Source organism: Mesocricetus auratus, unplaced genomic scaffold (assembly GCF_017639785.1).
Source record: "Mesocricetus auratus isolate SY011 unplaced genomic scaffold, BCM_Maur_2.0 Super-Scaffold_100676, whole genome shotgun sequence".
NCBI lineage: Eukaryota > Metazoa > Chordata > Mammalia > Rodentia > Cricetidae > Mesocricetus > Mesocricetus auratus.
In genome coordinates this window covers 145,126,374-145,188,289 of record NW_024429266.1, presented here as the reverse complement: position 1 = coordinate 145,188,289, position 61,916 = coordinate 145,126,374, and the positions used below count along the sequence as shown (strand labels likewise).

The 61,916-nt window shown below is 45.8% G+C and overlaps 2 protein-coding genes across 5 annotated transcripts; both read left to right on the top strand.

The window, feature by feature from the left end:
* The first annotated feature begins 7,116 nt into the window (after positions 1 to 7,116).
* On the top strand, positions 7,117 to 26,528 carry Actg2 (actin gamma 2, smooth muscle). Its single transcript, XM_005071057.4, has 9 exons — positions 7,117 to 7,271; positions 15,791 to 15,952; positions 16,480 to 16,608; positions 18,062 to 18,172; positions 18,407 to 18,491; positions 19,908 to 20,069; positions 20,855 to 21,046; positions 22,535 to 22,716; positions 26,310 to 26,528. The coding sequence occupies exons 2-9, from the start codon at positions 15,827 to 15,829 to the stop codon at positions 26,451 to 26,453; spliced, it is 1,131 nt and encodes a 376-aa protein (XP_005071114.1). The 5' UTR covers positions 7,117 to 7,271; positions 15,791 to 15,826; the 3' UTR covers positions 26,454 to 26,528.
* Positions 26,529 to 32,293: 5,765 nt separating this feature from the next.
* Dguok (deoxyguanosine kinase) lies at positions 32,294 to 59,888 on the top strand. 4 transcript variants are annotated; one of them, XM_013114113.3, is made up of 7 exons: positions 32,294 to 32,397; positions 42,981 to 43,093; positions 50,130 to 50,317; positions 55,837 to 55,984; positions 58,585 to 58,700; positions 59,169 to 59,268; positions 59,629 to 59,888. In XM_013114113.3, exons 1-7 carry the CDS (start codon positions 32,388 to 32,390, stop codon positions 59,653 to 59,655), a joined length of 702 nt encoding a protein of 233 aa, XP_012969567.1. In that variant the 5' UTR covers positions 32,294 to 32,387; the 3' UTR covers positions 59,656 to 59,888. The 4 variants fall into 4 exon arrangements, with proteins under 4 accessions (XP_012969567.1, XP_021083396.2, XP_005071112.1 ...); XM_005071055.4 differs by having other exon boundaries at positions 32,373 to 32,529; XM_021227737.2 differs by lacking the exon at positions 42,981 to 43,093 and having other exon boundaries at positions 32,302 to 32,397.
* Positions 59,889 to 61,916: the final 2,028 nt, after the last annotated feature.

Below are 61,916 nucleotides of genomic sequence, written 5' to 3'. Positions count from 1 at the left end.
TGCCATGAAGATTGCTGGGAACAGAACCCAGGTCTTCTGCAGAAGCAGACAGTGCTTTTAACTGCTGAGCCATCTCTCTAGTCCAAATTGATATTCTCATCCATACTACAATGCTGCCTTCCTGAAATATATATACATGGACACGTGCATTCAGAAAAAGGATGGATTTGTATTGAGGGGTAGGATTATGAGATGATTGTCTTTATTTTCCCCTCTATCCTTTTAAAATATTTCCCAGCTAGAGAGAACATACACGGCATTCTAACTGGACAAAAAGAATAATTCTCCCTGTTTTCCAGAAACCAAAACTTCACTGCCCCCTTAATGTGGGAACCCAGCCAAGACCTGCTTCCCTGAACAGCCTCTGTGAGGGGGGCCTTAGTAACACCCTTGGGCAAAGCAGCAGACGCATGTCATATATGGAAACCTTCCATGAGCCTGACCTCACTGTTGGAACCTGTTCAACATAAACCTTGCCTTCAAGAGCTAGCAGAGGTCTTTGGACAAACCCTGGTAGATGGAGAGCTGAAAACTGCCTAAGGAGTGAATCGCAGATGTTATGCCTGAAGAAGTCCTGACCGTGCTTCTGGGCTCAGTAGATTGCTGATCAGTCCCCTGGGAAGGACAGCGTTTCATGTCACCCTCCTCCTGAGACGAGCTGCCACAATGGCCTACCATTGTTTCTGACTTCTGAGCTTGGTGAGAACACAGGCTGTTGCTTAAATTGAACACTACAGTGATTACTGGTGGGTGACGGAAGTGGAACCGCCTCCTACACAAAAGGAAGCGAGGCCGTTCTTAGACACTCCTCTGCCTGTTCCCTGCCATTAAAGCCTTGCCACCCCCAGCAGTCCTATGTTCAGCCTTTAAAAAAGTTAATGGTTCTTGGCATGGTGACACAAGCCTGTGATCCAGCACTGTGGAGGCTGAGGCAGGAGGCTCAGCCTGAACCACACAGGGAAACCTTTTTAAAAATGTTCATGACATTGCACTAAAGCAGAATCCCATTGTGCCACCCATGCTGTCTAAGCGCTGGCCATCCTGCCACCTTGAACAGAACACTAGACCTCTGTGTTCAGAGCATCTCTGAACCAGCCTAGTCCTTCTGTCCTTTTCCCGAGACTTGGGAGCTTAGAATTATCTTTAATTGATTCGTGGTAAACCCAGGATCTGGTCACACAAGTGTTTTCATTCCCAATGGCATCGTGGCACACCATCGCTAATATATGACACTTGAAGCTTTAGCTGGCCCAGGAAGAGACCACAGAGAGAGAAAATAATTTGTGTTAGTTCAAATTCTTTTCATTGCATTGACAGAAAACCCAACTGGGGATCAGACATAGCTGGATCCAGTGTCCACTATGACCACAATTCCTTTGATTCAGGGTTTGTTCGTTTAAGTGAGTTATTCCATTAAAGTAATGTAGACAGCCATAGTTTAATAATCTATTGTCCTGATAAATCTAGCTGAAAATGAACTTCTGGGTTTCAGCACAACTCCTGTAATTGAGTTGTTGGGTCATAGCTTTGGCCACAGCTCATCCTGGGACCATCACAGTGGCCAGAAGAATGAAATGTTCTGATTGGTCAGGTCTGCCCTGAAAGTCTATAATCCCGTCTGAGCTTCACAGTCTGAGATCAGGGAGTGTTCTTTTTCAAAGAATATCATGGTAGCATTAGAAGCAGAAATGGATGCTGAGTGAGGAAAGTCAGCAGATATCTACAGCAAATGCCAAGGATGAGAATCAAAGTCAACCAGTAGCAGTGGTCCCAATAGTGTGAGCTAAGTAGACTAAATGGAAACACCAAGTGCTGTGGAAATTAGGTAATAGCAGCTGAATTAGGGGATACTGACACACTCCACAAATCATGAGTCATACATCTAGATCATGAGTGCCTACTGTGTGAATATATATATATATTTATATATATACATATATATATATATATATATATATATATATATTAGATGCTCTGACTTCTGACCTCCAGAGCCACACTCCTGTAATAACACAAGACCAATTTCCTCACAACTGACAAATGTATACAGGACAGTGACCAGGAGACCCTAAAGAAATAAATATGTTTTCATTATAGTTATAATATTCCACTTTTCATTCATCCAACAAATATTTACCACACACCTACTAAATGCCAAGTCCCTCAGGATTTGATAGAGGCAGGCTCTGGAGAAGAACTTCCAGGGAAGGTTTCAGACAGATTTGGGATATGTAAATCGTTGCAAAGAAGAATTTGGTTGAATATGGAGGGAAAGAGATGGAGAAGTCAAGCACACAGTCAAGTAGGTTCAGGAATTTATTAAAGCATAATAAACCTTGAGCTGGAGAGCTGGCTCAGTGGTTAAGAGCACTGGCTGCTCTTGAGCAGAGGACCCTGGTTTGGTTCCCAGCACCCACATGGAAGCTTATAACCAGTAACTCCAGATCCAGGGGATCCAACACCCTCTTCTAGCCTCTGCAGGCATATGTGGTTCACAGACATGGCATACAGGCAAACACTCATACACAAATTTAAGTGTGAATCACAATCATGTTCTCACAATGGATGAGGAATGTCATGATAAACACATCTCTATAATAACATAAGCCCAGCATCCTCCTGTCTTCCGATATAAATTACAGCATCTCACTAAAGCACACATAGGAGGGAAACAATTCTGCTGGAACTTGGATGGGCACTCTAGGTTCCAACTGAGACACCTAGATTCTGTGACTGGTTTATCTAAGTAAGGATGAACTCTGGCATACCTGGAAGCTCTGATGTATTGCTTGGAATTGTCTTTTTTGGGGTGGCATAGTAGTGGGGTCATCACTATGTTGATGATGATGATGATGATAGTGGTGGTGATTTCTCTTTAGGGTCTCAGGTGACCCAGGTTGACCTCCTTACCTATATAGTCAAAGGTAGACTCCTTGATCCTTCTGCCTCTACCTCCTTGGCACTGGGATTACAGATGTATACCACCATGCCCCACACTTAATGTATGTTTTGTCTTTAGATTTTGTTTTTAGGTTTATTTAGGTGAGGGGGGATGTGTGCCTGTGTGGATTTATGTGCATCACATGTGGGGTAGGGGGGTGTGGGCCTGTATACACGCACATGTGTGACTCTGGAAGGGCATGTGTGCAGTAGCCTGGAGAAGGGATGGTCTTTAGAGAACGAATGAGAAAGCTAGAGCACCTTGGCCATGATGCTAAGGTTTGAGCAGCCGGGCTCTGGGTGCAGCCTGATGGCCATCCTGCAGGCAGCTGCCTTACTGAAGCATTTTAAGCCGGTGGAAAGTAGACCACAAACTTGCACTTTTATGCAATCCTTTGCTTCACACAGCATCTTCATTTGACTTGTTAAAGGTATTCTGCCCAACTAAAGGTATTCTTAATCCAGGTGTAAGAAAGGTAGGACTCAGGGCAGGAGACACAATAGTTAAGAACCCTTGCTGCTCTTACAGAGGCCCAAAATTCACTTCCCAGCACCCATGGCAAGCAAATCACAACCCCCTGTAACTCCAGCTCAAGAGGATTTTGGTGTCCCTGGGTACTTGTTCTCATGTACGTGTGCATGTGTGCATGAGTGTGTGTGTGTGTGTGTGTGTTAAAAATAAAATCAGTACTCATTTGCAGATGTTTTCAAATGAAAAGTGTAGTGGTATAAATGAGACTAGTCCCCCATAGTCTTGGGTATTTGAGTACTTGGTCCCTGTTGATGGCACTGTTTGGGAAAGTCATGGAACCTGTGGGAGATGGAGCCTTGTTGGAGGAAGCCCATCATCTGAGGTAGGCTTTGGGTATTTGTAGTCTTTCCCAGCTTCCTGTTTGCTCTCTGCCCTGTGCCTGTGGTTGAGGGTGACAGCTCTCCTGCCACGCCTGTCACTGGCTGCCATGATAAGCCCAAATAACCCTTTCTTCTATAACTTACTTGAGCAGTGATATTTAATCACAGCAATAGAAAAGTAGCTAATAGGAAAACGAATCTAAATTATTTGCATTGTGTTGTGAGAATCTCATCCTTAAAGCATCACAAGTGGCCACTTGGCAAACACCAGGCTCTCACAGCACTAGGAGGGGAATCACGCTCAGGTTCAAAGGCAGGATTTAGTGCTAGACTACCTGGAACAGACAGGTGGATTCCTGGTTTCTGTAAGGGACTTCATCTCACTTGGTCTCAAAGTCTTCAACTCTTTTCCTTTTAAAGTCAGTAAAGCCAAGATTAAATATGATTACACAGGGGTCAGGAGATGGCTCTGTGAGTAGAGGAGCTTTGTATAGCAAGCCTGACACCTGAGTTCAATTGAGCCCATGGAAAGAGAGAATGAACCCTACAGTTGTCCTATGATCTCCATATGTGTACTATGGCGCACAAACCTGCTCGTATACATGGTACACACACATTCATATGCACACAATAATAATAAATTTAAATATATGATTGAACATATAAAAGACTATGTACAATATATATACATATATATCATGTAGACACATCAATAAATGGCAGCTGCAATAACAAGAAGCAAGTATTAATAGTGAGATCTGTGTCGGCCATTTGTTCAAAATCACCCTTGGGAAACATTTTGGTCTTGCCTCACTAGGTAGGCTGAGGGTCCTAACAACCCAGATTTTGTTCAGTCACTATAGGTTTCCTGGTTTTCCTATGGAAATCACAGTGTTGATCAGAAATTAAAGGAAGGGTCCTGCTTCCACTTAAAATAATCTTTCTGTTGTGACAGCCCAGGTTTCATGTGAAGAGTTTGATGTGTTTTTGTTTTCTTTGGCTGCTGTTTGTTTTTTGTTGTTTTGTTTTGTTTTTGTAGCCAGGGTATCCTTGGCTTTACAATCCCCCTGGGTGCTGGAATTATAGCTTTACTTAGTTCTAGGATGGGGATAGGATACCCCAAGTGGCTTGCCAGAGGATGACTGTGGGTGTGGGAATGGGGAAGCCATCTGATAATTAGGGAAGGAACAGGATTATGGAGAGCCAGATCCCAAGGCAACTCCTAGGCCAGCCCAAGGCTTAGAACTCTTGGAAAGTAGGAGTACAGTCTGTTTCTACCTCTTCTAGGTTTCCACCTCATGGGATGATGGGCGAAACAACCGTCTTTTCACCTAGCTGACTGGCAGTTTCCAAATTTTTCACTTTGGACCTTTGATTGTTAGGCTTTCCCGTTTAGTCCAAACACTGGCTCCGAGCCAGCATTCACGTGGGGAATTCCTAGAAGAGCTGGCCGGCCACAGTTCTTCAGCAGAGAAATCAGTCTGGTGCAAAGGCTTCTGCCATCTTCCCGCCCCACCCCTTTCCAGGGGGGACCCACAGCCTTTTATCAAAGGAGTCCTGGGTGGACTGGCTGTCCCCTGGAGTGGGGACTGGCAAGAAGTCTCAAGCCCAACCACCTGTCCTGTGCCTGTTTGACAAAGCTGGTAGCCCACCTGTCGCCCATACTCTCTTCTCCTCCCCACTCAGGTGAGCACAGGGCACATCAGTGCAGCTGGGCCTCAGCAGGCACCCAGACAAGAACCAAGTAGAATGACCACTCTAGATCTCCCCTTACGCCCCTTCCCACAGAAACAGGAGAAATCCCCCTGTTCACACTCTGTCCTCACAAATCCAAGAACCTCTTTGGGTCTTTCTCCGCAGTCTGGGGGACAGCAGGAAACGGCACTTGGGACTGTAGGGAGCTCTGGGAGGTGGGGGTGGGGTAACCTGAGAGGGGGGAAGAGTTCTATTCAGGGTCATCTAGAGCCTATTATTTACAGCTGAGGGGGCAGTAGGGCATAGTGGCGATTTGACATCTGACATCGGACCACCTAAGTAAGATTTAATTCTGTTGTTTAAGCACTCTGTATCCTTTCTTGCTTCTCTCTTCTCCCTTGTTCTATCCATTACTGAAAACTTGTTATAAACCCCTGAGTTTGAAGTAGGCTGTGATGACACACATGCCTCCCCATAATCCCAGTACTCAGAAGGGCCACCTGAGGCTACATAGTGAGGCCTTGTCTTGCTTTGACATTTGTGTGTGTTCATATTTCTTTAATTAAATACAATGACATCATTTCCCCCTTTCCTCCCCTATCTATAATCCTTCCAATGTACCCCTCTGACACTTTTTTGTAAAATGTCTCCACCTTTATGACTGCTTCCCACCTTAAAATTGTTATGCCTAGGCTGATCTCCAATTCATGGAGTTATGTCCAGGTACCTGGAGATGGAGAAAGAAAGAAGCTTCTAGACTGACTGGCTTTCCTGAAGGACAAAGTGAGAGGAAAGACTCTGAGGGACGGAATCAGGGGGTATGACCATTTTGGGGACAGGGGAGACAGCTTTTAGATAGCTGAGCATGACGTCACCTGGGTGCAGCTCTCCAGGCCACAAGTGAATAGTTTGTGGATTGTGTGTTAAGTGTGGTGAAGTGGGAACTAACTGCCACAGAGCTGGTGGTGGACACTGTGGGGTGTGGAACAGCTGCCCAGGGAGAGAAGGCATTGTGTAAGAAAATCCACAAGCCCAGGACTCTGGAAAGTTGTGCCTGCCTGTGGGTCTTGCTAGGTGTGCTCAGTCTTGAGGCCCCTCATTCTGCGTTCCCCAGCACTGGGGGACTGGTGGAGCAACTCCAGGAAGGAGATCTGGAGACTGTGGAGTTCTAGTGGACATTTAAGGTGACTGGAGAGTCCAGGGCAGCAAAACAGCGGGGCACATGGGAATTTTTGCCAAGTGCAGATGGAATTTCCCCTCAGCCTTCTGCTGTCCCGGGTTTGCACCCACAGAGCACAATGGAACTCATTCTGTGGATACAGCATGAATGTCCCAGGCAGACCCTGGGGCAACGGGCAGAGGGCCTGAGAAAGGAGGCGGGAACACAGAAGGCCACTGCCATTCTTGGTATGGTTCTCTCTCCAGGAGCACAGCCCTATCAGGCCTCACTCTGGGCAGCTTATAAGGCCTGGTGTGATTTTTGTTTATGCAAGTATGGCCTAAAAGGAACAAATCCACAGCCCAGAGACTGTTACCATTCGAATCCTTTTGCATACATTTTTCAAATGATAATTCACTCTACCCACCCTCCATCCACGCCCCCCAAGGCTGGTTTATTGAAAAAAAAACACCTTATATGGTAATACTGTTACCACACCGTCAGCTGGCCTTTTTAGGGACTCTGTTTAAAGAAGATCCGCCTCAGGGGTTTTATATTGCTCTGGTGTTTCTGCCAAAGACTCCACGGCCCTCAGTCCCTCAGAGAAGGACTTCTCACACCCTCGGTGAGTACTGCCTGACTTCTGCAGCCTCTTCCTTTCTGGGCCTGCCAGGCCTCTGTATGTCTGTGCAACTCCAGAGTTGCTTGGTTTCTGTGCCCAGGTCACACATCAAGGCCCTTGGTGGCAGTGGTGCCTGGAACACATTGCTGCCTGCTGGGAAAAGACATTTCTGGTCATGGAGCATCCTGGGGACAGGACAGTTTGGGAACCCCCAGGGTGTCTCTCCTGTAGTCTATACCTGTCCTGCTCTCCTTGCTATGGGTCATTGTGTCACTGCAGAAAGCAGCTTCCTCTTGGGTATTTGGGTCATAGCCAACGGTGGCCCCAGGATGCATGTGCTACCTGTATAAGAATAGGAAGGGACCTCCTTCAGTTGGCCTTGGCTGGTCTCTGTCCTCTGATTTGAGCTTGGCTGAGGTAGATGGAGAATTTCCACAGTATCGGAAGACTATAAGGTCACTGTGTGATGAGGGAACGGAGCTATGAGGAAGTGTCTTGTGGTTTCATGTTGTGTGGAGCTAGAAGGTGGCTTACTTGCTCTCCTCTGGTGAAGTCACTGAGGCCCAGGACAATTAAGTAACTTTTCTAGAGGATGCACACTTGCTGCTCATGGTGGCTCATGCTTGTATTCTGTGTACTTGGGAGCCAAAGCTCAAGGCCAGCCTGGGGTACATAGTGAGTTCCAAGCCAACCTAGACCTCAGTATGAGACTGTCTCAAATAAAACAAAACATCTGTGAAGTAACATGCCAAGGCCATCATCTCTGCAACACACACACACACACACACTCACACACACACACACACACACACACACACTTGTAGAGCTTCTACCACTTTTATGAGCTGTAACCAAGTGGAGCAGGCTGGGGTCAGGTTGCTGTACCCAGCGTTACTGAGTGACCTCCATTACCTTACCTATAACATGGGTACCCAGAACATCTCCCGGAGTGAGGAAGAAGTGTGTATGGTATAGCACCCACCCCAGTGTGGCTAGGTTCTATCTTGCATTCTCAAGCTTGAGAATCTCCATGGAGAGTGTGGTAAGAGGTGGCGGCGAGCAGATCAGAAGTCTAAGGTGGTCTTTATCCATACAGTACAAGGGCAGCCCAGGCTTTAGAAACACTGTGTCAGAATGAAATGAGATTAGAGATAGAATAACAATGGGCTGTGTAATTGTAGGAAAGGGGGACACCCAGGAGAAGCTCCTGGGTAAGCTGTAAGAAGGGATGGCTTCCTGGGGGAAGACTATCTGAGCTGGGATCCAGAGGACAGTCCCAGGAAGAAGGAGAAGGAGGAGAAGGAGAAGGAGAAGGGGAAGGGGAAGGGGAAGGAGGAGGAGGAGGAGGAGGAGGAGGAGGAGGAGGAGGAGGAGGAGGAGGAGGAGGAGGAGAAGGAGAAGGAGAAGAAGAAGAAGAAGAAGAAGAAGAAGAAGAAGAAGAAGAAGAAGAAGAAGAAGAAGAAGAAGAAGAAGAAGAAGAAGAAGAAGAAGAAGAAGAAGAAGAAGCAGCAGCAGCTTGGTCTTCTTTGGGACATTGAGAGACTCGGCTCCACTCCATTTAGATTAGAAGCAAGCCCATTAACTCCAGAGGGGTGGGTAGGTCAGTCCTTTGGTTTGAGCAGTGGAGTAGCATGGAAGGAGTTAAGCCTCAAGGATAACAGCAAGAGGTTTATCCTGTGGAAGGGCTGCACTAGAGGGTAAGAGGACCGGGTCATGGCAGCAGTGCCACTACCATGCGTGGTGGTGTGGAGGTAGAATCACAAGGAGCTGTGATTGGTTAAGAGAAACCAGTGAGTGCCAGGTGCTGGCTCTGGGTTCTGGTGTAGGTGGCTTGCCTCTCTGAGTATAGATAGCTCCAGCTAGAAGTGGATGTTGACAGTCATCCTGAAACTACTGGGTTGAGATACCTTGGGCTGCATACACCTCACACAGCTGGCTGGGCAAGCCTGGAGCTCAGGGGAAGGGTCTGACCAAGAGCTGAACTGGGATGCTGAATGGTAGGCTGGGTGAAGACCAGAAGAGTAGGTGATGTGGGCAGATTCTTGAGGGTCAGAAAAAGTGAGTAACAACCTTGCATATGATTGCATGCCTGTAATCCCAGTTCTGGGGAGTGAGGAAGGAGAACCAACAGGTAAGGGTCATCCCCGCTACATAGTGATTTCAAGATCAACCTGGGCTACCTGAGACCCTGCCACAAAATACCAGGAAGCAACCAATCAATAGGTCATTCAATCAATAAGGAATATTTTCAATCAGATGTCTTATTTTTTCTTTTGAGACAGGGTCTTACTATGTAGCACTTGCTGGTTAGAACTTTCTATGTAGACCAGAGATCCACCTGTCTCTGCATCCTGAGTACTGACTAGTACCAAAAGTGTACACCACTGTGTTTAATTGCATGACTGACTATAAACCTAGTAAGACACCCTGAACTCAGAGTGCCACTGGCCTCCCACTATGAGAATACTTTCCAAGATGTGATTCCCCTCTGATAGCCTTTCGACTGATATATGAATCGCCGGAGATAGAGAAGTTATAAACAAAAATGATTTTATTTTAACTGCCAGTTTGGAGGTTCTGGCCTATGATCAAACTGACCTCATTGCTTTGGGGCTACAAGTCATGATGGGAATGCAGGCCAGAGCAAAACTGCTCTCTTCACAAGCAAGGGAGATAGAATGAGGGAAATTCACATTCTACAACCTCCTTCAAGGACATACCTGCCCCCCACGGCTCAACAACCTTCCACTAAAACCCTAAAGGTGCCACCCTAGAAACCAAGCTTTTGCACACAGGCTTTTGGGGTACACTCGACAACCCAACCATAGCTACAGAAATATGTTTCTATGCCAGTCAAGGGACAGGTAACACTAGGCAAATTGGCAGATACTTATGTGTCACCTGAAGCGCTCACTCCAAACTAAATACTTGCCACCCAGAGCACTCATTTTTGGGCATGAAACTCTCTGCTAGGATGGAAATGTCTTGGGGAACTGGCACAATCAGTTTTCAGTAGCCATTTATTGTGAAATGGGTCATGATATTTTTTCAGAGGGATAAGCTGCGTGCCAGGAGTAAGTGCTGGCCGAGAAAACAGACTACACTGGGAAAAAGGAATTTTGGTATTTGTAAACCTTTATGAGAGGAGTGGGCAAAAGTTTCTGAAGATGGTTAGAGAGCACATTTTAGGCTTTCAGAATGGAAGGTTTATCATAGCCACCTTCAACTCTGCAGCTATAGCAAAAGCAACCACAGACAATGTGGAGGTGAGTGGATTTGCCTGGGTCCCAATGAAACAATTTGCAGAGGCCAGTTAGCATTTCGCAGCCTGTGACTTCAGCACTCAGAGGTGGAGGCAGGAGGAACAGGAATTCAAGACTGTCCTCAGCTACACAGTGATCTCAGAGCCAGCCTGTCTCAAGAAAGAAAGAAAGACTTATATATTCTAAAACTCAGTCTTACATAATTTTCACAGATCATGAACTATTAGTCTTATACCATTTTAAAAAGAAAATATGCAGCCGGGCATTGGTGGCGCACGCCTTTAATCCCAGCACTCGAGAGGCAGAGGCAGGCGGATCTCTGTGAGTTCAAGATTAGCCTGGTCTACAAGAGCTAGTTCCAGGACAGGCTCCAAAGCCACAGAGAAACCCTGTCTCAAAAAACAAAAAAAGAAAATTTGCTTTTTGTCTTCTTTTCTGATTTTTTGAGATAGGGCTTACCTGTGTAGCAGTCCTGGCTGTCCTGGAATTTGCTCTGTAGACCAGACTGGCCTCAAACTCATGGAGCTCCACTTGCCTCTGCTGGAATTAAAAGGGAGCATCACCACATTTCTTCTTATTTTTAACTTTTTATTTTATTTGTGTGTGTGTGTGTGTGTGATGCATGTATGTGCAGGTGTGTGTGTGATGCATGTGTATGCAGGTGTTTGTATGTATGTGTGTGCATGCTCTGCACACACACACGTGCACACCCTGACCCACATGTGTGTCTGTGGTGGCTGTCCGTTGATATTGGGTGCTCTCCTATATCATTCCCCATTTTTGAGGCTGGATCTTTCACTGAACCTGGAGCTCACTGACTCAGCTAGCTTGGACAACTGGCCAGTCAGCTCTGCTCTGATGGCCCTCGTTTCTCCATCTGCCCAGAACCGGGATTACCGAGGAGCTAGCAGTGACCCCTGGATTTTCTGTGGAGCAGGGATCTGAACTCAGGTCCTCACACTCCCCTGGCAAGTGCTTTGCCTACTGAGCCATCTACCAAGCCTATCTTCAATCATTTAAAAAGTGTAAAAAACATTAACATTCAATTTATTAGAAAGTGGGCCAGAGTTTGCCTATCCTGGGTTACAGTCTGCAACCCTTTCATATACTTGTGTTTGTTTAACCCATCTTTTTTCTCAAAGTATTTTTTAGGTTTATTTTACTTTATACATATGAGTGTTTTACCTGTATGTGTGTATGTACACCGTGTGTATGTCTGGTGTCCTCAAAGGTCAGAAGAAGGCATCAGATCCCCTGGAACTGGAGTTATAGATGATTGTGAGCCACTGCGTGGGTACTGGGAGCTGAACTCAGGTCCTCTGTAAGAACAGCAAGTGCTGTTTACTTCACTTCAGCCCCTAATCTTTTTCTTATGTGATAGATGCTTCATTTCTATTTTGTAGTGGAAGAAACTGGAGGCCAGGGAGGGCATGGGGAAGGGCTGTGTGGAGACGGCCGCAGGGAGAATAAGGGGCACTGAAGGGGAGGCGAGACACAGGGCCAAACCTGCCCCTTCGTAGTGAGTATCAAAGACAGGTTCATGCTGAGCTGAGGCCCTGAGGTGAAGGGGCCAATTATTTGCACTAATTCTGTCTGGTCCAGGGCTGCCTTGCAGAGAGGATAAAACTCAAAAGCTGTGTTTCTAACTGTGTGAGATTCTCTCAGTGAAGTCCAGATGGGATACATGCCAAAATGGCCACAACAAGGCAGTTGTGACCTCAGCAAGCCATAGCTACATTGACTCTAGATCACTCACAAATAACTAGAAGGGTCAAGACTGTCCCCTGAGAGACATGGCAGGAGATGGCCCTCAGCCCTTCGGGGCCTCTAACTCTCTCACCTGTCTTCAGTTCCCTGCCTCAGTTTCTGGCTCTGCCACAGAAAAACGGTTCTGGGGTTCGAGAGGTGGCTCAGTGGCTGAAGACACTTGATGCTCTTGCAGAGGATCCAGGTTCAGTTCCCAGCACCCACATCGTAGCTCACAACCTGGAACTCCAGTCCCAGGGCTTCTGATGCCTTCCCCTGACCTTAGCTGGCACTGCCCACATATGGTACACATACACACATGCAGGCAAAACACACACACACATAAAGATAAACAAGTTGGAAAAAATTTCTAAACAGAAAGTGATGATCCTAAAAAAGTCCCTGAAATACTGGGGTGGGGAAGGCCACTGCTGATAATGTAAGCTGCTCAGAGGATGCCTTGGTGGCCATACAACCTGGGAAACAAAAGTGCAAGCCTGTGATTCTTTGGGGGCTGAGTTGCGGAGGGGTGGGGCACAGTGAGGCCAGAGAGGGGATAGAAGTCATGGGGAAGCCAAATGGGAGTCAGCTGGGGATGTAGCTCAGTCAGCAGTGCTTGCCCTAGCATGCACAAAGCCCTGGGGTTCGATCCCCAGCATTGATTGTGTCAGTATAGGTACTGAGTACCTTTAATCCAGGGCTGGCTGACAGGAGGATCGGAAGTTCAAGGTCATCCTTCACTACACTGGGAGTTCAAGGCCAGCCTGGGGTACATGAGATCCTGACAAAAGAAGGAGGCGCTTGGGAGAGGCACCAAAGAGAAACTAGGCTTGAGGCAAAACACCTATAACCTCAGCATTTGGAAAACTAAGAGAGGAGGATCGCTGTGAGTTAAAGGAGGCTACATGCAATAGACAAAGATCTCTGACTGAAAAAAAACTGAAAATTAAAAAGGAAAAAAAGACACAAGCGCTTGAAGTATGAATAAATTATGCCAAGAGACAGTGCTGAGGAGACCTGAGAGGAGACAGCCACAGAAATGTGACTTCCTTCCTGCTGGCCTCCTCCTGGCTCTTCAGGCCCTTTCCCCTCAGGAGGATATCACCATGACAATGCAGCTGATGACTGGCTTGGGGAGAAAAAAGCCAACTGCTTGAGGATCCCAGGAACAGAGCAGACAGATCAGGGAGGGGCTCGCTATGCTATGTCAACATTTATTGAGCACCTCCTATGTACCAGACATTGAGTTATGTGTTAAGATAAACCTGGTCTGCATGTAGAAAGAGTTTAGAGGTTGCCCAGGGAGAAGAAACAGAGGCCTCTTTGTGCGCTCCTGAAAAGCAGGTAAAAGGAAAATGCCATACAAGGAGAGGTTATGACGTCTTAGCAGCTGAGCCATCTCTCCAGCCCCTCAATTCTGATTGCTTCAAACAAAGCTAAGCTCACAGAATGGTTCACTGGGTAAATCATTTGCTGCCCAAAGCTGCTGGCTCAGAACCTGGGTAAGGGTGGAAAGGAAGACCGACTCCAGTTTCCTGAGCTCCACCCCAGCCCGAGAAGCATGTGCCTTCCCCCCACCCCACCCCCACCAGGGTGCAACACATACAGTAATGTATTCTCTAATAGTTTTATTTTGTGTTTGGGGGGTGTTCTGCCTGCATATCTGTGTACCACATTTGTAACTGGTTCTCAGGAGGCCAGAAGGGGGCATCAGGTCCCCTGGACCTGGAGTTACAGTTGTTTGTGAGCCACTGTGTAGGCGCTGGGAATCAAACCCAGGTCCCCTGTTAGAGCAGCCAGGGTTCTTAACCTCTGAGCCATCCTTCCAGCCCTTGTGTCAATAAACTCCTGCCCTAACCCTGTCTAGCCTTCTTGACCTCCTGATCAAAATCCCAAAACATCTTCTCCTTGCCTGGCTCATGGTCTTCACTGACTGGCTTAAGCATAAGGCTGTTTGGGATCAGTCCCAGCTGTCTGTAGCACTTCTCTCCTCCTATCCACAATGGGCCAGCTGTCTGTAGCACTTCTCTCCTCCTATCCACAATGGGCCAGCTGTCTGTAGCACTTCTCTCCTCCTATCCACAATGGGCCAGGTGTGGTCACACATGCCCAATGACACCTTAGAGCCCTTCCTTCCCAGGCGGCTTCTCTTTCCCTCACTCCATGCCTCTCTTTTGCATGAAACTGAAAAACAAATAAGAGAGAGAGAGAAGGAAGGAGGGAGAGGGGGAGGTTGGGTGTGTTGTCTCCTGAGCTACACACACATCCACATCCACAGATCTGCACACACACACACACACACACACACACACACACACACACACACACACACACACACACACAAACATACCAAACACTTTGTGCGCCAGGTGGAAGGTGGTCTTATTTAACTTGTCAGAGAGGCTGGGGGTTTTTCCTTGGGAAGGCGTTGCTTCCCTCCTTTGTCAACTGTCTTCTCATAGTCTTTTTCTTTTGGACTGTCTACCAATCAGTTTGTAAGAATTCTTGTAAATACTAATCCTGCCTCGGGCATATTGTAAAACTTCTCAATTTGTTTAACAACTTTAAGTTCTCTCACAATTCTCTGCACTGAATGAAAGTTTTGGGGCCATTTCATCTTTAAAATCAAGTGCAATAAAATGGGCGCTGTGGTGCACAGCTTTAATCCCAGCACTCAGGAGGCAGGCAGGCCAATTTCTGAGTATGAGACCACCCTGGTCTCCATAGTTCCAGGCTGGTCAAGGCTATATAGTGAGATCCCAGGAATGGAGAGATGGCTCATTGGTTAAGAGGACTTGCTGCTTTGGCAGAGGACCTGAGTTCAGTTCTCAGCACCTACATTACAGCTCACAATCATTCTGAACTCCAGTCTAGGGAATCTGATGCCCTCTTCTGGCCTCCACGGACACACATGGTGAACATAGTGAGACCCTGTCTTAAAAACTAAAATTAAATAAAAATAAAATGTATTTTCTTGGATGATTGCCATAACACAATACCACAGACAAGGATCTTTAAGGACAAAAATTTGTTTTGTTTTCTAACAATCCTGGACACTAGGAGTCTGAGGGTCAAGAGGTCCATCAGGGTTGGCTTCTCCTCAAGACCCTCCCCTGGCTTTTGGATGGCTACCTTCTGGCCATGTCTTCACATATCCATATATCCATATTCTGATTTTCTTTTCTTACACAGATACTACCCTATGAGAGCAGCTATATTGGAGATAAGTCATATTGGATTTATAGCCTCATTCTAAACTCAATTACCCTCTGTAAAGACCTGTCTTTAAATCCAGTCACATTTTGAGATGTGAGGATATTGATGTACATTCCATATATGAGTTTCTGGTAACATAATTCAGCACTTAGCAGCTGAAGGGACGTATGAGACACAGCTTCCAGAAACAAGGAAGCCAAACCTTTGTCTGTCTTTCCTAGAATGGGACCGCAGAGCCATGAAGAATATCTCCTGTATTACCTGACAAGTGGCTAACTGTTCTCTTCCAATTCAAAGGTGCTCCAGCCCCCAGCTCACTCAGCCACACCCACCATGTGTGAAGAAGAGACCACCGCCCTTGTGTGTGACAATGGCTCTGGCCTGTGCAAGGCAGGCTTTGCAGGAGATGATGCTCCTAGGGCTGTCTTCCCCTCCATTGTGGGCCGCCCTCGCCATCAGGTGTGTTCCCTCTGGATCCTAAACCGTGAGCCTCTAGGAGTGAGCCATATAGGACCTGAACGAACTATATTGATCTCCCTCCCTCCCTCCCTTCTTCCCTCCCTCCCTTCTTCCCTCCCTCCCTTCTTCCCTCCCTCCCTCCCTCCCTCCCTCCCTCCCTTCTTCCCTCCCTCCCTTCTTCCCCCCCCTCTCTCTGTGTCTTTCTCTTTCTCTCTCTCTCTCTCTCCACTCTTTCTCTTCCTCTTTCTCCCCCCTGTCACTCCCTCTCCCCCCCTCCCTGCAGAGAGTATAAAGCAAGGTAAGGGGATGCATATATCTATGGGCTTTGTTCTTCATAAAACCACAGTCTTCAGTGAGAGAAGAGGGATCCGTCCATGGGAAATCCCCCACCTCCTCTTCCTGTCTCAACATACCTTAATTTCCTGCTTTCCTCTCCTCGTCTCTTTCCTTCCCAAAGACATTACAATGGCTGAATTTCTGTGGGTGGACCCCTAAGCCAATTCACTTTTTCTCCTTTTATGTCACAGGGTGTAATGGTGGGAATGGGCCAGAAAGACAGCTATGTGGGGGACGAGGCTCAGAGCAAACGTGGGATCCTAACCCTCAAATACCCTATTGAACACGGCATCATCACCAACTGGGATGACATGGAAAAGGTATCTGACGTCCCCAATGTGGTTATTTCAATGGTGATATCTCATCTTGACTCTCCTATCCTACAGCTCTCTATGCCCTGTTAATCTTCCTTGGGAATGCTTCCCATAGCCTTCCTCCTTCCCTTTCCATTCCCTACATAATTTCCAACCTGAGCCCCAACATCTCTCCCTGGATGATGACAATGGCTTCCCCACAGTATCCCTTGTCCTTTGCGTCCACACAATTCTCTATATTCTTAACCCTTCATAGCACCCTTTGATGATCCAGTCATACCTAATGTCCAACCTTCGCCTCTCCTGCATGACTCCATCCGGCCAAGTGTGGGCCCTTTTTAAAATACTGAGCATCTCAAATGGAGCTGAGAGATGGCTCAGCCGTTAAGAGCAACTCAAAACTATCTGCAACTCTAGCTCTCTGTCCTACTTCTCTGTTCTGCTGTGAGTTCAGGTAAGGGCAATGCTGATATAGTATTCTGATTCTCCAATAGAAAAAAATAAGTAATATTCTGGAGTTTCTGGAAGTTTTTGTTGTTTTATATAAGAAAATGCAGGAAGAGTGACAATGATGACATCACAAATAGAAACGTCAGCAGGACCTTTCTAGTCTTCTTCTTATCGATTCTGCCAACCATTGTCTCTGAGCTCCTGCTTCAGCTATGACTGTCTTCTAAAATGTAACCGAGAGCTCCCTGAGCAGGTGCCAGTGGGGGCTGTGAGGTAGCCTTCAGATGTGGGAAAGCCTTCTCATTACAGAGAGGAGCAGACCAGATGCTGGAGTGAACAGCAAAGGAATATGTGCACAAACCACACACCCAGCCTTAGTTTCTTCATTTGTGAGCTCGAGATTAAAAACAAACAACTTTCTTGTGAGATACAGTGGTTCATGCCTATAATCCCAGAGCTTGGGAGGCTGAGGCAGGAGGACTGTCACTTTGCTGTGAATTGAAGGCCAGCCTGGGTCATAGACTGAGACCCCATCTCAATCAAACAATCTTTTCCACTAGAGTGCTTTGGCAATGAAATTAGACACTGATTTGCTGTGACCCCAACATATGGATTGGAACTTTGGAAATGACACTCATTATTCACACATATCTCTTAATACTTAATTTGAGAACATAAGTAACAAAATATTTCCTCACAGTAGGAACAGTATATGAATTCTTTAAAGAAAGCCCTAGGTATATGTTATGCATCTTAAAAGAAAAGCTGAATAGGAATTGGATGGGTTGTTCTGAAATAACTGTTCAGTTATTTAGGGATGCAGAATCTTTTTGTTTTTGTTCTTGTTTTTCAAGATGGGGTTTCTCTGTGTAACAGCGCTGAGATTCCCCAGATTCATCCTGTACTGTGTAGCTCTCGGCTGCCCTCCTCCAGTAAGCACAGGCCAGTCAGATTTCTTTTCAGACTCCTGCATAATCTGCTGGGTTTCTCTGGCTTTTGTCTCACCTAGATCTGGCACCACTCCTTCTACAATGAGCTTCGGGTAGCACCGGAAGAACATCCAACCCTGCTCACAGAGGCCCCACTAAACCCCAAGGCCAACAGGGAGAAGATGACCCAGGTAAGAGCACTGCACAGGGAAGCAGTTTGGCTGTCATGTACCAATGCAGCAAAACGTCTGTAGATGTGTTGTATGTGTGGGCCACCAAGGCAGGTCCCAGGGGAAGTGGAAATGGAATAAAGAAGGACCATGGAGTTGGTATAGTTCTTGCCCTTGGGAAAATTAGAGAGCATTCTGTAGGCCAGATGCTATGGTGTTTGTATGACGGTCCTTTCCTCCTTGCTGTCCTTCCAGATCATGTTCGAAACCTTCAACGTCCCTGCCATGTATGTGGCCATCCAAGCTGTGCTCTCCCTCTATGCATCTGGCCGCACCACAGGTCAGTGCCACTGAAACCCAGTGCTCTTCTGGCTCTAGGTTTTGTTCACGGTCCTGAAAATGATCTGTGGTGCCCATACTTTCGGTTCTGAATGACAGAGTCTGTAGTAAGTTTATAGCAAGCCAAAGAAAAAGAACAAATAGTAAGGGACAGATGGATAGAGAGCATAACATCGTCAGATTGGTTACTCGAAACATCCAGTAGAAGCCAGCTGAGGAGGGCAGTCAGCTGGAGTTCCCAAGAAAGAGTCCTGGGCAGGGCAGGTTGTCCCCTCCAAGTAAAAGAACAAATACCAGCAGGTAGGTGACATCATCAAACTGGGGACTTATGAGCATCCAACAGAAACGGGGAAGTTGAGGCAGTCAGCTGCAGTTCCTGATTGAGTTTCTCTCCTCGGCTGAACTTCTGACCTCCCTTTCCCACTACAGGAACTTTTTATACCGTGGGCTAAACAGTAGTAACCTTTGTTGGAAATTGCTTAGTTTCTGTTCCCAAGGACAGGGCACTTTACTCTTCTGTTCTCTTCCCTCCCGGCCACAGAGTCCCAGGGCCAGCCCATCCACAGATAGGGCCTTGGAGGACACTTTTGAGACAAGCATGGGTGTGAAATGGAGGCAGGGACAAAAGGAACAGCCAGTGTTCAGGGAAATAACAAATGAGCGTGCCCCTGGAGCATGCCGTGTGTGAGCCTGCTGGTATAGTTGGAAAGACTTTTCATAAGCTACAGTTGATACGTGAATTGATGTGTAAACAAGGGCTGTTTCCTTACCATGGTCATTCCGGGGGCTTATCTCCACACCTTCACTACAATGACATTTCACATAAGTATGTGGCCTTGATACAGAAGGAAGCCCAGGACGTAGAGAATCTGTGATCCTCAACAGGGACTTGGGCACTATCATAAATGCTTTTTAAAATGTATCCTTTCATATGTTCACTGCTTACCTGAGCATTCATTCTTCCAGGGGTTTTCACAAGCCTGTATCAAACAATAGGCACACCTGGCTGGAGAGATGACTCAGCAGTTAGGGGCACATACTGCTTTTGCAGGGGACCTGAGTTCAATTCCCAGCATCCACTTTAGGCAGCTCCAACTCCGGGGGAACAGACACCCTCATAGAGAATGTGAAGTCTAAAAGTAACAAATAACAAAAAGTGCAGTCCAGACTCAGGGTAAATTGACAAGTGTCCACTATTATGTATGTATTTCAAGGAATCCAAGAAATTTAGACATAGTACTTGCTCAATCTTCTCATTTAGGAGAAGGAAACACACACACAGTGACTGAGAATTCTCATGGTGGGTGAATTTTCTTAACTACCAAAGGAAAATATGGTAATGGAAGATCATTCAATAGCAGACTCCAGAAACAGATACACAAAACATGAAAATGAGGTTTGTCTTCCCTGTCCACAGGCATCGTTCTGGATTCAGGGGATGGTGTGACCCACAATGTCCCCATCTATGAGGGCTATGCACTGCCCCACGCTATCATGCGTCTTGACCTGGCTGGTCGGGACCTCACGGACTACCTCATGAAGATCCTCACAGAAAGAGGCTATTCCTTTGTGACCACAGGTAACCACCCCTTCCCTCATTTAGATTTGAGCTCAAAGTCCAGTCTCATCTAACACCAGAAGTTCTCAGGAATGATGGAAATTCTGTGGACCTCAGATTGTCTTGGGGTGGTCTGGGAAACCCTGCGGTGTTAAGACAGCCTCTTTGGAGGATGAAGGTTCCCCATGGAGATGCTCTGGGGAGAAGGACAAGGCTTAGAGCTAACTTCCATCTGCCACGCCCTGCCAAAGCATCCTGAGAGCCTTCTCAGCATCCCCTCCCCTGGAACCCACAGCCTATGCTCACATCACCTCAGGCCCGGTGGTTTCAGTGAGGTTAGCTATACTGGAGAACTGGTGATAAGTTCTTCTCCTTGGAGGTGTCTGTGGCTTCTATAAGAATAAATGATTTAAAAAATAATCTGAGAGCAAAGGGGCTCGTGAAGCCCACCTGGGTAATAGGGGTTTTTTGGTAGAAATGTTTTTTTAGATTCTGCCAAGTCATGAGTGATAAGTCCAAATCTACCCCATAATGTGCCCTGTAAGACCACAGGAGCATTGTCATAACAGAGTGACAGAACAAGAAGAATATCCCTTGGGTTCCTGTTTGAGAATCCAGCTTTTTTTTTTTTTTTTGAGGGATAGAACATTTAACCCCGCATGGAGGAGAACCTTGACTCTCTTTGGGGCAGTTCTGTCCTCTTCCTAAGGCTGGACTCAAAGTAGACTAAGAGTTTCCTGGAAAGCACATGATACACCCGAGGCTGCAGAGCCCAGTAACCACTCTGCCATTTCTACACTCTCCAGCTGAGAGAGAAATTGTGCGAGACATCAAGGAGAAGCTGTGCTATGTGGCCTTGGATTTTGAGAATGAGATGGCCACAGCAGCCTCATCTTCCTCCCTGGAGAAGAGCTACGAGTTGCCCGATGGGCAGGTCATCACCATCGGCAATGAGCGCTTCCGCTGCCCTGAGACCCTCTTCCAGCCTTCCTTCATCGGTGAGGTGCTGCCTGTGGACCCTGCTCATCACTCAGAGGCAGGGCAGAGGGGTGCAGGGTAGAACTGTACAAGCTGGAGGAGTACAGGATAGAGAATGCAGGGTGAGGGTTACAGGATAGAAGGTGCAGAGTAGAGGGGTACATTGATTTGGTTCCACATTAAAGGTTGAAGAGAATCTTCCTCTTGGAGTAGTTTAGACCAAAAGTGGGCCTAAATCTGAATCCTTCCTGTCCCTTCCATCTGTCTAGTGTCTGTAGCCATGTCCTAGAGGCCCATATCTAGACAGAGGCACAGAGAGTAAATCTGGGCTCAGACTTGACTGAGTGCTGATCCTGTATCTCCCTACCTCTGAGCACTGTCACACTGGACATACCATCTCCTCCCATCTACAGCTTTCTCATCTATCAGAACGGAAATAATGGGACATTATGGAGAGACAGCTCTCCATTTATAGGCACTAACTGATCCTTCCAGAGAGCCCATGTTCAATTCTCAGCACACTCATGGCAGCTCCTAACAGCCTGTAACTGTAGTTCCAGAGAATCTGACATTCTCTTCTGACACATAAATAAAACAATAAGAATAACAATAAACTTTAAAAATGGAAATAGTGACATTTACTTACCAGATAGTACTACGGCAAGGACTAAGAGCTAATACTTAATAAAGGGCTGGGCATTGGTGGCACATGCCTTTAAATCCAAGCACTCCAGACAGAGGCAGTAGAATCTCTGAGAGTTCAAGACCAGCCTGATCTACAGAGCAAGTTCCAGAATGGGCTTCAAAGCTACACAGAGAAACCCTGTGTTGAAAAAGAAAAAGAAAAAGAAAAAAATATCTAATAAAGGAATCCACTTTCTTGAGGAATGTTCAGGGGAAGAATGGGGAGTTGGAGTTTCTCTGGGGCCATGAAAATGCTCTAGATCTGGGTGTGGTAGTATACCAATGTAATCCCAGTGCTTGGGGCCATCCTCAGCTGCATAGTAAACTCAAAGTCAACTTGTCTTTAAAAAATATGATGTTGTGGTGACAGTTGCCCAGCTCTGTGGATATACTAACAACTACTGAACTGTACACTGTAAGAGGGTTAACTTTGTAGTATATGGATTACATCTCCTTAAAGCCAAGGAAAGATGTATGTTGCTTCAGAAATGTGCCTTGGGCAACAGGGAGAAAGATCAGCTGACCCTGAAGAAGGGCGGGGCCACTACTGGTAGGGGGATCTGAGCCTGTGGTCCAGTTGACAGTTGATCAAGGTTCTGAACCAAGTTGAGGAGGACCCTTTAAAGAGCCAGAGCTACGCTTCTCCTGGTGTTTTTGTCTGGTTTTGAAACAGTGTCTTACCCTATAAAGCAGGCTAGCCTGGAATTCATTCACCCTCCTACCTCACCTCAGCCTCCCAGGATTACAAGCATGAGCCACTATGCCAGGTATGATCTACATTTCTGAAGGCATGAGTATTGACTAAAATCTGTAACCTCCCCCAGGCATGGAGTCAGCTGGAATTCATGAGACAACATACAATTCCATCATGAAGTGTGACATTGACATCCGCAAGGATTTGTATGCTAACAATGTCCTCTCTGGGGGCACCACCATGTACCCCGGCATTGCTGACAGGATGCAGAAGGAGATCACAGCCCTGGCTCCCAGCACCATGAAGATCAAGGTGGGTTGGGTCTTGCCCTACTTTCTTTTTGCTGGTCTATATACATATACCTGCCTATATGGGAGATGTTGTTGGGTCTTAGAGTTTGGTAGTCTCCTGGTGTCATCATTGTCCTCCTGGTCTATAGTCAATTGCATCATGGAAGATTATGCTCCTAGAGCGATGATGGGATAATGATATGCTTAGCACGACACAGTCCATAACCACATGGGTATCATATAAGAAGACATTGAAAGAATTTGAGGTGATGACAATATTGAGGGAATTTGAAGGGAAATTAGGAGGAGGGAAATAGAAAGAGAGACTAACTGGGGTCAGAGAGGTGACTCTGCCATTAAGAGCACTTGCTGCTGGGTCAGGCATGATGGCACACACCTTTGGTCCCAGGATTGTGAGGCAGAGGCAAGTGAATCTCTGTGAATTCCAGAATAGCCTGGTCTACATGCTGAGCTCTAAACCAGACAGGGATACACAGTGAGACTCTATCTCATAAAACAAAACAAGAAAGAATACTTGCTGCTCTTCCAGAGGACCTAAGTTTGGTTCCCAGTACTTAAAATTTACAGCTTATAAGAGCTGATACTCTTCTGACCTCCATGGATACCTGCTAACACACACACACACACACACACACACACTCAGAGAGAGAGAGAGAGAGAGAGAGAGAGAGAGAGATACATACATACGGTTTTCTCTCTTTCTTCCTTCCTCTCTCCTTCTCTCTCTTTCTTCCCTTCTTTTCTTTTCTTTTTGATAGAGACTCACTATTTAGCCCTGAATGATCTGGAATTCACTATGTAGACCTGGCTGGCCTTAAATATAAAGATCTGTCATGTCCAGCTCATACAAAAAAATTAAGAAAAGAAAATGACAAGACTAACATAATAAAATTTTAAAAATGGCTTACAGGGCCGGGCGGTGATGGCGCACGCCTTTAATCCCAGCACTCGGGAGGCAGAGGCAGGCGGATCTCTGTGAGTTCGAGGCCGGGCTGGACCGATAGCCTCCGAAACAATACAGAGAAATCCTGTCTCGTAAAAAAAAAAAACCAAAAAAAAAAATGGCTTACAGGGAGATTTGTAAGTGGCTTAGACAGCAGTGTACTTGCTATGAGCCTGAGTTCTTAGCACCCACATACAAAAGTGGATGTCGTACATCTGTAATTCCAGCACTAGGGAAGCTGAGACAGGCAGATTTCTGGAGCTCAAAGGCTGCCCAGCCAAACAGAATCAGTAAACTCAGGATTCATCCAGAGACCTTGTGTCTCAGAAAATAAGGTGAAAAGAGATTGAGGAAGATACCAGATGTTGGCCAGGCAGTGGTAGGACATGCCTTTAATTCCAGCAGTCGGGAGGCAGAGGCAGGCAGATCTCTGTGAGTTCGAGACCAGCCTGGTCTACAAGAGCTAGTTCCAGGACAGCCTCCAAAAGCCACAGAGGAACCTTGTCTCGAAAAACCAAGAAAAAAAAAAGATAGCAGATGTTAACCTCTGGCATTCACATGCATGCAAACATACATGTATACAACAACAACAACACATGACTTGAAGAGATGGAAAGTTCTAGTAGAGAGGGAATGTGTGGCCACAAGGTTGGTTGTCACTTCAAATTCCCAGAGACACTCTCTAGACCTTGGCTAGGCAGATCTACTGAACATTGTGACTGCAGTGTCCCCCATGATGGTATCTGATCTCAGGGGTCTTGATAGAAAGGAATCCCATTTATCTGGTGACAGATCTGGCTTCTGGTCTCCAAACAATCATACTGACCTCTTAAAGGTATCTGAGAACTTTAATGTTAGTACATTTTTTAAAAAGAATTGGGGACATGTCAGGCAGTGGTGGTGCATGCCTTTAATCACAACACCTGGGAATCAGAAGCAGGTGTATCTCTGAGGTTGAGGCCAGCTTGGTTTACAAATCGAGTTTTGGGATGACCAGGGCTACACAGAGAAACTTTGTCTTAGAAAAAAAAGAATTGAGAACTTAAAAAAAATCCAGGCATAGCAGCACATGCTTTTAGTCCCAGCACTTGAGAGGAAGAGGCAAGCATATCTCTGTGAGTTCAAAGCCAGCCTGGTCTCCACAGTGAGTTCCAGGATAGCCAGAGCTACATAGTTAGACCCTCTTTTAAGAAGTGGCTCTGCAGGTAAATGTGCCTCTCACCAGGCCTGAAGGCCAGAGTTTACTCCCCAGGACTTACATGGTGAGAGGAGATAACTGACTCCAAAAGGTTGTTCTCTGACTTCAAGAGAAGTGCCATGGCATGTGCACACCTACACCACACACCACATTCTCCCACGATAGACAGACAGACAGACAGGATTGAGGGGTGCATTGGCGAATTGGTGATGTACACCTGTAATATCAACACTAGAAAGGCAGAGGCTGCAGGATCAGAAATCCTTGGCTATACAAAGAATTCGAGGCCAGCTAAGGCTATGTGAGACCCTATCTCAAAAAAAAAAAAAAAACAATTAACAAAAAACAAACAGCAATGAAACACTTTAGGCACTTCAAAAACTAGAAATGAGTTGTAGTTCAAAGCTGACCTGTGGAAAGGCTTAGCAACACATGCATAAAATTGAGAGTTTCCCAGATATAAGCGGCAGTTGCCAAACCAAGCTCAAAGCAGGGTTTAAGCACACCAGCATGGAGTTGAGAAATGAATCCGCTCGACCCAAAGTATCCATGAATTCAAACTCCAGGCAAGAACCAAGCAAGGATCTCCCTATTGATTTTGGTATTGGTCAGCTCTTGCTAAGTAACAAACACCTACGGAATCTCAGAGGCACATAACAGCAGAAAGTCAGCTAATCCAGGTCAGCTTTAGCTGGGTGGCTCGATGGGTCTGCTCAGCTCAGGTCAAGCCCTACATCTCCACTTTAAAGGCTGAGTATGAAGGACCAGCAGCTCCTATAGAGAAGTTCTTCTCATGGAGATGGGAAAGGCACAGACAGTGTGGCCAACTATGAAAGTACATTCCCATTCCTGTTTGTGCCATGGTTGCCAGCATCCACTTGACAAGGCAACACAAGGATCAGCCCAAAATCGTAGGATAGAAGAGCCCACCTACCCTTTCTATGGAGGAGACGGAAGGTGGCAGGGTAGGGAATGTTTGACCAACAATCTAATCATCTACCATTTCTAGCTCATTGATTTAGTTATAGATTTATTTATTTTGTGTGTGTATTTTGCCTGCATGTGTGTATGTGTACAAGGTGGAGGCCAGAGGCTTCAGATCCCACTGGAACTGGGATTATATATGGATGTGAGCTGCCACATGGATGCTGGGAACAGACTTCAGGTCCCCTGCAGGAGCAACAAGTGCTCTTAACTACTGAGTTACCTCTACAGTCCCTAGCCTGTTCATTTCTGACCATGGAGATTGCAGTTTTCTGACATGGGCTAAGAAAATTTTTGATACTCCTTGCTCATTTTTAATTCTGTATTTTTATTTTTGAGATGGGGTTTTGTATTGGTCTGGATGATGTGAGCACCTGGCTTTGAAGTCCCCTAGTATCTGTGACTATACCCCACTTCTTACCCACTCTCTTGGGGGCAGGCCGTAATTCGACACGTTTTCTCTTTGCAGATCATTGCTCCTCCCGAGCGGAAGTACTCAGTCTGGATTGGAGGCTCCATCCTGGCCTCTCTGTCCACCTTCCAGCAGATGTGGATCAGCAAGCCAGAGTATGATGAGGCTGGGCCCTCCATTGTCCACAGGAAATGCTTCTAAAGTCAGAGGGGCATCTCTGAGTGTCCCTTCAAGACTGCTTTACCAACCACAAAACATTAAAACCTTCAAGCCTTGCTTCTCTGTGTGGGGCTCTTTTGTTTCCAGGATGTTCCTATATGTGTGTCTCACAGGCAATGCTAAGGGATTTTAGGCATTATTCCTCCTCTTTGTTAGATATATTATGGGTGTTTTGCCTGTTGTTTCTGTGTACCACATATGTGCAGTACCCAGGAAGGACAGAAGAGGGCAATGCATCCTCAGGATCTGGAATTACAGATGGTTGTGAGCTGCTATGTAGGTGCTAGGAATTGAACCTGGGTCCTCTGTAAGAACCATCTCTCCAGCCTTCCTTTTTATTATTCTATCTTACATTATGTATTTGTGTGGATATATGTGCATGTGAGTGCAGGTGCCTGAAAAGACCATAGGATCCCCTGGAACTGGAGTTACAGACAACTGTGAGCCAGCCTAAAAAGGTGCTAGGCACTGAATTCAGGTGCTCTTACTGCCACATTGTCAGATATGTTCTTGTTCTTATTAATGTTTAAGGAATGAAGATAAAATGGCACTGTAGAAAGAATACTGGCTTTAGTGTCCAAAACACTTGAGTTTTCTTTGTTCTAGGGACTCTTCACCAAGACCTTAACTCTTCTGAGCTCCCATTTCTGTACTGTTCCCTGTTGTAGTTAGCACACTAGGGAATAGGCCATCCTGCTAGTTAGGATCAGAAGTAGGCCCTCATGGCTGCCTGATGTCCTTTGCTTCATCAGTAATCCTGGCCTCTGTGCTCCTGAAAATACAGCTGGACCCTCAGCCATTGCCAACATACACACTTAGAGACAGTGGGGCCCAGTGGCCAAGTGTAGAGACCTCAAATTCCTGGACAGTAGCCCACACTTGAGTTTTGGGAATGGTGGGAAGGAGAGTGTGTTTCCAAGACTCCTTGGAGGAATGCAGTCTTAGGACCTATTTTCCAGATGCAGGTCCTGGAACCAGGATGTGTGTGTGACTTCCTACAGAAGTCTCTGGGGAGGACCCAGTAGGCTGCTCAGAAGGGGCCGAAGAACCTTAGTCAGCAAAGGCCCTTTGGAGGGTTGCTTGAGTCTAACCCCCACACATTGCTGTAAAATCTAAGCCAAGCCAGAAGTAGAAAGTCAGCGCCCACAGTCCCTGGGACTGGTGAGGGTGTTTGACCTTTTCTGTGTGCTTCCTCAGGCACTTCTCCAAGAGACTGACTGTGGGAGGGCAGAGCTCAAGGACACACACAACACACACAATGCACACACTGCACACACAACACACAGATATGCAACACACACACAGGATCCAAGGACATATAAAGATCAACTTACTCTAGAAAAATGCTCTGGAATCTCCACCTGTCCACCTGAAGGGCAGTGGACAGGCTGACTAGTCCCACCCTCCGATCCTCCATACCCATCTGACTTCCTGTATCTCCCCTTTTACTCCTACCCCACTATTGCTCTACTTTAAAAGCAACACAAAAATGCTATCTTAGGTCCTTTAAACTTCTAATATTATTTATTTATCTGTGTGAACTTATGTATGTGGGGGGTATGCTTATGCACAGAGGCCAGAGAGGGCATCCAGTGTCCTCCTCTATCATTTTCCCCCTGTTCCTTTGAGGCAGAATCTCTCCCTGAACACGGGGCTTTTGCTTTCTAGGTTGGAGACCAGACAGCCTAGCAATCCTCGTGTCTTCATCCACCTTGGAGCTATGGTTACAGATGTTTGTGGGAATGCCAACAAATTTAGCAAGCTACATAGGTCCTGGGACCTGAACTCCAATCTTCACAGTTACAAAACAAGTGATCTTGATAATCCTCCAGTCCCTTGTTCTAGATTCTTTAGTTGATGTCAAGTTATCTGCTGATAAAGAAAGGTACTGTGATTTGAAAATCAGAAGAAAATTTCCAAAAGGAGGCTAGAAAGATGGCTGGGTGGGTAAAGCACTTGCTGTGCGCGTCTGAGGACCTTACCGGGGATCCCCAGGTACACACAAAGCTGCATGTAGTAGCACCCATCTGTGATCCCAGTGCTCCTACAGCTAGGTGGGAGCGGAGATGTTAGAACACTCAGAAGCTCGTGGACCAGAACAAGGTAGAAGGTGAGAACCCACACCCAAGGTTGTCCTCTGACCTCTATACATGCACTCACACATATGAAAGTGTATATAAACACACAAATATGCACACACCCCACAAATGTTAAATAAACAGATGCCCAATTCACAGAAGAAAGGCACCTTTTTGAACATTTGTTTCACACGTTTTAATGATTGCATAGTTTTTAATGTGTTGTCAGCCAGCTTTACTTATGATAGCAACAATTATAATTGAAAACTAATCCATCCTTCAGAGCTGCACTCAGAGAGCTAAGTAGGGAACCTGACATAGCAGATGCTTAGCAAATGTGGGACGAGTGAAGGGAAGCTGCCTGACTAGAGTTCTGGTGGGGTATCAGTCCCTATGCATTAACTCCAGCAGAGTGAGGAAGTACCTCACTCTCCATGGTGAGTAGGAGTGAATCCCATTATACAACATGCCACAACTTTCCTCTGGACAGCGCCTGAACTGGGATGAAAAGACCCCATTCCTATCAGCCAATAGGAACTAGTAACTCTGGGGAGGAGTTACTTTAATGACCCCTTTAATTGTCCTTTCTGGGGCATAGAGAGGGTGCCCTGTAGAGGTTGGAATCTGAAATGTTACTCACAGGCTGGTGTTTTTGAATCTGTCCCCAACCTAGGGCACTATTTTGAAGCCTTTAGGAGATGGGACCTGTCCCTAGGGGTGGGCCTTTAAAGGTTATGCCCCCTCCTGGCTTTATCCTCAGCTCAGCCTGTGGACTCTGCCTCCTGGTTCAATATCATGCTCCTGCCATTCCCACCGCTATTGTGGACTGAAATCCTTCTGAAACCAAGAGCCAAAACAAACCTTTCCTCTCCTAATTTGCCTCTGTCTGGCATCCTGCTACAACAACAAGAAAAGTAACTAATACAGTTCCCATGTCATTCCATGGGACCCTAGCCTCTGGCCACAGTTTCTTTCTCTCAGGAATTTAGAATTGGAACTAAAGAGATACTGGAAAAAATTATACCAGGTCTTCTGTAGCCCAGGGTTAGCCTCAAATTCCTTATGTAGCTGAAAATATCCTGAGCTCCTGATTCTCCTGTTTCTCCCTCCAAGGGAACTGTGATTATTACTGTTATTATGTCCAACATGATTAAGTTTATGAATAGCATAGTATATGGTAAGTATAAATAAAGGATAGAAAGACCATTACTAATGGTGGCATCAGGATACCTGGCAGACAACTAGGTAAAAATGGTTTTGTTCATTACTTCACATCATTAACCCAAACTAAAAAAAATAGGCATGATGACATGCCTGTAATTGAAGCAACAAGAAGATTGAGAAGCACTGAGTTCACGAACAGCCTGAGCTACAAAGTGAGACTCCTTCTTTAAAAAAAAAACAGCTTGAAAAAGAAATAAATAAAGAAATACATAAATAAATACATAGATAAATAAATTAACATTTTCTGGGAACCAAACCCAGGTCCTCTACAAGAGCAACAAATACTCTTAACCTGCTAAACCATGTCTCCAAACCCGTGCTGATTCATCTTAATAGCCCTATTTTTTTATGACAAGGTCTCACACTGTAGCCCAGGCTGGCTTGGAGGGCTTGAATTGCAACACTCCTCCTGATTAAATCTCTCAGGTACTGATATCATAGACGTGAACTACTATACCTGGCTTTCCTTGGTACACTTCTATGAATTTGTAAAACACAACTCTTAGACACTCTACTTTTTAGGAGTTTAGCTGCCTGTATTTACCTATATCTGCAGACAACTTCCTTGTTGAACTTCACAATGACCCTGAGGACAAAGAGAGCCTCTCAAACTTTGGGGGTGTGGGGGGGAGGTATGCAAATATTCCCAGCTCTGAATTTATTCAGGCAAAGAAATGTAAAGGATATTTTTACACAGGGATGGCTACTCCAATCTTAATCAGCATCCCACCTAGATTACCCTAAAACTTTTCCACATATTTAATTTTTTAAATGTTTTTAGTCCATTTTCATCTGTTTAGGGGGGAGAACATGCATGTACCAAAGGCATACATGTGGAGGTCAGAGGCACCTTCAGGGAGTCGTCGTTGTGGGATTTTTTTCCATTTCATCGGGACTGTGACACTCATGTGGACAGGCTTAGCAGCGACTCCTTTAATCTATATTTCAAGTCCTCTCCCCCTTTTTGAGACAGTCTCATGCATCCCAAGATGGTCTCAAATGCACTGTGTAGCCAAGAAAGACTTTGAACTTCTGATCTTCCTGCCTCTCAAGTTCTAGGGTTATAGGTTCATGCCATCATACTGGGATTTCTTGCTGGGGATCCAACACAGGGCTTTGTGCATGCTAGGCAAGAGCTCTATCAGCTGAGCTACCATCACCCCCAGCCTTCAATCTACTAAAAAAAAGGATTAAATAAACAAATGTGAATTTAGTCAGCCTGTATATATGTAAGGGGTGGAGCTGGCAACAAGCCAGTCAGGCCTTCCTGATGGCCCAGTTCAGATCTCTCCCTGTGGTTCCTGAGGTCACAGTTCTCTGGCCGCAGGACTGAAGGTTTTATGTTCCAGAATATCTCCCCCATGCCGCCTCCCTTCCCACTGCACGTCACATTCCAAGTCCTTTGGACCTCTCTCCTCCTTGCCATGCTTCATTCCCACAGAGCCAAGCCCACACCAGATCCAACACTTTTAACCTGATGAGATTCTTCAGTGCCTTGAGTGAGCATTTTACTTATTTAAAAGTCAAAATAAGAAATGGGGTGTAATAAGCTGATTCTTCAACGTAAAAATAATGGTCCAACATCGTGCTGGCAGTTACACGGAATGAAAAGCTTTACTTGTGTAAGTTATTGGATTGTGTTCCCCTCCTACCTAACATGTCCAGTTTCTTCCTGTAGGCAATAAACTCCCAAAGTATGGGGGAAGGAGCCATTTATCTTAGGGCCAGTAAGATGGCTCAGCAGGTAAAAGCACTAACTGCCAATATTGACAACCTGAATTTGGTCTTCAGAACCCCGCATGGTGGAAGCAAAGGACAGACTCTTAGAAGTTGTCCTGACTTCCACACGTGCGTCCTCACCACATACATAAAATAACACATAGCTGGCATGGTGGAACACACACGTAATACCACCACTTGGGAGGGGAGGCGGGAGGATCAGACCAAATTACACAACATGAGACTTTGTTTCAAAATATCTAAATAATTGCAACTTAAGGTTTTTAGTTACAATTTTTATGGGGTTGATGATCCAGCCCAGGGCTTTGTGCATGTGAGGCAGGCACATCCCAAACCCTCCATTTATTTTGATTTCTTTATAAAACTTCAAAGATTAGCATGCCCAAGGCCATGGCTTCCAAAGGCACTTTGCCACCAAGCCTGACAGCCTAAATTCGATCCCAGGAATCCACAGAGTGAAAGCAGGGACCCATTCCTGCAAATTGTCCTCTGAACTCCGCACACACTACAAATAGATCGATCGATCTATTTATAGATACATGTGTATGCACGCATACATACAAACATACATACATACAAACATACACACACACAATGTAATTAAAACAACAACGAAAGGGCTATAAAACGCCGTAACTCCCCCAGTCAGCAAACCCTCCTACACCGAAACACAGAGACAGGATCCCCACAAACATCGCGAGAACAGAGCAGTCCCTGAGGTCCCCACAGCCACCCCCATACCATCTTTTAGCAAGCTAAAAACAGCCATTTCCTGCCTGACGGCCCTCTGACGTCAGAAGCGCGCCGCGAGCCCCAGTATGGCAGGAGGAAGTGCCTTCGACGGAAGTGCCCTCCCTCGCCGAGCTGGGTTAGGATGGCTGCAGGTGGGTTCCTACTGCGTCGACTCCGAGCGCCCTTCCGCTCCCTTGCTCTGAACGCGCTCATGGACGCGCCACGCACAAGGGGCATGCACGACGGGGGCGGCCCCCGAAGCCTCTCCATCGAAGGCAACATCGGTAAGGGCCAGAAAGTGGCTTTCGAGCCTTGGCCTCCGCCGAGTAGGTGACTGACAGGCTGGGATCCTGCCCCAGTCCGGCCCCCTTCATTGCCCTTATCCCCTTCTGCCACCACCCGACCTGTTGTTTCTGCTTGTCAGGGTTTTTCTCCCGCAGTGCACCGTGGGTTTTGATTTTGGGGACACAGTGGGCGGGTACTGATACCCGCCTACTCACCCATGGGGACGTAAAAGCCACGCAGCCTGCAGATAGCTCCAGAATTGTACTGGTTTACTGGCGTGTTTCTTTCGCTAGAAATAGACGCTACAGTATGCCATTTGTTTTCCTAAAATAGGATTACCAGATTTAGCAAAAATAAAAATAAACGTCCAGTTTACATAGAATTAAAGATAATTTTAGTATGCCACATGCAGCTTTCGTGACATACACTTAAAAATGACCCATTGTTTATTTAGACTCAATTCTTAACAGATTCCATTTTCACTGTTTTGCCGTGACCCATGTTAATTGCACTGCGAATTACTGCAGTGTTATTTTTTATTTTGAGATAGTCACTAGGTAGCCCTACCTGACTTGGAACTTGCTATTTAGACTAAGTTGGGCTTGAACTCACAGAGATTTTTTTAAACTTAGAAATCTGTGTAACATTTTTTTGTTACAAGTAACCCGGTATCTTAAATTAAAAAGGAAAAAAAAGCAACACTGAAGCAAAATGGTTCAACCTACTTAATGTTGCTGAATCCCGAGGCTACTTGACCTGCACAGATACTGGTCCCTGATGGGATCAGCAAGTGTGGACTGAAGCCAGTCCAGCAGCAAATAGTGTTTCTCATTTTATTCATACAAATCACCCTTTTTGCATCTTCCCTGCACCAGCACTGTTCTTGGTCTGAGGATACAGCCATGAGCAGAACAAATAAGAATTCTCCACTCGTGGAATTTGAATAGGGAGTAATACACGGGTCCCTCCCTATTAAGGGATAGAAATTAAGCGAGGTAAACAGTGTATTGGGTAGCGATGAGTAAGATGAAGGAAGAGAGATCAAGGATGAGAGGTTGAGGACAGTTGTTTTCTAAATAGGGTGTTCCTCAAATACCTCGATGAGATGATATTGATCAGTAGCCTGGATGATGTGAGAGACAGCCATGTGAGTAGCTGACAAACATTAGGCAGAACCAGTAGGAAGCCTGGGAATTGTATGATGTGTTCAGTGACTAGGAGGGAATCCATTTCAGCCGGAGTAGAGTGACCAAGGGGGGCGGTGGAGGAAGAATGAGATCCCAGAAACCATTTCGAGTTTTTGCCCTGAGACAGGAAAGCGTTCAGTGGTTTGAGGTGTTGAGGGACAAAGGCTTCACCTGTCCCTCATTGCACTGAAGTGGAAGATGTTTTGGGAAGCCATTGCAGTAATGGGATAAGTTGGGCCCAGGTGAAGATCACATTTTAAGGTAGGGCCACTGGACCTGGTGATAGATAAGGTGTGCAATGTTAGGGGTCAGTGATGACCTCAGTCATCACTTGGACAGCCTTTGGAAGACTTAGTTTGGATTTTTTTAAACATGTATTTGTTTGCTTACTTATTTTATCATGGGGCCTTGCGCCACTGAAGTCCATCCTAGACTTTTTTTTTTTTTAAGAATATTTTATTGGGCTGGGCGGTGGTGGTGCACACCTTTAATCCCAACACTCGGGAGGCAGAAGCAAATAGATTCTGTGAGTTTGAAATCAGCCTGGTCTACAGAGCTAGTTATAGGACAGCTATGGCTGTTACACAGAGAAACCCTGTCTTGGGGTGGGGGGCAGATTATTTAATTTTTAGTTTTGTATCTGTGTTGTAAGTATGTGTATGTGAGTGCAGGTTCCCTCCAAGACTGGGAGGGTTACAGGTGTTTGTGAGCCACCCATATGAATAGTGAGAACCAAATTCAGGTCCGCTGGAAGAGCTGGAAGTACTCTTGACTGCTAAGCCGTCTCTCCAGCTCAGACCAGGTGTTTTGTTTCTGCTAGCCTTGAACATACAGTAACTGGAATTACAGTTGTGCGGTAACACGCCCGGCTCAGGCTGTCTTAAATGGAGACGTCTGGGAAGAACAGATTGTGTTAGTGATTTCAAGAGTTGGTCATAAGGATGGTGGGTTTGCTGTGTGGCTATTGGATAGCCAAGTAGAAGTGTTGAATATGCTGCCGGGTATGTGAGTGGAAGATGCTGGGCTAGACGAGATATTTAAAGCCAGAAGACTATATTGAGGGAAAGGACTGCGTCCTGTAGCATGAGGACTGTAAGAGAGGGAGACGAGGTTAGTGAGCAGAGACTGAGAAGAGAATGCACGGAGACAGGAGGAGTAAAACAGACAGTGACATCCTGGAAGCCAGGCATAGCTGTTCAAAGGGAGGGAAAGTGCATTTGCAATACTGTTTGAGTGAAGGTTTGGGTGATATTGAACAGTTTCCGGAGTAGACTGGAAGGCTTGGAGAATGTCGAGGTGAAGAGTTGCAGAGGGCAGGTTAGAGCATGTCATGGGATGGCCGCTGCAATTGGAAGAGGGTTTGCACTTTTATTTTTTTGAGGGGTTTCTCTGTAGCTCTAGCTGTCCTGGAACTCACTCTATAGACCAGGCTGGCCTGAAACTCACTATATAGACCAGCTGGCCTCGAACTCACAGAGATCCACCTGCCTCTGCCTCCTGAGTGCTAGGATTAAAGGTGCATGCCGCCACCGCCCAGCAGTTTTTCTTTCTGTGAAAGAGTAAAATGTGTTAAGTTTCTTTTTGAAGTGGTCTAGTTACTAGAATGCATCTTTTTACTTTTTTTTTTTTTTTTTTGGTATTTACGAGACAGGGTTTCTCTGTATTGTTTTGGAGGCTTTCGGTCTAGCCTGGCCTTGAACTCACAGAGATCTGCCTGCCTCTGCCTCCCGAGTGCTGGGATTAAAGGTGTGCGCCACCACCGCCTGGCTTCTTTTTACATTTTTATTGCATGTATTTACTTTGTGTGTGAATGTTTGTGTCGTGGCTCCTGTGTGGAGGTCAGAGCACCTGTGTTCATCTTTCCCCTCTTCCTGTCTTTGGATGCAAAGCTTCCTTGCCCCTCCATGACTTCCTCCCCATGATGCACTCAAGCGGTGAGCCAAAATAAACCCTCCTTTCCTTTGATTGTTTTGTCAGGTGGTTTGCCATAGTAACAAGAAAATAGAGTAGTGACAGAACCAGAGGTTTGCAGAGGACGACAGGTCAGGTGTCGGTGAGCCTATAGATACCAGCTTATCCTGCTGGCAGTAGGCGGCTCTCTGAGCTACTGGAGAGTTGAAGTCAGTGTGTGCCATCACCAGAGTAGTTTCTAGAAAGAGACGGGCTACAGTAAGTGAGTATACAAATGCTTCATAAAGCAGACACCTTCTGTGTCGCATTTGTTGTGGTGCCCTTAGTGCTTTGTTTCTAGCTTGTCTAACGCACAGTTAGGTAAATTGGAAAGGCCTAGAGTAATGAACTAGTTTCTGTGACTGTTGTAGTTGAAGGAGGAAAGACAACACAGGCATGGATGGAGAGAGAAATAAGTGACAGTCAGAGGGTAGTCTGGAGTTGAGATTGCCAGGACGTAGTGGTTAGTAGAGGCGGAGGATGGGATGCTCAGATTTATAGTTTGGATTGTGACTCCGGAAGCAGAGGATGACATAAAGGGAGAACTGTCCTGGGGAGGCACGCATGATACATTTTTGTCTGAGGAGTCTGTGAGACACCCTGAGGAGATCCTGAGCTGATTGACTATGTACCCAAAGTGCAGAGATTGGAGAGGGGGCTAAGATACCAGGCGTGGAGCTGGTGACAGATGTGAGTAGGTAAAGCTCTGGAGGTGACCTGGGAGACTACATCTGCCTTGACTTTAGTCACTAATTGATCCCATCACCACACACTCAGGCGGCTTGTCCCACACAGAGTTACTCATCCTGTGTGGGTTGGCAGAGCTTCCTACCCAAAGCTGTTTGCACCTGAGTGCTGTTGAGATTGTTTGCATGCTCAGTAGCTTCCCTGAGTTGGAGCCAGAGGGCCCTGATTTTGTGTTGCTCTGCCTCTGTGCTCATGCAGTGATTGCCAGAGTCCTGTCCTAGCACATCCATGTGGAGGTTAGTCATTGGTACACAGAGGAAAAGGAATAGTGTGATCAGGAAGCCGGGCAGTGTGTGACTGCAGTTGAAAGTTTGGCACCTAGAACTCCAGAAAGCCCAAACAATAAAATACCTAGCTGACCTTTCACCTGTGTTCATCCATGATATGTGTCACCCACTGTCTCCTGAAATCCACTACGGACTGTTTGAAGTGCAAGTTGTCTTCCGAGATGACTGCCAGTGGGCCACCTGAGCCCATTTTGACTCTTTCACTTTCAAAGACCTCCTGAGGAAAGAGGAGACAGTACATTCCTCCGGGTCTGGAGATTCGTGTGTTAAATTAAGAGCTTTGCTAAAGACATGTTTTTCCTGTATTCAAAGTTAGGTGTCTTAATGTCTTTTACGTGTATCAAATTTTAAAAATGAGCAAAGAATCCTGGTGGGGAAGAACCTACCTGTTTCTAATACTGGATCTTGGATTCTCTTGTCTCTGAGTCACCTCATTCTTACCCCCCCCCCATTTCTATTCTTAGTACCTGGCCAGGCACCCAGCATGGGAAAGGAGGAAGGTGTAATCTGTCTTCATAAAGCGAGCTCCCAGCCTGGCTGGCGAGGGGGAAGAGTGAACAAATAATCATAGTCTAATACTTGGTAAACTGGAGCAGGCAGTAATTAACTCTGCCGAGGGATGGAGTGGAGCTGGATCAAGTTCAAGGGGGCTTTGGAGAAAGTGCAGAGGAAGGAGGAGTCTCGGGTAGGCACGGTAGGGAGGAGAGCACCATCAGTCAGTTCCTTTCTTCAGAAAGGCTCAGTTCACATCCTGCTCTGAGGAACTTGTTTTTTTCCTAGTAAAGTTATTAAGTTTCTTTAATGCTTGTTGACTGATGTACTAAGCTTTCCCAGAATGCTTTAGGATTAGCACCTTTACGATCCTGGGCTTAGTGTCAAGGTTGACGAAGAGGAAGGTCCTTGAGGACAAAGCCTGCTTCGTTGCTTTAGCTACAGTGCACTTAGTAGGTGCTCTGAGAGTTTCTTCTGGAAGAGTGTGCGCAGCAGCAGTTCCTGACATAAAGACTTCATTTTCTTGGGAAGAAATTGTTAGTATGCTGGATATCTTATTTATATTTACTGCCATTTGACTTTAGTAAAGACTTCCAGTTGAATTATTTTCCCTCATGTTTTTCATCTTATTGAGGGAAAGAAAATTCGGGTATAGTGGTGCAAACTTTAATCCCAGCACTTGGGAGGCAGAGGCAGTCAGATTTCTGAGTTTGAGACCAGCCTGGTCTACAGAGCTAGTTCCAGGACAGCAAGGAATACACAGAGAAACCCTCTCTGGAACTTCCTCCTCCCCTCCCCCCCCAAAATGCCCAGGGGTGGTAGTATATTTTAAAAGTTCCCATGAGGTGCCAGTATATTACATTCAGAATAATAGAAAATATGGTATCCAGGGGCTGGAGAAATGGTTCAGTGGTTAAGGGCCCTGACTGCTTTCCCAAAGGACCTGTGTTCAAATCCCAGCACCCACATGGCAGCTAACAACTGTTTGTTATCACAGAGATCTGACACCCTCACACAGACTTACCTGCAGGCAAAACACCAGTGCATATAAGATAAAAGTAAATAAATTAAAAAAAAATCTGGCCGGCGGTGGTGGCGCACGCCTTTAATCCCAGCACTCGGGAGGCAGAGGCAGGCGGATCCCTGTGAGTTCGAGGCTGGGCTGGACCGACAGCCTCCAAAACAATACAGAGAAACCCTGTCTCGTAAAACCCAAAAAAAAAATATATATATATATATCTGGAGAGATGGCTCAGCTGTTAAGAGCACTGACTGCTGTTCCAGAGGACCCAGGTTCAAGTCTCAGCACCCACATGGCAGCCCACAGCTGTCTATAACGCCAAGATCTGAACCCTCACACAGACATACATGCAGGCAAAACACCAGTACACATAAAATAAAAATATTTTTTAAAAAGAAAATATGGTAACTGGGGCAGTAGGTCAGTTTCTGTCACTACCATATTGTAGCATAATTAACAAGCATTAAGTTTATAGAAAAGTTTATGGGGAGGGAAAAGCCATGACTTAGGAAAAGATGAGCAGTCACAACAGGGCTCTGTCTGGTTCGTGAAAAGACAGTTCTAAATTAAACTCACATGCTGAGCTCTAAGAAAGTGCTTCCCGTGTGTAATCAACATGGAGTATACCAACAGCTGAGCTTCTGCAGGGACACTGAGAGGAGGGACACGTCAGACAACAGCCACAGGAGGCGCTAAGTTCAAGATTGAAAAAAGTGATCTGAAGGGAGGCTGGCTGTAGACATGGTATTCTTGTCACTAGCAAGTCTCTGGAACACTTTAACACATTTGTCTTTGAAATTTTTATTTTACTATTTTTAATCATGTGTACGCAGGGTTGTCTGTGTGGGGCCATGTGCACGTGCATGCAATACCTGTTGAGACCAGAAGAGGGCATCAGTTCCCCAGGAGCTGGAGTTAAAAACTTGTGAGATGTCCAGTGTGGGCGCTAAGAACTGGACTCCGAGTCCTCTGGAAGAATAGTATTGATTATAACACTGGAAATTTACACCATCTCCAGGTTTTATTTGAATACCTTGCATTATTGAAGTGATTATTCCCCATGTGTGGGTGGTAGTGCCTGGACACAGCTCAGTTCTTTTTTTTTTTTTTTTTTTTTTTTTTTTTGGTTTTACGAGACAGGGTTTCTCTGTATTGTTTTGGAGGCTGTTAGTCCAGCCCTGCCTTGAACTCACAGAGATCCGCCTGCCTCTGCCTCCCAAGTGCTGGGATTAAAGGTGTGCCACACCACTGCCCCACCCTAGTATCACAGCTTAGTTCTAATGGTGTTCATTCAGTAAATGCTACTCCATAGTGAATTACCCAGGCTCTCCCAGCCCTACTAACATGTAAGCACAGTTCTCGGAACCTTCCATCACTGTTTACTGTCTTTCTATGCTGATGTTGGCTTCTGATTACTCATTTGACTTTCTAGAAGCCTTGGAATTGATGGGAGCTGTGTGCAGGGTGTCCTGAGCATGAAAAGTGGTTGTTCCAATAGTTGGAACTGTAGGTGTCCTGTTGTATTTTTTGACATTTCAGGCTTTGAATGTTAACTGCATGACCTGAGTTCTCAGTGTTCTGACTGCCCTGAGATGAACCGGTGCTATCTGATCTCAGATATGAAGTTGATACTCCCTAACCTGCAGGCGCAATCAAGTCTAATGATCATTTAATTCTGACCAGCAGAGTGGCTGCCTTGTCTTTTTGTTTCATTTATTTGCTTTTTATTAGTTAGGTTTTTTTTTTTTGTGAGGCAGTCTCACTTTGTAGCTGGGGCTGGCCTCCAACTTGCAATAGTCCTGTTCTTTTCTTGACCTCCCAGCTGCAGAGCTTATAGGCATATGCCACAATGCCTTGCCTTTTCATATTATTTTAAATTCTCAGTAGCGAGCAAGATGGCTCAGTGAGTAAAGGTACTTGCTGCCAAATCCAAGGACGTGAATTCAGTCCCCAGGGACTCATATGGTGTAAGTAGAGAAACCACTCCTGCAAGTTGTCCTCTGTCCTCTGAACACATGTCATGGCACATGGAGTAAATAGCATTATAAATGTTTAAATAACTTTTCAACCTAAACATAAGGGCCAGCATTCAGACTTACTGAACAACATACACTCTAAATATTTGCTACCTAGGCTACATATTTTGAGCTGAGAACTTCTCAGCACAGACAGGTTTGAAAAATTTATATCTCAACCAGTTGGTAACTCACCAACGTAGTAGGAATTGGGAGCTAACTAATAAGTCACTGTTACTAGAGGTGAGACATTGGACTAGAAGAGGAGGGATGAAGCCACTGGCCTGGAGCCTCGAGGGGAGGGAAAGCATTTCCTCACCTCTGTGTGGGAAGATCAGAGGCAGAGCAAGAGGAGCAGGCGAAGTTGAGTGGAGGTGGGACAGAGAAGATCGTGACCCGATCCTCAGAGGAGCGGGTGCTCACACACACACACACACACACACACACACACACACACACACACACACACACACACACACACACAGAGTTCCATTTGGATCCCCCAGAGAATGATCACTTCTGATAAAGGAGATTGATCTTAAGATCCCTTTGAAGGCTTTTTTCTTTTTAAGAGAGGTCTTAGTACACAACCTTGGCTGGCCTAAAACTTGATATGTAGACCAGGTGGGTCTCAAACTCACTGAGATCTGCCTGCCTCTGCCTCCACCTCCCCGGTGCTGGGATCAAAGGTGCAAACTACCACATTCAGACTGGTCTTTGTGGGGAAAACTAAAATTAATATTTTGTTTGTTTGTCGAGGCAGAACATGGGGCGAGGTTTGGTTTTTTGTCCTAGCAAAGCCCTGTCCTCCACCTAGAGAGACAGTTGTCATTGTAGTAATGCAGTCAAATCTAGAATGCCATGCCACTTGGAAAGGATTAGCTAGCCTGGTTATCAGCACCAACAAAGGCTTGGCACTTGAAGGCCACCGGAGCAAACCCTTGAAGGCTGAGTAGGAATTGACCAGGAATGGAGAGGGCACGCTCTAGCAAATGGGAGATCAGTGCAGCCATACTTTTGGGAGAGATCGTGGTATGACCAGGGTTGCAGGGAGCTAGGGTCAGCAGAAAAGCTGAACATGAAGGGGTATAGGTAGGGGTCGGGTCCTGTTGTATCCAGACAGTGCTTATAGGGTTGGATTTTATCTGAGGGCAATAAGGCCAGCGAGATGGCTCAGCAGATAAAGGCACCCGCTGCCAACCCAGACCACCTGAGGTCAATTCTCACAACCCATGGAAGGAGAGAACTAACCCTCATAAGTTATCTTCTGATCTCCACATGTCCACCATTGTCCATATAGATAAATAAATGTAGTTTTAAAAGCCGAGGCTGGTGAGATGGCCTAAGAAGCAAAGGTGCCTGCTGCTGAACTTGGTGACCTGAATTTGAACCCCAGTACCCACATGAAGAGATCAAGTTGTCCTCTGATCTCCACATTGCATGTCATGGCATGCTGCCTCACCCCCAGGTGATGGCTGGATGGATGGATGGATGGATGGATATATAGTTTTTGGTATTGAGACAGCATCTCATTATGTATCCAGGCTGGCCTCATACTTACTGTCTAGACCCAACTGGCTTCAAATTCATGAACTTCCTGCCCCAGCATTCCTGAGTGCTGGGATTACAGGGATACACCACCACATCCAGTCATGACGGCATTTTAAGATGCACTTCACAAACTGCAGTGTAGAGGTTCAGTTGCAGAGAGCACAGCTGGTGTCAAAGAGGCAGGGGACCATTCTGGTCCTGAGTATGAAGGTGCAAACCCAGAAAAGGGACAAAGTAGGAAAAGCTAAGAAATACAGGTAAATGGCCTTGGGGCCTCTGGAGGTCTAGGAGAGGAGGGTGTTCTCACAGTAGTGGATATTGCCCTGCTGTAGGTCTGGAGGGTGGGGAAGCTCGGCATGGTGGGTTGGTGATGAGTTTATTTGGGAATACACTAACTTTGAGCTGTGCCTTGGATGTCCAGAAGGTTCTGTCCACCTGGAGCTCAGGTCAGATGTGTTAGATGTAGGTGTAAATGGAAAAGGTAGGGCCAGTTGCTTCGGCTGCAGCCTTCTCTCCTTTGCGTCTTCCAGACCTGGGTTCATACCATGTGTGGGTCATCCTTCACCCACCCTCTGCCTGGCTGGCTGAATGACTTCCTTAAAGGGGCCTTTCCAACCTCCCGAGCTGCATCTGAGGCACTCTGCATTTGCCCTTCTCAGCGCAGCATGATTTATCAGTAGCTTCCTGTGTGTTTGCTTAGTGCCACCACCCATGTCCTCTGGGGATAAAATGCATCCCAGTGTTGTATTACCATCATACGCCGGTGCTTAACAGTCGGAAGCACAAGTTAGCCCTCTGTGAGTATCTGTTAGGCTTGCTGAGTGAATGAAGGTCTTTCTTCAACTTAGAGTTTCTACAATCATAACCGGCTTTATAGTCATGTCACCAGTTTCACCATGTCACTTTTGAAGGTTCTGTTGTCAACAGTTACTAAATACTCCGCCTCCCAGAAGTTGGTTCATTAAAACTGCAGCCTGTGTCCTAAGGCCATGTGTCCTCCCTGTTGCCCATGCTTACTGTGGTAGCTGGTTAGCTGCCCGTCCCACCATCAAGCTGACAGCGAGTCATATGGCTGCCAAGTTTTGAAGCTGGAAAGGCTGGCCCCTGCTCCCGTGAGATGGGCACTGGTGGCAAAGGCTGGTGGCTGCCTCCTGCATCCGGATTCGGGAAGCATCCCAACACGTGCCATTTGCATTGCAGCTGTGGGCAAATCCACCTTTGTGAAGTTACTCACGAGTACTCACCCAGAGTGGCAGGTGGCTACAGAACCTGTAGCAACATGGCAGAATATCCAAGCTTCTGGCACCCAAAAAGTAAGTTCTCAGCCTTGGGGGGTAGTTGGCAGACATGGGCAAGCAGTCCAATTGGAGTAATTTAATTTGCTCTTAGGAGATGAAGTAGCCCAGTTTGTCTGTTTAAAATAGCTTCATTCCAGAAAGCAGGCCGCAGAGGATATGACTTGTTTGAATATGCTTAGTTTTGATTTTTGTGGCTTCTGTATGTCTGTGTAAGCGCCCGCCTCCTGTCTTTGTGGTTTCCCAAGCATGCCCAACCATCCAAGCTTTGAAGATGAATGTTGTCATTCCTACCTTTAAGTATTTATGTTGCTGTTACTGAAGCTGGCTGGAAGGATTAATAGTCAATGAGGACATCTTAGACATGGGAAGGGACCCTACTGAGCGTCTGGTCACCCTTTGAGTTAATGTAGAAACAAGAGCTCACATTTTTTAAGGCACTGGTCTTAAAAATGTCTGCCAGGTCTCTTCTAAGCTGGACCAACTCTGTGTTTCAGACATACCTCACAACTCTGCCCTAGTGTCAGGTCTGCTGCTTCTGCCAAGGCCGTAGGTTTGCTTTCGAGCCCTGCCACATTAGTGTGACTGGGGTAGGGTCAATTTAGACAAAGTGCGGACTAGCTGAGGGAGTGGCACACTTGCTGCTGGTCTCGTGAGCCCCTGCAGGTGCCTGGGACATGTGTTGCGAGGCTCGGCCTTGTTTTAACCACTGATTATCCGCCAGCTCTTCATACGTTGGGCCACACTGAGCCACTGTGATTCGGGTTCCTTGGTTCAGATTCTTTCACCTTTCTAAATCTTACCTTCTCTGTGGTACCACAATCCCCATGTACAGTTGAGGCTATGAGGGTTCTCTTTCTCCTCTTCTCACCGAAGTCTCTTGAGAACACTCCAGGTTTCCTCCGGGCTGTTTTCCTTTTTAAAGCCACTTTGTGTGAGTGATGCAGTAGCAGTGTGTTTCCTTTCCACTCAGTTTACTGAGAGTGATTGCTCAGAGCCCAGTGGGCACTCACCAGTGCTCTGTATGGTAGAACACCAGAGAGTGGGATCTGGGTGCCAGGTTCCTTACTCCAGTCCAGAGCGATGCTGCCTGTGTGACCAGCATGCTACGCTGATTGGAGGTATGTTTTTCTAGTCATCTGTCTATATGCTTGTGTGTATGCAGGTGTATATTTGTAAAATTTTCCATTAGAAACAGAATATTTCTTTTTCTGAGTATGCCAGAAGCAAGTAGTGACATTTAAGAATGCACTCACAAAATGTTCGCTACTCCACCACAGGAGTCATGGAACTGAGTTCTCCACTCCTTGGGTTCTCTTAACCACTGAGCCTCCTTTCCATTCCTCTTTATTTGCCTTATGAGACAGAGTCTTTTGTTCTCCGGGCTACCTTGAACTCTTGATCTTCCTGCCTTTACTTCCCAAGTATCCTCCACCACACCTGACTTTTTTTATGTGGGTTCAGGGAATCAAACTCGGGTCCTCACCCTTAGAAGGCAGAAGGCAATCATTTTACCTGTTAAGCCATTTCCTCAGTCTTCCTTTTCTTTTTCTTTCTTTTTTGCCAAGGGGTGGGGTGGGGTGGGGGTGGGGAGGTGGGAGGTGGGGAGGGGTGGGATTGGGTGGGGGTTGGTAACGATGGTTTAATATAGGTTTCAGCTCAGGAGTTAAGAGAAAAAGATGCTCAAGAGAAGGTAAAGTAAATGAGAACATGGATGTGGGCTTCTCCAACTTCTTCCTCTTCCCTTTCCTTCCTTCCTTTCTTCCTTTCTTCCTTCCTTTCTTCCTCCCTCCCTCCCTCCCTCCCTCCCTCCCTCCCTCCATTCCTTTTCCCTGAGGATTAAACCCAGACCTCCCACATGCTAGGCAAGCACCCTGCGTCCTCAGCCATAACTGCTTTTTTATTATTACTTAGTGGCTGCCTGTTTGTCCCTTGATTTTTTTCTGTTGTTCTCTCTCTCTTTTTCCTACTTCCACCACCCCTGTGTGTGTGCATATGCTTGTGTGTCTGTGCTCAGGCCAGTGAAAACTTTCCCTTTTCCTCTGTTCATCCTCTGTCCCTGGAGTTTCAGGTATTCTCCTGTCTCTGCCCTCCAACTTGCCATAAGAATACTGGGATTATAGATAGGTTCTGGGGATTCAAACTCAGTTCTCATGATTGTGTCTTTGGGAGCTCGTTGTAGATACATATATTAACTGTAGATAAATATATATATGTATATATATGTTACATATAAATATAATAAACTGCTAATACATTTGTATTTTATTTTTATATATGGTATTTAATAAGTTATTTATCTATTTTTAGTTCATGTGTATTGGTGTTTTGCTAATGTCTGTATGAGGATGTCAGATCCCCTGTAACTGGAGTTACAGACAGTTGTAAGCTACCATGTTGGTGCTGGGAATTGAACCCCAGTCTTCTGGAAGAGCAGCCAGTGCTCTTAACGGATAAGTCATCTCTCCAGCCGTATATATGGTATTTCATGATACTGTCTAATGGGGAGTTCTATGCTTCTTTTTCTTAAGTGTGGGGAAAGGAAAGGTGTCCATGCACCGCATCTTGCCTGTGGAGGCAAGAACAACTTACTGAAGCCATTTTTCCTGCCATATAGGCCCTGGAGTTTGGGTTCATGTCATAAAACTTAGCAGCAAGTACCTTAACCTGCTTTGCCATCTCACTAGCCCTTAGTTTAGTTTCTTTGTTTTACTTTGGTTTTCTTTTGTTTTGGGGTTTTGGGTTTTCAACACAGGGTTTCTCTGTGTAGCCCTGACTGTCATGGAACTTGCTCTGTAGATCAGTATGGCCTTCCAAGTACTAGGGTTAAAGTGTGCATCACCACTGCCTGGACTGGTTTGGTTTCTATGTAGTCAAATTTGATCGTCTTTTCTTCACTGTTTGTTGCCTCTGATGTTAATGACTGTCTGCCCCCCCCCCATCATGTGATATACATATGTGAGTTTGCACAGGCATGTGGTAGCCAGAGCAGAGTATTGAGTGCTTTCCTCTGCCACTCTCTTCTGTGTTGCCTTGATACAGAGTCTCATTAAACCTGAAGCTAGGCTTTTCAGCTGGACTGGCTAGCCAGGATTTGACTGTCTATCTCTAACCCCAGAAGCTCTGCTTTTACATGGGTAATGGGATTTCAAACACAAGTCCTCATGCTTTTAGAGCAAGCACTGTGACCCACTGAACCATCTCTCTGCCCTTAAAGTTTTGAGTTTATTTATTTAGTGAAGGGGAAGAGTGCTGTGGTACCTTTGGAGGTCAGAGGACAACCTTCAGGAGTCAGTTCTACCAATATATAGTTTCTTGGGATTCAGTTTAGGTCGTCAGGCTTGGCAGCAGGATCCTTTACCCTTTGAGCCATCTTGGAGGCTCTGTGTTTTTTGCCTCCAATATCTCAAGATTTTAAAAACATCCTCTTGTATTTCTTTCTGCTGTATGTAGTTTTAAAAGCTGTAAGACTAGCCAGATGGTGGTGGTACACGCCTTTAATCCCAGCACTCGGGACGCAGAGGCAGGTGGATCTCTGTGAGTTGGAGGCCCTCCTGGTCTACAAAGCTACACAGAGAAACCCTGTCTCAAAAAGCAAAATAAAGTAATATTCCACAAAAGTTGTTGAGACTCACTGGGCAGTGGTGGTGCACGCCTTTAATCCCAGCACTCTGGAAGCTGAAGCAGGTAGAACTCTGTGAGTCTGAGGCCAGGCTGGTCTGCAGACTGAGTTCCAAGACAGTCAGGGCTACAGAGAGAAAACCTATCTCCAAAAACAAAGCAACAAAAAAAGTTGTAAGACTCTGATTTGTGTGCGCACGCGCAGCGCAGGCGTGTTAGCCGTGCTTGCCTGTGTGCTTACGTGGGGAGGGCATCAGGCACCCTGCTCTGTGACCTTCCACCTCTCACCGAACCCCACAGTGCTGGGGTTACCAGCTTGCGTGCAGCCACGCCCAGCTTTTTACCTGGGTGTTGAGGATCTGAACTCAGGCTCTGATGTTTGTTCATCAAGCAATTTTACCTTCTGAGTAGCTATTCTGAGTAGTTATATACTGTCCTAATGATATTTATCCTCATTATCTTTCAAACTCCTGTTGCTGTTTTGGTGGAAAGTAGTTGATTGTATTTGAATAGTATGACTCAATTCTCATATGGAGTCCTTTGCCCAGGCCTTTAGACAGTAGTAGTTGCCTCTAAGTGGAATCCTTTAGAAGAGTTTCCATGACTTATCTCTGTCTTCCTGCTTGTTTTGATAGAGATATTTTGCAGAATACTAAATAACTGCAGGAGGGTAGTCATTATTCTTTTCTGCCCTTGGTGAAGCTCCCTCTAATATCAGTGTCCAATTCTCTGCTACTCAACAGCCAACATTGAATTTTCTCCATGAGGCTTTCTTAGAGCACTTTACCATGAGACAGCCATGGCTGCTGCTGCTTCTCTCTTTAAAGACAGGGCCTTATTAAGTGAGCAGGCTGATCTGGAATTTGCTGTGTAGCCCGGCTGACCTCAGACCCATGTGGATCCTTCTGCTTCAGCTTTCCGTGTGCTGCACACCTGGCTGCTGACTTTTTGTTTGTTTTTGTTTTTGTTTTTCGAGGCAGGTTTTCTCTGTATTGTTTTGGAGGCTGTCCTGGAACTCGCTCTGTAGACCAAGCTGGTCTGGAACTCACAGAGATCCACCTGCCTCTGCCTCCTGAGTGCTGGGATTAAAGGTGTGCACCACCACCCCACCCAACCTGTGTTGACTTTTAAGATTAATATTATGTGTGTAAAGTTTGAGGTGATTCGTCAGTGCTGAGGACAGAATCAATTTAGACTCTTAGGAAAAAGGAACTGTCTTAGGTTCTGTTTAGTAGTCGTTGAAGATGTAGTCCAGATTCAGATACATGGGAAAAATGATTGTTCCCTCTGAATTCTCATTTTGGGGTCTACACTTTCTGTTAATTATGAAACATGAATATTAAGTTTGTGGGGTTTTTTCTATTCCATCTGTCTTTCCTTGTAATTTCCCCTTGTATTTTTAATTGGTTCTGCTCTACATTTGTATTTTTCAGTATTAACTTCATTTCCCATTTTAAGTGCTTGTGGAGTCTTCATTAACTTATTGGAATGAAAAGGGAAAACTCTTGTATTTATTTATTTTTTCTTGGTCCAGTGAAACCATGCCTGCTCTCCCCTTTTTCTTTCCTCCTTTCTTCCTTTATTTTAAAGATCTTTGGATTATTACTTTAAATTATGTGTATTTTATATAATAAAAATATTATGTATACATATCTATATTCTGCAGCTGGAAAGGAAAAAAGTCAGTCTCTAGGCTGAGAGAACTATTGCCCAAAATAGGTAACAAAAACAAGTATCTCAACAAGAGTCAAGAGATTGCCTCAGTGATGAAATAGGAACAGGCTGTCAAAAACAAAAGGATCAAAGGACAACCATGGCATAGGTCCTCAGCTGCATCTTGTTGGAGTCAGTCTTTTTGTTCACCAGTGCAGTGTATGCCAGGCTGCTGACCCAGGCAGGGGCTTCTGAGGACCCTCCTGTGTCTGCCCTCCATCCGGCTGTAGGAGCTCTGGGATGATATGCCTGCTACTATGTGCAGATTTGTGTGGATTCTGGAGATTGGAGCTTAGCCCTTTATACTGGCATGAATCACTTTACTCACTGAGCCATCTCCCCAGCCCATGTATTTTATAGATACTTATTGTTTCTGTTGACACATTTGGGCAATGATTGTGTTTTCTGTGAAGATCCTGCTTGTTGTTTACTTCCAAACTTAATGATGCTCTTTGCCAGGAACTTCTTTCAGTTCTTTTTTTTTTTTTTTTTGGTTTTTCGAGACAGGGTTTCTCTGAATTGTTTCGGAGGCTATCAGTCCAGCCCGGCCTCGAACTCACAGAGATCCGCCTGCCTCTGCCTCCCGAGTGCTGGGATTAAAGGCGTGCGCCACCACCGCCCGGCTTCTTTCAGTTCTTTATATCATAAATGAGTGAACATTTGTCACATGCTTGGCTTCTCTTCTAGCTCTTTATATCTTAGTCATCCACATTGTGAACTCCTTGAATCCAGTTACTACATCTTGTTCATCTTTATAGGAGAGGTGTTAGAATGAAGAGGCTGGAGAAAGCCAAATTTGAGCCCCATTCCCTATTTCATTCAAACCCAAGGGGCCTTAAACAAATAAGTTACTTAGCTCTCAGTGGATTTTCCCCTTTGTAAAATGGTTCTAATGTTACTCATCTCTGGATGCTGTTTGGAAATAACAGTCCAGTGACCTCTGAATAAGTATTACTTCCTTTCTCTCTACTTCTTACTGCACCCAGCGCATAGGATACCTTGTCCACACAAGCCTCAGTCAGCAATGATTGAATGGATGAAGATACAAAGTGCTTTGCTTAAAATTTACTTTTGCATTGAGTCAATAATTGAGCCTAGGTCCCTGAGTGTCCACTGCTTATTCCCACCTGAATGTTCAGAACCAGTATTTCAAATTGTGTTTCATGCTTCCTAGAATGAATAAGGAACTAGGTTTTGTTTGACAAAGTATGATTCCTCTATGAGAGACAGAGTAGTCTGTTTAATTCATTGGCTATTTAGATTCTCAAATAGGCAGTTGTTTTCTTTCTTATCTGCCTTGAAGTTTGAGAAATACTGACAAATAGAATCTGATAGGCAACATGGTATTTAAGTAGAAGGATTTGATTCAAAGGAGAATTTGTAGGTGACAATCAGTTAACTCACCCCAGACAAACTGCACAAGTCCCATGTTCTGTGTGTGTTTGAATTCTGTGTGAGAGTTTTGCCTTGCTCTCCCTGTTCCATTTCATGTGTCGTGTCATCTCTCTGTCAGATTCTTATCATGCAGCGTTGAGCAGTCTTCCCTGCTTATACAGTTTAAGCTGGGAAATCGTATCTTTTTTCATGTTTTGAGTGGAAGGAAACATCTATGGTTACTTTTGACATTAAATATTGAACTTTGAGGAAGGCAGAGGGTGGGATGTGTCCTATAAAACAATATACCTCCTAGGAAATTCTCCCCTTCTGCACTTTTTTGTAGGACAGCACTTCCAGAGGTCCTGGAAACTTGCTAGAAATGATGTACCAAGAGCCAGCTCGATGGTCCTACACATTCCAGACACTTTCCTTTATGAGCCGTCTGAAAGTGCAGCTGGAGCCCCTCCCAGAGAAACTCCTACAGGCAGAGAAGTCTGTGCGAATCTTTGAGAGGTCTGTGTACAGTGACAGGTAAGACCAAACACTGTCAACCACAGACATATGCTCACACTGGTGTGATTTTTTCCTTTGCGTTTAAGTCCTGAATTTCACTCACTAGTCACTGTAAAACTGTAAGGCAAAACCATTGTTTTCTTTGTGTGTATGTATATATGTGTGTACATGCACAAAGATGTACTTGTGTGTACTAATGTCTGTGCATATGTGTGCGGAGGCCAGACAGCCTCAGTTGTTTTCCTTAGATACCTTTTTTTTCTATCTATCTATCTATCTATCTATCTATCTATCTATCTATCTATCTATCTATCTATCTTTATTGAGGCAGGGTCTCTCAGTCTCTCACTAATGTGGAACTGTCTAAGAAAGCTAAGCTTTCTGACTAGTGAGCCTGGGAGATCCACCTGTCTCTGCCTCCACAGCATGGGAATTACAAACCTTGCTTTTTAAATTGGATTTGGGGGTCAAGTTCAAGTTCTTACCAAGTAAGCCATCTCCCCAACACCAAGAATATATGTTCTTTTTTAATTACTTTTTAAGGTTTATTCTTATTTTGTGTCCTTGGATGTTTTATCTGTGTGTATATTTATGCACCACATATGTGCAGTGCCTGTGGAGGTCAGAAGAGGGCGTTGGACCCTCTTGAACCAAAGTTACCATTAGCTGACATGTGGGTGCTGGGAACAGATCCCAAGTCTTCTGGAAGAGCAGCCAGTGCTCTTAACCTCCAAGCCATTTCACCAGCCCCCAAAGTATATTCAAAGTGTATTGTTCTTTCTAATACAAATCTATATACATTTGTCCAGAGTTATCATACATGTCAAGAAAACCGATTGTGCTTTTCACCAGCTTGATGTGCTGGCTTTCCCACAGTGCCACTGACTTTTGGGTCCCACCATTATACACCGAAGTCACAGAATAACCACTTATGCGACTCTCAGAAGCCAAACAGGTTGGCGTTTGGTTATCACCTCTTAGCAGAATTAGCAAGTGGAATTAAAGTTGGTGTACTAAAAAACAAAACAAACCAAAAAAAAGCAAGCAGGGGCTGGAGAGATGGCTCAGTAGTTAAGAGCTCAAGTAAGAGCTCAAGTTATTCTTGCAGAAAACCCAGGTTTGATTTCTAGCACCCACATGGCAATTCACAATTGTCCATAATTCCAGTTCCAGGAGATCCAGTGCCCTCTTCTGATCTTCATAGGCAGCAAACACACACTTGGTACACAAACATACATGCAAGCAAAACAAGCACACAACTGGAACACATATGCGTATAATAAATAAATATGAAAAAATTAAAAAACAATGAAAGCAACCCATGAATCCTTTTCATTCTTCAAGATGGGATCTTGTTGCTGGATGTGACACACACTTTTAATCTCTGTGAGTTTGAGACCAGCCTGGTCTACAGAGTGAGTTCTAGGACAGCCAGAGAAACCCTGTCTTGAAAAACTAAATATAATAACAATCAGAAATCTGTCTCAAGTTCAGCATTTTTGACCCCCATTATGGGCAGGGCTTATTACTGGCCAATGTCTAGTGGCACCTTGTAAATCATGTCACTTTATGGGAAAGGACATCATCAACTTAAGGGAGTAAACTTTCAAGTGCTTTAGTCTAGCAGCCAGCTAGGGAAATGAGTCCATTTGTTCTGGGAAAGCATGCTAATCCAGGCTTCAGACTCCAGAGACCAGGCCATGGGCTCAGGCCATCAATCGACAAAGGCACGGGGTGCCTTGATCTGGTCATTGTGGAAAGTTTGAATTTGAATGACTTTGGTGGGGGAAAATGATTTGTCTTGGGTCCATGACTGAAGATGGGGCATTCTGTACCTTACCTGCTCCATTACTGGAGACACTTGGTTACCCGTTTTTGGAGGGGGAGGGTGTTGAGACAGGGTTTTTCTGTGTAGCTTTGGGATTAAAGGTGTGTGCCACCACAGCCTAGCTGGGTTACCCATTTAATTCCAGGTTAAATAAACTAGTTGTAGCTCTTATTAGAAAGCCTCCTGAAATTAAAAAATGAAAGTTGGTATACTGGAGAGATGGCTTAGCAGTTAAGAACATTTCCTGTTTTTCCAGAAGACTCAGGTTCGATTCCCACCACTTGCATGGCTGCTTGCAACCATCAGTAACTCCACTTCTAGGAGATCCAACGTGTTCCTCTGATCTCTCATGGCACCAGGCATACACATGATGCATGTACAGGCATGCAGGCAAAACACCATACACATAAAATAAAGCAGTAATTTAATTTTTTAAATGAGAGTTCAAGACCAGGTATGTTGGCATATGCCTTTTATCTCAGTAATTGGTAGGCAGAGGCAGATTGATCTTTGTGAGTTTGAGGCCAGCCTGGTCTACATAGTGAATTCGAAGTCAGATAGGGAGGTCTACATAGTGAGATCCTGTCTCAAAAAAGGGGGGGAATCGATAGTTGATTTGTAAATGACGTGACTATTCTGACTGCACTTCAAGATCACACCAGATATGTGGAAGAAACAGTGTCATTCAATCCTTCATTCCAGGGCCTGAGAGGAGTCTGCTCTTCAGAAAGCTAAGTGTTTATGGTATAGATAGTTGGGCTCCAGGTTTTAGATCAGTTCCACTGTAGCTACGCCTGACTTCCTCTGTCCTCTCCTGAGCCGTACCTCCCAGGCTAGGAAGTTGACCTAGTGAACCACCTAGACTGTTGGAGGTGTTCAGATTTACTATTTTGAGTTCTAGCCTCTTAGTTTGGTGGGCTTGTGAGAATCCCCTCAGAGGGAAACAGACATGTTTTGTTAATTACAGGCTTTGCTGTTTGTTTAAAAAACGATCCCAACTGCTGGGCTTTGGTGGCATACGCCTCTAATCCCAGCACTCGGGAGGCAGAGGCAGGCAGATCTCTGTGAGTTCAAGACCACCCTGGTCTACAGAGCGGGTTCCAGGACAGGCTCCAAAACAACTCAGAGAAACCCTGTCTTGAAAAAACCAAAAAAAAAGGGGGGGAGGGTCCCAACTGTAGGCTGGAATTCAGTATCACCAGGTTGCCCTCATACTCATAGGTGTCCTCCTGCCTCTACCTTCTGAGTTTGGGGATTGCCAGCATATAGAAATGAGTTGTTAAGAACTATCTGGGAGACCAGGTAGGGTGGTGCATGCCTTTAATCCTAGCACTCAGGAGGCAGAGGCAGGCAGATCTCTGTGAGTTCGAGACTAGCCTGGTCTACAGAGTGAGTTCCAGGACAGGGTCCAAAGTTACAGAGAAAGCCTGTCTCAAAAACAAAAACAAAAACTATCTGGGTCTGGACATTTCCTTGTAAAGGAGTAGCAGTTGGTTGTACTTTGGGTTATTGCACCATTGAAGCTGCTTTCATTGAAGGGGGACATTTTTAGGTAGAAAAGATAACCTGTTATAAATCTCTAATCTAAAGAGTATTTAGATTTTCCATTCCTTTAAAAATGTATTCCAGGAACTAGTAGTATGATTCAGTGGTCCTTTTCGTGCCCAGGGCATGAGAGTTCAAGCCACAGTGCCAAAGGGGAAAACCCTTTTTTTGTTAGTAGGTTTATTGAATATCTCCTGTACTCAGGCACCAGACTTTGCCCTAGGGCAACACCAGAGTCCTTAGTCCCTGTTGCAGTGAGGATACTACTTCACCAAGGACTGCAGTGTGTGTTCCAGAGGACAGTGATTGCAGGGAGGAAGAACCGGAAATGTTTGTGAATGAGTTAACGGAAACACCAGTGTGGCTTTAGGACAGACTCTGGATTGCTAGGTCCTTCAGCCCCGTTCTCCCTGCAGCTCCCCACACCTCTCTGTGCTTAGCTTCCACTCCCCCTACTGCCCATTACTACCAGCTGTGGAGAAAGAGGAAAGTGCCCGCCTTAGGAGAGGTAAAGGTCCCTATTATAGACTTGGTCATTTCTATTTGCAAGATGCAACTTTTGTCTTCTAGCTTCTAGCTGGAGAAGTTGGCAGCATTTTTCAAAACTTGAGTTACAAAAGTCACCTTCATGTTGCCTTCAGAGAGCTGGAGCTAAAACATTGTAGTCTGAGCAAGTTCACTTTCGGAGTTTGCAAATTAGCTTCTTCGTGGCCTAGGAAGAGTGATTACAATGATTTAGGAGTGTTGATTGTGAGTGATGGTCACCCTCAAAAGTATGATATGCAGCCATCCCCTACCATGGCTCAGGTCGGGTAGCTTTCCAAAGCAACATAGCTTGTGGGAGCTGCAACTGGATCACAGCATGCAGTCACTTTGAAAGCCACTCTCAGAGCTGGAGAGATGGCTCAGTGGTTAAGAGCACTGACTGCTCTTTCAGAGGACCTGGGTTCAATTCCCAGCACCCACATGGCAGCTCACAACCATCTGTAATTCCAGTTCCAGGGAATCTGACACCCATGGTAAAACACCAATGCACATAAAATAAAATAAAAAAAAATAAATTGAAAGCCACTCCCCCTAAGGGTGTCACTCACGACTTCACAGTTTGCACTTCTGTGAGCCATTCACACAAGGATTTTGAATTTCATTTTCCCAGAAGTGGCCAGTTGCTGAGGTTGCCTTAGAAACTGGAGTTCACTGTTGTGGGTGTAAATTGTGTTTTGTATCAAGCTTTAAAAACAGAATTGGCCCTTTTGAAGCCATGACTTCTCAATTTACCAGATCCTCCTCCTGTTGTGGAAGTAAGCAAAGGGGGAAGTTAGTCAGAGGAAGCTAGACTCCTGTATGCTCTGGAAGGGAGACTGCTCTTGGCATTACCAAAGTCAGCTGTAGAGCTGACACCACAGGAAGGGTGCTGCCCCCCCATCCCCCACCCCCACTTCTCGTCTACGAAGCATGATGGCTCAGCAGCTGGAGACTCAGAAGCCCTCGTTCTGAAGTGCAGTGTGGAAGGGTGGCTTTCCCTGCATTCTCTTGGGTTTGTCTGGAGTCTTGCTGTGGAGTGAGGAAATCTAAAGGTTCAGGCTTCCATGCACATGTGTGTGTCCTGGCTACTTTCCCTTTCTAGAGTCCGTTTCCTTGTGGTGGGTTGCTCCATCTGTGAGCTGTCGCATGGGCCTGTGTCAGGTGCTATTTGTCGTTAGTGCTGAGCATGATGGGAGCTGGAGACTGAGAATTCAGGTTTCCAGGGCTGGAGAGATGGCTCAGCAGTTACAAGCATTTGCTTCTCTGATAGAGGAGCCAAATTTCATTCCCAGCACCCACATCATATGTCTCACAACTGCCCATGAGTATAGATCAGAGAACCCAGTGCCCTCTTCTGGCCTTCACAAACCCCACATGCATGTACACAAACCCACATGAAGACAGACAGACAGACACAGACACACACACACACACACACACACACACAAATACATAATAAAAATAAACTTTAAAAAAAATTCAGGTTTCCTAAGGTAGGAGCTAGACTGGCTCAGTGATTTGGGTCAACATGAACAAGCCAAGCCAATCACTGGTTTTTCTACTTTTCTCCCTCTTCTGTCTTTCATCCCACTTCCCATTCTTCCTTCACCCCAATCTCCCACTCAACATTTCCAACCAGGTATATCTTTGCAAAGAATCTCTTTGAAAATGGTTCCCTCAGTGACGTCGAATGGCACATCTATCAAGACTGGCATTCTTTTCTCCTGCAACAGTTTGCCAACCGGCTCTTGATACATGGCTTCATCTATCTCCAGGCTTCTCCCCAGGTAACTGAACCTAAAACCTTAGATGTTCAAACTGCATGAAATGTAAGAGCTGACCTCCTGTAAGCTTCTGGTTTCCTGGTTAGAGAAGTTAGTCTATGGGCCTCACCCAGTGAAGAGGGTATAGGCACACACCAATACTCCAGCACGAGCACCCATCCCCCAGGGCCTTCTGCAGCGGCGTGTTCAAGCAGTTGTCTGTGTAGAAGCAGCCCTCTTGGTGGAGAAACAAGCTAGAACACGCTAGACATTGTTTTTACAGCTCCAGGTTTGCGGATCGGACACTTGGACCTTCAGCAGTCTGCTCTAGCTCTTGCCTGTGTCGGGTCATCTGAGGCTCCAGTTTTCTGACTGGGGTATGAAGAAGGAAGGAGTGTTTCCTCCCTCATCCTCAGGCAGGAGGACTGCAGAAGTGTGTGCTTTGGCTCTGATTTTGGAGCCAGTTTGCCCACAGGATGATGTCATGACAGGAGCCCTCTGAAGACAGCATTGGCCCTTGGCTTCTGCTGACCGGTAGTAACCTTGGCTAGACCCTGGAAAGCTTGCCCCTGAAGGGGTCTTTCTCTATAAAGTAGATCTCCTGAAAGACTCGAGGGCAGGATTCCAAGTCAAGGCAAAACATTTTTTTTTTTTTGAGAGAGAGAGATACTGCTGTCAGCTTTTGAGAGATACTTCACGGGTATGATCAGATGCCAAGAGTGCCCATCGTTGCCGAAAGCAAGCCAGCTGTCTGCAGCTTGGGCCTGAGCTTATGGACAGAAAGGAGCCTGGGTGCACACTGAGCAGAGCTGAGAACAAGTGGGAGAGTTCCTTTCGTGTCACGTTACAGGGGTCCCAAGGAGAGGACTAGCGGGAAGGGCAGCCAGGAGAGAGGCTGCTGAGTACAGCTGGGTCTGTCTTCTGTCTCACTTTTTTTTAAAGATTTTTGTTTTGTATTTTAGTTTTTTATTTTATTTTGTTTGAGGAGGGTGTTTGGTTGGGTCAGTGCTTTTTTGTTTTGAGACGGGATCTCATTATGTCACTGTGAATTCTTTGGACTGGTCTAGACTCACAGAGACCCACCTGCCTCTACTTCTGCCTCCCAGGTGCTTGGCTTAAAGGCGTGCCCCACCATGCCTGGCTGCATTTCTTTTTTCCTCCTCCTCTTCTAACAGCTCTTCATCTTTGTGTGTGTGTGCTCAAAGTGTGGGTGCCTACATGCACAAGTATACAAAAGCCACAGTGCTTGAGTGGCAATCGGAGGACACTTGTGCTGTCCCTTCTCTCCTTCCCCCTCTCCATGGACTTCAGGGATGGAACTCAAGTCACCAGGCCTGCTTTGTACCAGGCTTTTTCTTTTGGAGCCACCAGCCAGCTCCCAAATCATGACACGGAGACTTAGTTATGAACGCTCAGCCTCGCTTATCTGGCTAGCTCTTCTAACTTACATTTGTCTGTTTCTCCTTATCCTCCTCTTTCCTTGTGGCTTTTTGCTTGCCTTCCTTCTGCGTGTCTTACTTTCATGCTTCCCCCCGTGTCTCGCTGGCTGGTGGCTGCCTGGCTTCTTGCCCCAGGCCTGTCCCTCCTTCTCCCTCATTCTCTCCTCTCTTCTCTCCTATTTATTCTCACTCACCAGTCCCTCCTATCCCTATTCTGCCTAGATAGTGATCAGTCAACTTTTTATTAGACCACTCAGGTGCCTTTGGAAGACAAGGTGAAACAAATGCAACACATCTTTACACAGTTTAACACACGTCCTTACATAGTTAAACAAATGCAGCATGCATAAATGTAACACACCTTTACACAATCAAAGTAATATTCCACAACCTAAACAAATGCAACACATCCTTACATAGTTATTATTCCACAGCAGTGCCTTTGCCTGCTGAGCCATTTTGCCAGCATCATCAGGACTTCTTGGTATAGTATGGGGAGTTCCTGAACTGTGATGCGAATCACATCAAGGAGTAAGAGATTCTGGGTGAAGTGTGAGGTTCAAATAAAATTGAACTAGATATTCTCATGGCCTGAGGACCGAGGAAACTCTTCTGTGAAGTGAAATGATTTGGTTAGCTGAGGCACGGTGCCTGACTGCTCTGAATAGAAGAGGCACATTGTGGGCCAGGCAGTGGTGGTGCACGCCTTTAATCCCAGCACTCTGGAGGCAGAGGCAGGCGGATCTCTGTGAGTTCCAGGCCAGCCTGGTCTACAGAGTGAGTTCCAAGACAGACAGAACTACATAGTGAGACCCTGTCTTGAAAAAAAAAGAGGCACGTTGTGAAGATAGGTGTGTTATAGGTGGAAAGTAGTCCCTGAGTGAAAAAGAGGAGCCTTCTCCCACAGGGTGGGAGAGGGGTGCTCTCCTTCAGTGAGTGTGACAGGTGGAGATGTAGGTGGAGTTAAGAGGAGGCGTTTCCTCTTCGCGTGATTTCCCATGGGAGCCATTAACCAGCTGAGGCTACTCCAAGGAAAAGCAGTCTGAGGCAGAGGTGGACAAAATGATACCAGCGCTCTGAGTAAGAGAACAAGGCAGCAAAAGCAAAGTCATGACTTGTGGTACCCAGAGAAGACATACAGATACATTGAGACTGCAATGTAACAGCAGGGGGTTTGTCTTTTAGGTTTGTTTGGAAAGACTGTCCCAGAGAGCCCGAGTAGAAGAGAAAGGCATTGAGCTGGCCTATCTTGAACAGCTGCATGGTCAGCATGAAGACTGGTTTATTAACAAGACTACCAAGTGAGTATCTTACAGGCAGGCAGAGGCCTCCATCACCATGCTAAGCACAAGCTGAACACACAGCCCAGAACTGCAAGGATTCAGAGGGAAGTGCCCAACATCTGTCAGCTAGGAGATGTTATGTCAATACAACCCACACATCCCAAGGGGCATCTGGTGGATTCCCTCCCTCCCTCCCTTTTTTCCTCCCTTTTCCCTAGATTGTATCCTGTTATGAATGCTTGCCATAACTGGCTGAGGATGGAGGACTGAAATTTTTTAGAAAAATGTTCATTTTAATTGACATTTTTAGTCTCTGCCTGCCCTCATTCAGGCTCGGTTTGCTCACTTTAAATGTTTGGAGTGCTGACTTCAGTAGCAGTTTCGGGACTAGAGAGAGTCTCAGCCTTCCACTTTGCAGGCATCTTACTGACTAGTTAGTGTGTGGGTAAGTGACGTCACCCTGGTGTTTCTGTCTTGCTGCTCCAGGCTCCACTTCGAAGCTCTGCAGCATGTGCCAGTGCTGGTGCTGAATGTCAGTGACGATTTCTCTGAAAATGCCGCCAAACAGGAAGAGCTCATGAGACAGGTGGGCAGACCCTAGGCTTGTGGGGGTTCAGTGCTGTGCGTTCGTCTTCCTGGTCTCTATGTCTGTCCTTTGATGTGTACTTCAAATTGCATTTCACACTCCAAAGCCCTGGGATGTCACCTAAGTTACAATAGAACCCCCAGCTCCGAGTGTACTGACTCTTAGCGTCTGCTGGCCAGCTAACTGCCCCTCTAAGGTGTTCTACAGTAAGGAACAGAAGACATGGGTTCTGTGCCCACTTGGTGCTGTCTGACCCTGGGCAGCTCTCATTTCCTCCCTCATAAGTGCTCATGGGGCTGGAGACACACTGAGGGGAGTGTTGAAATTGTGCAGTGTAACATTGATCTTCTTCTTCTGCAGGTAAACACCTTTATAAGGAACCTGTAAACAGTAATTACTCATCTTGGCTATGGTCTGGTTCCACTCGCTGAAGCCAGCAAATGTTGACCTTCCATCCATGTTGCTGTGTGCAGCCCCTGGCCCCTCGGTCATCCCCTCAGTCATCCCCTCGGTCATCCCCACAGTTGGGTGTGTGCTGTCTTCCTGTCTTCACACTGCTGTTGTCTTTTTTTTTTTATCTCAAGCACTTTAAAATAAAACTGCCTTAAGTTGTTTTCTAATCCAGTTGTTCATTTATTTCAGGATATATGTATTGATACGTGTTCTCAACTCCATAATAGATAGCAGTTTTCACCTAAGAAAAGTCTTAGCCTTTCTTCATCAACGGCTCCTGTGTGATCACGTGTCCTGATAATCCAGGACAGGGACTGTCCCGGAGCCACCAGCCTTACATGAAGTGGGTGCCTCCTGTGCACCCCAGAATGGAAAAACAGAGTGCATACTCCAAGGAGCTTCTTTAGCCCTTCCTATCCTCAGTTTCTAGCACTGAGGAGAAGGAATGAGGGAGTTAACCCCAGTCCTGGGGCTAGAGAGTTTGCCCAGAAGTCAGGGAGATAATAGCTCTGACATTTAGGGTCTGGCTGTCTGGTCTTTGCTTACCGTCTGTGAGCTTCAGGCAGCACTCAGGAATGAGGCTCACAGCAGCAAAGACAAAGTGTAACTTGGTGCTGCTCTCTAAGCACCAAGTGTGATTTGTTGAGGGAAGGAAAGCTCATAGATGTATAGAATTGAAATGTTCCATTGCAAGAAGCCTAGGTCAAGATTTACCAGGAGCACTAGGGCCCTCTATAGTTCAGGCACACGAGACACCAGTGAGCCAGGATTTAGTGTCTTGGGAAACAGAAATTTTTATTTATTTATTTACTTTGTGACAGGGTTTCTCTGTGTAACTTTGGAGCCTGTCCTGGAACTCGTTCTGTAGACCAGGTTGGCCTCAAACTCACAGAGATCCACCTGCCTCTGCCTCCCGAGTGCTGGGATTAAAGGTGTGCACCACCACTATGCTGCAAACACAGAAATCTTTACCATCCCTTATGGTTTGAGAAAGTGTTGGATGTGTTACTGAGAAATATATGAGGCTTTCAGTAACACATCCAACAGTTTCTTTATCCCATGTTAAGAAAATATTTGCTTTGTGTTGCTGCAATAAACACCAATGACCAAAAACAACTTTGAGAGGAGAGGGCTCCTCTTGGCTCACTGGTGACACTCCATCATCAAGGGAAGCCAGTGGGGGAATGCTGCTTGCTGGATGGTGGGGGCTCGTGGTCAGTGAGCTTTCTTACACAGCCCAGACCTACAGTGAGCTGAGCCCTCCCACAGCAATCAGGAATCAAGAAAGCGCTTCACTGACGTGCTCACAGGCAATGTGGTGAAGGCAATTACTCAGTTGAGGTTCCCTCTTTAGGGTTTCTCTAGGTTTTTGTCAAGTTAACAGCTAAAGTATGACATAGGCATATTAATTCATTCATTTAAATTGTGCAAGTCAGAGTCTTATTTTATGTAATCAGAAGGTTGTATATCCAGCACCAAATTCTAGAACATCTCATTCCCCCAAGAAGAAAGCCTGTTCCCTCCTCCCCAGTTGTCTCCTGCCTCCAGCCCCCGGCTGCCACAGCTCTACTTTCTTTGTGTATAGATTGATGACCAATCTTGTGTGAATAGATTTTCCATGTGTAGTCTCTGACTCACTTCTATTGCTCAGCATCATGTTCAGAGGTTCAACCAGATTGTAGCATGCATCCACACTTCCTTTTTATGACTAAGCAACATCTTTTATGGCTGTGACACACTTTGTTTATCCATTCGTGGGAATCTGCCATTTTCATTGTTGCCAGCCCCATGCCCATAGAGTGCTGCCTCATTGTACTTGTGACAGCATGCCTTAGAGGGCTGATGATGCCAAGTATCTTTTGTGGTTCATAACCCTCTGAGTATCTGATTTAGAAAAGTGTCTGTTCACACCCTTTGCCCTCTTTTTGGTTGAATTATTTAGCCTCTTAATGACTTATAAGAGTCCTCTTGGTATTTGGGGTATGTTTCCTATCAGAGAAATACATGACTTAAAATTATGTCTCTCGCTCTGTTGCCTTTTTTTTTTTTTTTTGGTTTTTTGAGACAGGGTTTCTCTGTATTGTTTTCGAGGCTGTCGGTCCAGCCTGGCCTCGAACTCACAGAGATCCGCCTGCCTCTGCCTCCCAAGTGCTGGGATTAAAGGCGTGCGCCCAGCTCTCGCTCTGTTGCCTTTT

Coding starts and splice junctions, on each gene's coding strand:
- Actg2 (XM_005071057.4), top strand. CDS start 15,827: ATGTGTGAAGAAGAGACCACCGCCCTTGTGTGTGACAATGGCTCTGGC. Junction 16,609..18,061: donor ACTGGGATGACATGGAAAAG/GTATCTGACGTC, acceptor TGTCTCACCTAG/ATCTGGCACCACTCCTTCTA. Junction 22,717..26,309: donor CCAGCACCATGAAGATCAAG/GTGGGTTGGGTC, acceptor TTCTCTTTGCAG/ATCATTGCTCCTCCCGAGCG.
- Dguok (XM_005071055.4), top strand. CDS start 32,388: ATGGCTGCAGGTGGGTTCCTACTGCGTCGACTCCGAGCGCCCTTCCGC. Junction 50,318..55,836: donor AGGTCTGTGTACAGTGACAG/GTAAGACCAAAC, acceptor ATTTCCAACCAG/GTATATCTTTGCAAAGAATC. Junction 59,269..59,628: donor AGGAAGAGCTCATGAGACAG/GTGGGCAGACCC, acceptor CTTCTTCTGCAG/GTAAACACCTTTATAAGGAA.